Here is a 70,636-nt window from a genome sequence, read left to right on the forward strand (position 1 = left end):
AGTGAGCCAAGTCTTCCTAATCTTGTGCCCAAAGAAGGAGAACGCGGAATGGGAGCAGCCTCGAGTTTGTGCTGGTCATCTGGCTTGTCAAGTACCGGTCTGGGATTACATTCTGTGGTTGGCCGATACATTTGTGCGGGAATGTGACTTTCCAAAACGAAGAGATGCCCGATGATAAATCGCCAGCATGAGTGCGTTCCACGCCCACTGGCGTTGGAGACCGCAGTGCCATTGGAGACCGCAGTGCCATTGGAGACCGCAATGCCATTGGAGATCACAGTGCCATTGGAGACCGCAGTGCCACTGGAGACCGCAGTGCCATTGGAGACCGCAGTGCCATTAGAGACCGCAGTGCCAATGGAGACCGCAGTGCCATTGGAGACCGCAGTCCCATTGGGGACCGCAGTGCCATTGCAGACCGCAGTTCCATTGGAGACCGCAGTGCCATTAGCGACCCAGTGCCAATGGAGACCGCAGTGCCATTGGAGACCGCAGTCCATTGGGGAGCGCAGTGCCATTGGAGACCGCAGTGCCAATGGAGACCACAGTGCCATTGAGGAACGATGGCATTTACGGGTCGTGCGCCGAGAATGAATGATTCCTGATGGCGGCGCGCCCCGCTGGCGTTGACTCAGCCGTGACGGCGGCCGTGTCGCAAACGGCGGCGGGTGGCACGTGCGGCCACAGGCATGTCGCGTGGCGTGACGCCGCCAGAGGGCCCGGCAGACAGCCAGGTCAGCGGGCCGTGCCAGCGCGCCGCTGACGACATCAGCCGACAGACGAGTGAAGGCACACGCCAGAATAGCAGAGAATGACGAATGCACGCAGTGCCGGCAGAGAGGGGAAGGTTTTGCACGCTAAAACGCTCTGAGATGGTCTCACATGCGCTCAAATAAAAATGTTGCGATACAGTCTCGTACGCGCTGTTTCGATTATAGCGGTGGTTGATAAGCGTAGCACCTGTGTCGTGCTGTTGGCGTATATTGTTGTTAAACCGAGACCGCTCATCGATTCAAACTGAACTAAAACATGTTTTGACACAAAGATTCTCAGTGATGCCCACATTCACAGTATCCGCGTCTGGTACACGGGGCTGGTATGACACCGTGTGACTTATGTCCGGCGGCAGGTACCGCAGCGACGTGCAGAGGGCCGGCCGGTACTGCGACTCGTGCACTGACGACTACTGCAGCGACCGCGGCACCTGCCAGATCTACGACGGGGAGAAGACCTGCCTGTGAGTGACGCCAAGTCCAGTCTCGCCGCGCTGTGTCGCGCTGTGTTGTGCTGTGTTGTGTCACGGCTTTGGAGCCCCGTTGGCTGCCCATCGGCTGCTATGTTGAAGCGCAGAGGCTGGCGCGGGTGTACAGGGCAGTTGGGCTAGCTTAGTCGCGTGCTATCTGCCCCCCTCCCTCCCCCACTTTACGACATCAGTAGTGATGTAGTCGGAAGAACATATGCTGCTGTTGATGAGCTGCCACTTCAGCGTATGATTTTGGCCGTGCAATCCTTGCACTCTCTTTCCCTGCCGAGGGCAAAAACAGAGGGGCGTAGTTGCCCGAAGCTCAGTTACCAGTGAACCAAGCGTGTTGAATTGGGGGCACACGTCCGACTGACTGCGGCGGCCGCTCGTCGATTTTCCCATTCATCCATCGGCCGCACCATTCATCCTTCGGGTGCACCATTCACCCATCGGCTGCACCATTTCCGGTTTTCAAGAAATCCTGCACGTCGGAGCGTCCACCGAAACGTGCTGGCGGACAGCCTTGGCGGCCGTAGTAGTTACCATTTTCCTCGACAGATGTCGCGGCTCGTACTACGGCGCGCGTTGTGACGTGGACGGCGAGGTGCTGGGCGCGGCGCTGGGCGCCACAGCCGCAGCCGCCCTCGTTATCGTGGCCACCTTCATCTGCCTCTGCAAATGGAGGTAACCGTCCGGCGGCCGGCGGAGTCCAGGCTCTGGCGCCGGCCACGGGGAGGCCCCGTCACCGCCGGGTCGGTTCGAACTAACCCCGCGATCGGGACAAATGGCGACAAGTCACTTCCCTGAACGTCGTGGGATGAGAACTTACGTCATCATCGTATAGAAAGAACCCAGACGGTCTGTTTGCATGGTCAGGCTGGTCTCATGGCGATACGGTCCGTGCTGTAGTGCCATGGAGACCGTTATAGTCTGCACTTGCCATCTAGTCATTCATTGAGACACAGCTAGCTCACATGGACCAAACTCCACTAGTACATCTCAACGACACCCTGCTGACCTGTCTCGTCTCCGGCAGCAAACGCTGGCACCGCGGCCAGGGCCACAACAAGGTCGAGATGGGCACGCTGGGCGCCGCCAGCGGCTACTCCTTCATGAAGCCGTCGGCGGCGGCCGCGGCGCACGCCAACTTTGCCCTCTCGATGGAGGAGCGCATGCGCTGGGCGCAGATGGCTGAGGCGATGGGCCACCAGAATCTGTACGCGGTGAGTAGCGCCGTCAAGTGCGGCCTCCGATGGCCGTTATTGGCAGGCGGCACCGCCGACGGTCCGTTGTTGGCAGCTGCTCCGCAGAGGTGACAGAGGCAGGCGAGACGCGGCGGGGCAGCGTGGCGGGAGCTGTAGACACGACTGGACTGCACTAGACTAGACTGGACTGACCACAGATTCACGACTCACTTCTGCACCTGACCACCATGTGTAGCTTGAGTTTGTGGCGGCCGCGCCGTCTTGTGCTTTACCGCAGTCGTTTTCACGCCACAGCTCCTCAAACCAGGCAGAAACAATGGCCAAGATGTCTTACAAAAGGACTGAGGCTTATGGTTTTCCGTACCTCATACTCTTTTCGGTGGAACCAAGACAAATGCATTCTAGTTTGCTTTTGCTGTGGACTGCGAAATTGCTTTGCCATGGCTTTCGCAACTCATCTAATACTGAGAGGAGAGCACAACAAATAAAAGTCCTCTTCCCGACCAACAACTAGCAAACTACGTGGCCCAGCAAGTTTTTCAAAATATTGCTTGAAGGTTGCGCGCATTGGGATCTTTTGCCTGCACCTTTATGACTTTGACTGCCATCCGACCACAGGGTTCATCAAACACCAGATCGCCAAGTCCAATTGACTTTACTCTCGGTGTGAAAACGGCTGCTATGTGTTGTAGCTCGTGTCGCTCTAACACCTGGACTGCTCTTCTGTGTGTATCGCTTCTTTCTGACGCCTATTAACACTTCGTAGACCTTCAGTACCTATCTCACCGCTGTCTATAGCCACTCACCAGCTTACCTCACCGCTTCAGCGGCGCCTGTGGACGCGACCGACGGACACTGCCTAACGACGGACCTCTGACGTTCGCAGGTCCCCATGTACGCCTCCCACCCAGCGCTGAACCGCTCCGGCACCGTGCACTCCTCTATGCCACGCCACCCGCCCGGGGCCGTGCACCTCTCGCTGGCGCGCAGCCGCGCGGGTGCCGTTCACTCCTCCCTAGACTACATCCTGACCCCAGTGGTGGCGGCGCCGCGCTCTCGACACGGATCGGGCGGCGGCGCCTTCTCCCGCACCCTCTCCCTGCCTCCCCAGCAGCGGGTGGCCTCGCCCAAGGCCGGCCCCTGGTGGCTGCCCGCCCGCCTCCGGGCCAGCAAGAAGACGCTGTCCAGGAGCGGCGAAAAAGTTAGTAGCCGGCGCGACCCGGGCGGCTGGTTCCCCTCCGCTAACACTAGACCTAGAAGCGCGGCGGGCGCCGCGTGTCGCCAGCCGCTCTCGCTCGACAGCGGAGTGAATGCGGCGCTATGGAGCGGAGCGATGACCGTTCGGCCTCGCTCGCGCCCCGGCCGCGGCGCGCCCCGGCCGCGGACGCGGCACCGCCGGCCGCCGCGCGACCGAGAACCGAACATCCGCGGACAAGTTAGTACTGCATGTACGGCCCGCTGTGAGCACCACCGCACGCACGGGCACACACCGGGGCTGACGGCCGGTCGAGGCCGCGGGACGTTGCCGAGCTGGAACTGCGGAGCGCTCACAGGAGCGGCATGGACGGCCTGCTGCCACCAGGAGAGCTTGCAGCTTCCACCAGGAGAGCTTGCAGCTTCCACCAGGAGAGCTTGCGGCTTCCACCGGAGAGCGTGCGGCTGTCAGCAGGAGCCCGAGGCGTCGCGGCTGGCGCGACTGGTTTGCGTCGGCGTGCGCGTTAATTCGAACAATTTAAGTGCACGCAATGGGTCAAAGAGTTTATCAGGCAAACCACATTGTTTGAGATACGGACCCCAGCATAATCAACTTCAAAATATGACTAACTGCATCATGGCTATTCACAACACTGAAGAGGCGATGAATGGCATGCCAATATGACGGTAATGTGGCGGCGTCTGCATATCACTCGCCATCTACATGGTGGACAAACGTGTGCAGATTTGCTGAAGTGGTTATGTGGCCTTCATGACGTTTTTCCACTACACTTTACCTGCACACTGGTCATTGTGCATCACGCGTATATCGTAATTGTGTTTATTGCTGGCAATATGCTCTATGGTTTTTGTTGTACAGTTGCACGGCATCACGGAAAGAAATCACCGGCTTTGCAAATGTCTGTTGTTAAGGCGCATTCATTTGAGTAATATTAACAACACGTCTTGAATGGATGGTGGCCAGCAAAAAGTTGTTCAGTGTGAACGGGCACCCACTCAGTGATAAACGGACGAATATCTAACCACACCTAATCTATTCCCTACCCGCTACGGCTGTCGTAGCCACGTGTCGGTGCGTGGCGCTGCCAGCCGCGGCCCGGGTCCCAGCCGGCCGTCACACCCGCCTCCCGCTGTCGGCTGACGTTCCGCCTGCCCCGCAGCCGGAGCCGCTTGTACGGGGCCGGAGGGGTGCCGCTATACGCCTCGCAGCCCAACCTACAGGGCACCATGGCGGACGGGCCGGCCAGCCTCAACCTCACGAGGAACGGTGGGTGACGCGTCGGGCAGTGACGGCCTGCCAGCCTCAACCTCACGAGGAACGGTGGGTGACGCGTCAGGCGGTGACGGCCGGCCAGCCTCAACCTCACGAGGAACGGTGGGTGACGCGTCGGGCAAGTGACGGCCGGCCAGCCTCAACCTCACGAGGAACGGGGGTGACGCGTCGGGCAGTGGCGGCCGGCCAGCCTCAACCTCACGAGGAACGGTGGGTGACGCGTCGGGCAGTGGACGGATCGCGGCCGGATGTCTGTCCCGCAACTAGTCGTTGGCGCGTCTCCCTTCACTCGTCCACGGGACCTGAGGCACGGGAGAACTGGGAGGCCCACTCGTTAGTCATCAGGAATGGGATATGACGTAGATGGGACGATGGGATGTGACGTCGACGGGACGATGGGATGTGACGTCTCTGCATCGCCGTCTCAACTCATGGCGCCGCGGTTCGTATCGGTCACGCATCGGTCCTGCAGTACTCGGCTGACAATGCCTATGGTATCGTCGACCCTTCATGATTGCGTTGCATGCAGGCTGTGAAAGGCTCGGACGCAGCATTCATCAGCCGGTGTGAAGCGTCCTGAATGAGCCGGTCTGGCCTAGACGCTTTACCCGTGCGACGGTTATGAAGCCATCTGTGGGTGGAAATGGTCGTTTGTGGAGTACTCTCACCCTAAACGCTCCATCGGGGCGGGTCTCGGACCAATTTGCAATGCATGAGGCCGAGCGCTTAGATAGACGACTCGCCCTTATCTGGGCGATGGGCTTCCTGATGGTCTTTCGGGTCAGAACATGCCCCCGCTGTCTCGGTATGTTGACCATTGGCCGCGGCTTGATTAGCATCCGATGACCTGTCTCAGGTACATGTGCTCTGTAGTGGAAAATGCACGCAATCTGTACTGCAGCATTTTAGGTTTTCGTTCCTAAAAATTAAAAGTGTAGGTACCAGCTGTTACTTATATCTGCCACATGACGATGATAACGTCGGCGTCCGTGTCGGCCGCCACATGTGAATACTAGTCGCCCTGCTCAGCCGTCGGTGCGACCCGGCCCTGACCGGCAGCGCCGTCTGCCTCAGGTCGGCCGGCGTTCGCGGCGCAGGCCATGCGCTGCATGACGCCGGTGTACGGCGGCGGGGAGCGGCTGGCGCCGGGCCGGGCCGGCCGCACGCCGGCGCCGCCGCCCGGCGACGACGAGGAGGCGCGAACGGGCCACGGACTGCCGCGGCCCCCGGTCCCGCGGCTCGTTGGCGGTGAGTGGCGGGTCACCGGGCGGCCGGGCCAGGTCACCGGTCACCGGGCGGCCGGGCAGGTCACCGGTCACCGCGGCTTGGGGGACGGCTGGTGTATACTCAGCCAAGGCTGGGAGCGGTAGGTAGGGTGCATGGAGATGGTGTTTGGGGCCGACGGGTGGTTCGAGGGTGCCTGGGGACGTAGTTAGATAGCTGGAGGAATCGGGTGCTGCCGGGTCTAGCTTTCCTGTCGACCTCGGCTCCGTAATACAACAAATGAGGTTTCCCTGTGACATGGTTACAGTAAATGGTATAAGCACGCACACTCCACTAGAAAAAAATTTATCTCAATCGGTTCAATGAAGCCTCCTGACACTTCCCTGGCTACTCTCAAACAGAACTACTTACAGTGCAAAGCTACTAAGGTACAAAGGTATTTACCATGCAAAGCTACTAAGCTACTAAGCTAATTTATCGGCTGTGAATTGCCCATTTTCCCAAAACAAACCGAGTCAGAGTCGCGAGTTCATATTTATAACAACAAATCCATCAATCAAAATACAATGTGACACCAAAACTAGAAGGCAGGCCCTTCAAACAATAGTAGAAACCTCATGCTGTTCACAGGCCTCAATGTATGTACATATATACCCTATCACAGAGCGCGGTGCAGGGTCACACCCAAGCATCCCCCAGCGGGCACCGGTCAGCAGACGCCAACGACGGACTGACACCCCCGGTGGAAGCGCCGCCCCGCCCCTCCCCGACGGCGCGGCAGGCAGCTCCCCCTGACGGACGTCTGACGCTTGCAGTACGACTTCCCGACACTGTCGGCGCACGACTTCCCACTGCACCCCGCCAGCGCCAGCTCCACGCATCAGCTGGTGTACGAGCCGGGCCGGGCGGGCCGCGCCGGCTCGCGGGACAGCCTGTACGAGACGCTGACACCGCACGGCAGCGGCGGTGGTGGCGGCGGTGGCGGCGGCGCGGCCCGCCGCCACGCCTTCGAGCGCAGCCGCGACGAGCTGCTCTTTGAGAAGAGCAACAGCTGGCGAATGGCGTTCTGAGGCGCGCGCCACGCAGGTACGACCTCCGGACGGCAGGCGCCGGCAGCGCTCGGCCCGACCCACCCGACCGCGCCTACAGCCTTTCAGGGGTACCTGGCTTAACACAAAGGAAATGGTGTGAAAAGGCCGTTTTGAGGCAAAAAAAATCTACCAAGAGATGGCAAATCCTCCTGGAAATGAAAAAATGGAAATTGGAAATTGGAACTATTTATGGCGAAATGTGACTAAATAGTTGAGGATTGACGAACGGATTCATGATCCCTGCGGAAAGTGAGTACTCTGTGCGACTCTCTGACATAGCGAATCGATGTAACATCATCACCATCAGCAACATCATCCATGAGCCAGCGAACAGAGTGTTATGTGCACAACAATTTTCAATCAGAACGACAATGCTGTCACTGCAGCAGCCGTCAGCCAGGCCCTTTGTTTCACAAATGACCTCATCTGTATGCCGCCTAACGTTCCTATATCACCAAGCTGGGGGCTTCGGTCTCGGTATTTGCGTAGTTTAAAATTCCATCGGGGCATCTGGTCCGTATTTCTCACAGCACCGCCATATTTGCGGACAAAATGCGACCGACGTGGGTTTGCGGCTCGGGCGGTCCGGCTGTCGCAAGCTCAGCTCAACTGAGACAGGGCGCGCTGTTGTGCGCCGGTTAGACTGCAGAATGGCGTGCTGTTGTCCATTGGCTAGAAACAGCACAGCAAGCCGCCATCCACCGGCTGAGGCCAGAGTCGGAGGCACGTGACTGCGCAGAGTCCGAGTTGATCAGGGAGTCACTGAATTTTGGAGTTAATGTGGAATTGATTTCTTTCGAGAATAGGTAAGTCGAAGCTGGAGGTTAATCACACGTATTGGAAGACGTGGTCGATGAGTAGGCTCAAAAAGGCATGTAAAAAACCTTCTTCCGCTCGATGCAAGCTGGCATTCGTACGGGATGATTTACTAAGGTATGATGGCAGAATGTCCACTCCAGGCTGCTTGCAAACCACAGACGTGCTTCCGTTCAGGACCACCGTCACTGCAATCGGCTTTATTGGAGTCGGTTGTGGAAACCGGAATGTATCCAAGTCTCTATGAGTGGGGATCCGAATGTATTCAATATTGAGTTCTGCTACTCTGGAGAAGGGATCGAGACAGTCTCCTTGCGCTTTAAACCCGCGGTCGGAATCTGGAACTGAAACCGAAAATGGGAATCCCTAGTCGAGAATCGATTCCTTCGTAGCGGAATCAAGCGTAAGTCGGGTGCGGCATACGATATACCCCAGTATGCCCCACGGGGGATACCGTTGTATCCCCCGTGGGGTAAAGAAGGTCCTCGCTTTCACGGCGGGTGCCGTGTTTCCCTCGACGCCCCCTGACGACGGTCACCAGAGGCCAAGTCTGCCTGTGAGGCTGCCCATCGGTGACCACTAAGATGGCGTGAACAGAGAACACGACCCGTACTGAAGCTGACGCTCTGGCGTCAGCCGAGACCTTCTCGGGCTGGCCAGACCACAGACGCCGCGCCGACGCTGACTCTGACCGACGAGACAAGCTCACCGGGCTCGCGATTACGCTTCGGAGGATATATGGACCCCGGTTGTGATGCAACCGTGGGCAGGAACATACATAGAAGCTTGGTTCAGCTGTCGTGAAATGATGTTTTGGATTGGAAAAGACGTTGGCTTTAGAAGAGCTAATGGATAATCATGTATCGTCTTGCACCAGTTTGTTCTCACCATGTCTGTCTTCATTGCCGACAGGGACTTCAGTTCTTCGAAATGCCCTCTCATTATCTGTATCCAGTGCTTGTGTATGCATAGTAGATAAGTTGTAGTTGTAGTAGATAATATAAGTTGTAGCAGATAAGTTGTGACGAACTGGTCTCGTCGCGACTGTTTCCGCTTTGAATACTGCATATTTGGTTCTCTTAATACTGCATATTCGGTATTTGATACTCTTCCGCTGCATGAGGTGCCCACCACGCACACCATGACACGCTCCTTCGCTGTGCCTCGAGCTGCGTCACCAGCTGCCACGTCGGCGTCTGACGCTAAGACCAGCCTGCTTCGGTTGTTCCGCAGGACCAAAGTCTAGTGTACTACGACATTCCACGACTTCGATCAAGAGGAGCCGGTGCGGAGCCGCGGGCCGCCCTCGCTGGCGCTCACCGCCTACAGCGGCCGCTCCGCCAATCACGCGCTCCGGCAGGGGCGGCACGGCCCCACGTGATCAGCGCCTGCTGCGGGTGCGGCAGGTCACGCGTGGTCACGTGACACGCTTGCGCTCGGGCGTCGTCTTGCCTCGCCTCGACTGGTGGTAGACTCGAGTCCGCAGCCTCCGGAAAGAGAGGTGCCAATCAAATGAGGTGTGCGCGCCGGGCGAGATGGAGGTCGCGCCTGCCGGCGCCGCACGGCTTGACCAAGAGCGACCTGAGGCCGTGGAAGGCGCTTTTTGACCAGGTATTGCGCCTGTCTGTGAAACCTAATCTGCGGTGCGTTATTGTGTTACTGTGTTACTGGCGAACTCTTGGGAGTGTCAGCTGGTGCGTGTTTCAGATCATGTCCTACTGTAATTGACAGCGATGTGCACCGATCGCGAGTGTGTCGTCATAACAGTCATGCGTCGCGCCGTGTCCGTGTTATGTGATTGTATTGTATAGCTGACCAGTGACCATGCATCTCAGATATCAATATACATGGCGAAGAGGCATGCTGGGCGCGGTGCGGAAGCTGCTCCGTCACACGGATCTCGTATGATCGATGCACGTCAACAGCCGACGCCGATCTGGACCGAGCCGAACGCGATAATCGGCGCGTCTTTCTTGTGCTGTGCCAGATCGGTGCTGAGATAATGCCTGCCAGCTGTCATTCCGGATAATGTGGGTGGTGTCCCGAACCTCGACCACAGCTACATCACGACCACCTGTGACAAACCCCACATTACGACCACCTGTGACAAGCCTCACATCACGACGACCTGTGACAAGCCTCACATCACGACCACCTGTGACAATCCTCACATCACGACCACCTGTGGCAAGCCTCACATCACGACCACCTGTGGCAAACCTCACATCACGACCACCTGTGGCAAACCTCACATCACGACCACCTGTGGCAAACCTCACATCACGACCACCTGTGGCAACCTCACATCACGACCACCTGCGACAAGCCTCACATCACGACCACCTGTGGCAAGCCTCACATCACCATCACCTGTGGCAAGCCTCACATCACGACGACCTGTGACAAGTCTCCAGAACGAAAACTATCCCAAGTGGTGTGAACAACAATATGGTTGGTCGATACAAACTTGCAACGAAAGCTCGAGCTGGTGTGCTACTTTATTTGCGCCATTAGACCTGGCCGCCCGTAGGATTTTCAGTTCGTGAGAGCGACGGGCCTCAATGCAGCTGACTCCCAACTGGGCGGCTGCTTTGGTCACGGATTCCCAGGGTTCGATGCGGGCGGTGGCGACGCGGCTGGTCCGCCAAACTAATTAACACGGCGGCCGTCCGCCAAGTCCACCTAAACTAATCAGCCGGAGTTTTCCCAGGGGTAATCAAAACGTGCCGCAGGGTTTCGTGACCGTTTTTCTGATGGAATGTTGCACACATCCCTTTCAGCGTGCCGTGAGCGCGGAGTCACCCAGGCGCCAGCTGACTTACGATGAAGCGGGGTTGTCGGTATGAAAGTGACAGAAACAGCCCACATATCCCACCAGAATCCGTCGAAATTGATGGAGGCTGGATTAACGAGTCGGTTTTGAAAGCCCCTCTCCGGATGTAGGCCACGACCGTCTGAAGGGCTTACGTGAATGCGAGTCCCGCTTTGCGAAGCCTCAGTAGCTTGCAAAGGCTTTCTTCGGATGTCTTAGTTCGAAGCGGACGCGCGTGCACCGGGCGAGCTTTGGAGAGACGCTCGTGCGCCACGCGGTGCGGTGCACACGCATGCGTCATGAACCTATATCTGCGCCACATGCGGCGGTGCTTTCCACAAAACAAGATTTGTACTATCCCGAATCTTTCAGCGCTGGTTTCTCAGGGAAGCTGTCGATTTCGCTGTGTTGCCGCTGTGTCGCAGCAGCAACAGAAAGTTGTGTGATCACTTAGCTCGATCAGTCAGACATTATCACGCCTGTAGATGGTTGGGTCAGTCTATACTCTACAGGTTTTGCGGTCCCAAAGGCAACGTGACTGTCCTTCGTGAAAAGGCTCTTAGCACTTATTAAAACTCTGAACGTGCACGTGCTGACGAGATGGTCTCGCCACCAGAACCCCGAAGCACTGTGCTCTGAAGATATCAAGTTTGTACCAAAATATGCCATCGACTTGCACAAAAAGGGAAGAAGTCGAGACAGTTTGGAAAGTAAGAATATCTGTGAGAAAAATATTACTTACGAAGAATGATGGAAAATATCTGGGAAGCCCTATATGGCTAAACCCTTTAACATCTGAAGAATTTCACGCATAAATGGTTGATGCACGACATACCTACTGATTTGCTGACCATGAAGATCAAGTAAAACTACAGCGTGACGGCCGCCCAGGTGACCAGCCCTCTCTGTGATCCCCGGCACAGCGTGACGGCTGCCAGGTGACCAGCCCTCTCTGTGATCCCCGGCACAGCGTGATGGCTGCCCAGGTGACCAGCCCTCTCTGTGATCCCCGGCACAGCGTGCGGCGCCCGGGTGACCAGCCCTCTCTGTGATCCCCGGCACAGCGTGACGGCTGCCCGGTGACCAGCCATCTCTGTGACCCCGGCACAGCGTGACGGCTGCCCAGGTGACCAGCCCTCTCTGTGATCCCCGGCACAGCGTGACGGCGCCCAGGTGACCAGCCCTCTCTGTGATCCCCGGCACAGCGTGACGGCTGCCCAGGTGACCAGCCCTCTCTGTGATCCCCGGCACAGCGTGACGGCTGCCCAGGTGACCAGCCATCTCTGTGATCCCCGGCACAGAGTGACGGCTGCCCAGGTAACCAGCCCTCTCTGTGACCCCGGCACAGCGTGACGGCTGCCCAGGTGACCAGCCATCTCTGCGATCCCCGGCACAGCGTGACGGCTGCCCAGGTAACCAGGCCCTCTCTGTGACCCCCGGCACAGCGTGACGGCTGCCCAGGTGACCAGCCATCTCTGCGATCCCCGGCACAGCGTGACGGCTGCCCAGGTGACCAGCCATCTCTGTGATCCTCGGCACAGCGCGGAGCTCCTCTGAAGCGCCGACGTCATCGGCCACACTCTGAAGTCCTGCCATCTGCCGGTCACACTCTGAAGTCCTGCCATCTAGCGGCCACACTCTGAAGTCCTGCCATCTGCCGGCGAGATTCGGTCGCGGATAGCTTCCGGACAGATTCATTGATTGCTGGCATACCTACCTATGGTTACTGGCGCCCGTCATTCATTGTTTCATAACATCCACCAGACCTATGTTGTTTCATCCCGCGCTCGTCGCTGTTTGGTGCCGCTTAGTGGCACAATTCGGGGCGTGTGCCTGACAGAGCATCGGTATTAATCGGGTTAATCTGTGGACATTTCGACCTCAGCTCACTTGAGTGTATATCTATGCATGCATATATATTTGCGAACGCCATCGATCTGAAACTTTGTAATGACATTTCCAACAACGATTTCGACTTCCATTATTGACATGGTCTGAATACCATTCAATATAAACACGCTTCAGAACTGCAGTCAAACCATCAAAGTGCATTGGTTTCACGCTTTAACACACGCAACTGAGATGCCTTCAAGTGCCAACTGAGTGAAGTGTGAAGTGAAGACTGGTGAAGTGTGAAGTGAAGACTGAGTGAAGTGAATTAAGATGCAAACTGAGATGCCTTACAGCCAAACCTCTAAAACTCACTGCTTTGAAGCTAGGCGCAAACTTTTTTGCATTGACAAATACGTTCTTTTTTGTGAACGGCGTACTTATCTGGTTAGTTGGACTGCAGATGTGTGGAAATTCCATTAACTGTAAAATGAGCGCCGTTGCACTGTCCGGATAAGATATTTTACAGGCTTACTTTTGCTCTCAGACATACGTAAAGCTGTTTCTACCCAGTGTGTTTTGGGGTGTGATGGATTCTGACAATATATATATATATATATATATATATATATATATATATCCGATGTTTGGCCGACACGTCACCGCTATATCCATTCGCAAGTGATCTATTAGACGTATTCTTGTCCCAGTGGATATCACACAAGCTGTGTGTGATCTTTATTCCGTTAAGCCAATGCAGCATCGTCACTGACAGTAAGAAAATACAAAAACACAAACCTTGGAATGCGTTTTCGGATGACATTCCATAGGCTGGGAGATAATTCATGAACGAGTAACACGTTTTCAGTCTATGTCGAGCATCGCATTCTCTGCGAATCGCACAGGTGAGACAGGCTTGGAGATAAGGTGTCGTAATATTGTAAAAGTCGAATTAATAGAACACGGAAAACAGAAGCCAGGCATCTTTGTGCCAAAGCCCTGACACGTGAGCCCAAGCTGCCCCAAAACACCCAACGGCATAGGTCGTCGAATGAAGGGGCTCCATGCAATCGGGGCGCCCCCAAACACATGAAGGCATGGCCGGTCGAATGAAGGGGCTCTGTGCAAGCGGAGCGCCCCCAAATAGATGCAATGACTTGTCTTAATTAGGCATGTGATCCCAGAAGTCGATCAGCCGTCACGGGAATGTTTCCAGCTGGTGTGGCCTAGTCCACCGTCACCGTGACCTGCTGGATCTGCTGCGACTTAAGAATGAGATCACTTCAACGGCGACATGGCTACCTCAAAATTTGCGATCCATACAAGTAGCCAATGTCCGCTGCATGCTTCGCCTATTCGGCGCCTGTTGAAATGTCCTTGCCTGGTGAATGTCACGGCTGAATGGTCGACTGCCGCCGCTGTGCTGTTGTGTCGGTGCCGTTGTGCCAGTGATGCCGTATCGGAGCTGCTATGTCGATGCCGCTGTGCCAGTGCTGCCGTGTCGGTGCCGCTTTGCCAGTGCTGACGTGTTGGTGCTGCTGTCGGTGCCACTGTGCCAGTGCTGCTGTGACTGTGGTGCTGTGTCGGTGCTGCTGTGTCGATGCTGCTGTGTTGATGCTGCTGTGTCGGTGCTGATGTACCTGTTCTGCTGTCTGGGTGCTGACGTATCAGTGTCGATGTGCTCTCCCAGATAAGTTCGTGCTTCAGTGCCCGTGCTGTCGACGTGGCTGTGTTGCTGTAACGATGACACCATGCTTAGTGCTGCTTTGACGGTGCTGCATGTGATGGGGGCAGTTGTCCCGGTGCTGCAGTGACTGGTGCAGTTGTCCCGGTGTTGCTGTGTCGGTACTCCGCCATGCCGGGACTGCTGTGTCGGTGCTGATGTAAACTGCGCTGCTGTTTGGGTGCTGACACATCAGCGCCGATGTTCTGGCCCTGATAAGCCCGCGATACCGTGCCGGTGCTGCCGACATGGCTGTGCTGCTGTGCTGGCGCTGCTGTGCTGGCTCTGCCGTACCCTTGCTACTGCCAGTTCTCCACGCCATTGCTGTAGCGTCGGCGCCGCTCGGTTGATACTTCGCTCCGCCTCGTTTGCAGTCCAGACGAACTGGTCCCGTCCATTCCATCGGAGGTCCGAGTCCCTAACCACCGGATATATGGGCAATTGGGTTGTGAAATGCGACGCCGTTCGCGCGGTTTTTGAAGAAACGCGCGCGAGGTGGGACGGTTGGTTTAGAAATGTCGTTGGTAATGACCCTATGTGGGGGCGGTAGTAGGAACCATCGTTTTGAGAGTCAAACACTGAGTTGGAGACAGTGAGCTTCAGTGTCATCCAAATGTTGACACTGCTCTACCCTTCTATCGACACCAACTCTGTGTGAATCATCGCGGCAAATCTTCAACAGGCTGAAATGCACAATGCCAGGATCCATGGGAACGCACATAACTGAAGCTATCGAACCCCATCCGTGTCCCATCTCTCACCTGATCCGGACTGCATCGGCAGGCGACTCCTTCAAGGGCTGGTCTGCGTCCCTGCACGCCCGGCGAGCCGATCAGTCTCGCGCGTGCCTCGCTCCGCCTGCCACACCCCCATTAGCCATTAGTCCTGGACTCGTGCCCCCGGGCACCTCCCCACGTCCAGGGAGGGAGGGAGGGGACCGCGCCGCCGCCCCGCCCCCCTCCGGCCGTCCCCACCGGCAACTTGTCGGACGCTAACGACCCTAGCGGACGGAGCGTCTGTGGTCAGTCATCATCGTTACGGCGATATTGAGCCCATCCATCGACGGCAGCGGTGGTGGTCCGACGCCTGGCGCTGATCTGTCCAGCTCAAGACGACCAGACCAGCACGGCACGCGCGCCCCTCGGCCGTGAGGAGCCGGCCTCGCCGCCGGACCCAATGCTGCGCCGTCGCCTGTGGCTGGAGACGGAAGACCCCAGCGTTTGCATGTGGCTGGAGACAAAAGTCACTACTGTTTGCATGTGGCTGGAGACGGAAGACCCCACTGTTTGCATGTGGCTGGAGACGGAATACCCTACGGTTCGCAGGAATTTTAAATGTTGAAACAGAGCAGCCGATGGTTTACTTTATAAGGTGGTGGATACACGCTTTGCTTGAGCTGTGATTACCGCACATGGTTTTAGGACTTCTGAAAATGAAACTGGTTTCTCCGTTGGGCGACGGCGCCGACCATTACGATTCTGCCGGCTGTTGTCCTTCACAGTGAGCGAAGAGAAGCAGGAAGCTGCCATAACCAGCAGCGCTGCTTCCAGTAGGACGGCTAAATGTCGGATTACCCAATATGCTAAAAAACTGGCGGCGCCCGAGGAATAAATTTTGGCTGGTGGTGGTGCGGAGCTGGGCGTCTAGGGGTCTGTCTCAGAAGTGGAGCGTCTTAGTGGTTCTATTCTCGTGCCCACGGCACTGCCACGGCACCGGCACTGTCAACGAGCCACGCCCCCCAAATGACAACCAATGGCTGCATGATAAGGCTATTCAACCCGTATTTCCTAGTATATTAATGGCTGAATATTTTCGACATAAGAACTCCAAACTAATCATCAAGAAGGCCAGGAGCTTGACGCCTTTCTCGCCTGTATCAAGCTTTTGTGTGGTGAAATTTGAGCGGCCGAGCTGGTAAAAAAAAAACTGGTATTTGGTGAAAAACCGGCAAATTGGTAATTGACAAGTTGGTACAAAAGGCATAAACTAACCATTATCGCATGAGACTGGGTGCTGAAAGACACCTGACTTTACGGGAACAAGTTTTCAACTACCAAACGTATGATCTATTTAAAAATTAATTGCTGAGATTTCGGCAAATGAACATATTCCGTGAAAATTTGGGTACTTGCCATCGGTAACAAGTAACGATATCTCCGCCGATGTCATGTCGGTCACGTTTTGTACTCAGGCGCCCGGCATCGGGAATTGTGAAATGTGTTCTAAAATTAACTCCCTGAATTTATTCATTCTATCTTGTCGTGGTTTAGAAAAAAAAACAGATACGGCATGCAAATTGTTTAATGTCACAATAACATTCAACAGATGATATTGCAAAACGACTCTTACGAAGTTTATTCAACAGACTTCCAAAGAACAAAAAAAAAAAACAAAGACAGCGTAAGTTCTCCCCAGCTTACATTTGAATTCAATCTTATCCTTGATAATGCTTGATTTATGAATGGCGTGTGCAATGATTTGTGTTTTGCATGTTTGTTTTTCTCTGTGTACTTGATTTGCGAATGGTGTATTTATGTGTGAGCAAATGCGGAAGAAAGCAGAGAGATGAGATCACTGTTTATCTGCCGTTGTTTCGAGAATATTTTATTGTATTGGCGCTAAATGCGTATTGGAGAAAGTGTGCTTAGATTGTTTTTGTCAGGTAGCTTGTCAGTAGTTTGGTCGATGGCATTTTCTTCAAATAGTTTCGTTATTTCTATCACATAATGCGGTCGCCACATTAAACAAATTCGCATATTGCACCTAGGTACTCTTATCTGAAACAGACCGTGTACTGTTTCCTCACTGGTCGTAATAATGCATTGACGCTGACAGAAAAAAAACGCACAACTGTTGACCGTCGTATGGTGTTGCTACTGGCCGTGATGCTGTACTGCCAGTAGCAGTGGTACTGTGCCGTTACCGGCAATGAGACGTTCCCTCCGTACTGGCCCGCCGCTGACTGTGGTACTGTCCCGCCGTTGGCAGTGTTTACCAACGCTGACAATGGTACTGCCCGCCGTGGCAGGTACTGTCCGCCGCTGACTGTGGTACTGCACCGTCGCTGGCAGTGGCGCCGTCTCGCCGGTGACAGCGGCGCTGCACCGTCAGCGCGGCCGTGATGCTGCACCGCTGGAGACCGCAGCACCGCACCGCCCCAGGCGTCTCCGGCTGGTCCGTCCGAGAGCGGCGACGGCCGGCGCCGCTGGCCGGGGGGCAGCGCGCGCGCGCGCCGAGCCCGATCGATGGCTGGAGGCCGGCCTGGCCCGGGCAGCGGCGCCCGGGCGGCCGCCGGCGCCGGCAGTCAGCGGGCCTGCCCCGAAGACAGCGGTGCCGGACGCAGCAGCGCCGCTCGGGCGGCGGGACCCGCAGCGGCCGGTGGAGGCTCGCAGGTGCGGCCGGCGTCGAGCCGCTACTGACGGGGCAGCTGCGCGTCAGACGGAGCCGAGGTGGGTGCACGAGATGCCCCGGGACGAGGCATTGCGAGGTGGTGTGCTACCTGGTGAGAACGGGAGTTGGAAGCAGTATGGACCTGCTTGCGCTGAGCTGCGTGCGTGTATTCTGGGTGGTGTGTGATATCCAGCTGTCGGTCAGACGAAATCAATGGTACGTTGCTCGTGGTTTGGTAATTGTTTTCAAAGGTTTATTTCATGTTGTCCTCCACGTGGTCCATATACTCTGTTTTGTCACACAACGAACCATGGCGTAGACAAATTGAAATAGATCACATTAGTGTTGTCGAAGCCTGTTACACATGATATATACGATACACCATGACATGTGGGGTAGTACTCCATCCCAAATGCAAAGACTAATGCTAATAGTCAGCTGTAAGACTTGGGACACATCTTTAACATTGGTTAGGCGTATTCGAAACTGCAAGGTGTCAAAGCCATACCACGCAGATGGCAGGTTAGGATATCACATACTTGGAAATGTCCCTGCACAGCCCTCATCGTCCCCAGCCATCTATCTGTCCAACCGAGCGCGAGTTTGAGGAACGCGTGCGCCTCTTCGTGGATAGTCATTAGCCTAACAGCGTGCCACAATGGACGGCCGCCTGTAAGCCGTTCATCGTCTCAAAGTAGCGATAAAGTAAGCGATATCCAAACCCCGGCGGCGTCGTTCATCTGGCGAGCCGTCGAGAGCCGGCCCACCGACGGCACGTCAGCCTTTCACTGCCGCCGACGGGCATCGATCGGACGCGGCCATGCAGTCACCAGCGTGTCCAATCCCGCTGTATGACGGCCGGTTGTCTGATCCCGCTGTATGACGGCCGGTTGTCCGATCCCGCTGTATGACGGCCGGTTGTCCGATCCCCCGCTGTCTTATGGCCGGCTGTAGGATCCCCACGGTGCGATCCCCCGCTGTCTAACGGATAGCTGCTTGATCCTCCACTGTCTGAGGGCAGGTTGTCTGATCCCCGCTGTCTTGCGGCCGGTTGTCTGATCCCCGCTGTCTGGCAGTCGACTGTCCGATCCCTGATGTCTGATGGCCGGCTGTGTGATCCCCGCTGTCCGATCCCCGCTGTCTGGTCCCCTGTCTGATCCCAGCTGTCTGACGGCCGACTGTCTGATCCCCCTGCCTGACGGCCGGCTGTCTGATCCTTTGCTGTCTGACGACCGGCTGCCTGATCCCCCGCCATCCTACGGTTGGCTGCCTGATCCCCGTTATCTGACGGCGGGCTGTCTGATCAGCGGGGTGTCTGATAGAGGCTCAGTGCTCTAGAGGCCCGCGGTGTCCGCGTGCAGCTTTATTTTTGGTTCAGACGTCCGATCCAAGGAGGCACGGGTCGCGCTGGCTCTGAGCAGCTCCCTGGTGAACGTCAGATCCTACTTGTCTGGATGTCAGGAGCAGTGAAGCGGCGGAAGATGATAAGTTTTCTTCAGCAGAGCTGGGGAGGGGGAGGGGGGGGGGGGGGCAATGGCACAGTGCCTGAAAGCAAAGCCAAGCATTCCCAAAGGATTTTCTCCCCCGCAATCCTCGCCTTCACCAGGACACTCGCCTTCACCAGGTGCCAATCCAGCCCCCGGTAGCAGTCACTTCCTGTCACCAATTCTCAAAAGTCAAATGACAGCCACCGGGACGACGGATGCTAAAGATCGCAGCAGGCCAAATGAAGTCGTAAATTGCCAGCCCCTACGACGTCACATTTGCGGCGCATGTTAGCGCGCTGGCCGCTAATGGTACTGCCGCCGAACACGCAGACTGCGGGCCGAGGCGGGCCTAGCACTGCCGCCGAACACGCAGACTACGGGCCGAGGCGGGTCCTAGCGTGACTTCTCGGTACGACGCCACACCAGCTAGCTATGGTCGGTTGGCAGGTCTTCATGTGGGGTGATTCCCACATGGTGCGTCTCCCTGCGAAGGATTATAGGAATGACAAACAGATGAAGTGCGACGTATTGTAATCTTGCCGGGGTTTGGACGTAATTTTGCTGGGATTTCGACACAATTTTGTCGGGGTTTGCTCCTCCGAGTCTACAACTTCGCCATGTGCCTTCGTAAATCATGCGTGAAGTTTGTTTCGCCGTAGAAGTGGATGTTGCGCTTCACGTGCGCAATGGACCAAATTTTGCAAAATGAGAAATAAAGAACGAAAACAATTTCTTTCAACGCTATAAAAGCTGCTGATGGGGGGAGCTAACCCACCTGCGTTCGCCAGAATTCTCAGTGAGTCATACAAATGATTCAGCAGATCATTATCACCCTTGCCCACCAGCCTGCAACAGGGGCGGTGCCCCATGGCACGGTACGTCGTCTTTGAGATGGGACTGCTTTATTGAAGTGGTGATCTGATGGTTTTTGAAACAAGTCGTGCTTAGTCCTGAGCCCGGTTCCCGAGCCACCTCACAACATTTCCGGCCAAATTGCGAATAAGCATATTTCTGACGAACTACATCAGCAGCCTGATGCTTCTTTGAAGCTCACTAAACTAATGTCTTCCTAGTAAAACGCGAGCATGAGCTGTCTGTTTACTTGTCCCGCAGACGGAGCCGTAATGCACGGGCACCGCGGGCGAAGTCGAAGTCGAAGTCTCTTGTACAGTTGAACTCCACCCGGTGTCAGTCATGAGTCACTAACTGTTCCGTGGGACGGCGCTTCCCCTTCATGGAGAAGCCCGGACCACGAGGCTTAGCTTCACCTGTAGCTGCCAGTACGGCAGACCAAGTACGGCTGCTCTCCGTCAGCGGCGCGCGCCAGAGCTCTACGGTCCATTAACATTCTGACCAGCAGCTGGGAGGGAAGGAGGGGGGAGGGGGGGACGGCTGCAGAAGTCATGTCAGAAATCGCCGGACCCGCGGCTCCAAAGCGAGACGTCACGTCGGCGATTCATCAATGGATTAGTCGCCTTGGACGTGGGAAACATTTGGACTTGGCTCAGACGCCGCCGTTCCAGCGAGGCCAATTGCGCTATGTTCGAGTTCCCGCGATTGGTTTTGGGCCTGCCCGTCATAGGATTATTTGGGCCTGCCCACCAGTAGGATTACTTCGACTCAGTTCTAGTCATGTATCATTGGGATGTGACATGCTGCCGTGTGCAAAATGTACCGCACCATTGGGATGTGGCCTACCGCCGTGGGCGGGACGTACCGCACCATTGGGATGTGGCCTACCGCCGTGGGCGGGGCGTAACCGCTCCATTGAGATGTGGCCTACTGCCGTGGGCAGGACGTAGCCGTGGACAGGACGTAACCGTCTCCATTGAGATGTGACCTACTGCCGTGGGCAGGATGTAGCCGATGGACAGGACGTACCGCTCCATTGAGATGTGGCCTACTGCCGTGGGCAGGACGTACCGTGGGAAGGACGTACCGTGGACAGGACGTGCGCTCCATTGAGATATGGCCTTCTGCCGTGGGCAGGATGTACCGCTCCATTAATCTCCGCCAGACATGTGAAGCGGCTTGGCCGCAGCCGCCGTGCCACGTTAAAGCTCCACGTTAGGAGCGTGGATTGATCGCCGACACATTGGTCATAGTCTGTCGTCGCACACATATAGTGATGGGCGCACACACAGTGCCATAGCAGTACTCTGTACCGGTAATCATGCATAGCAGTACTCATCGTGGCCCGTCCAGGCGGTGTGTGGCTGCTACCTGCCAACGTATTTCGGCACAGCGATAGCACCACTTCTATGCAGCAGAGTCCATGGCCGTCCGATCGCTTGTCTGGTGGACAGTGGCATCGATTACGGTCCATGTGTGACTAATACCAAGCTATATTGATTCCTTAACTAGCCGACGCCACGCGTTTTCTCGCTTCTTTGATATTTGGTTTCTGGGATCATCTCACCCAATCATGTGTTGGTTCCGTCGGCCAGTCGACTCCGTGATCAGTTGGTTGTGAGATTATTCTGTTCGTCGTGGCTGTGTCCGGACTCCGTGAGGATAGCAACCTGTGTCATGTTGAGCAGGGCTCAGTGAATTGCGCCGTCCCTGAATACTGCGCCCAGTGATAGCCCTGCTCCGCGATTACCTCACCATGTATCAGCTGGCTCTGGTCAGCCCGTCACGTGTCAGTCCCTGCCGTGATCGCCTGCTCGTGATCGCCTTGTTCGTGATCCACCCTGTCAATGAAGCACCCTGCCAGTGATCAGTCTGTGAGCGAATCATCCTGCCCAGTGATGACCCTGCCCGTGATCACGCTGCCAGTGATCATCCTGTCCGGATCACCCCTGCACGTGATCACCCTACCCGTGATCATTTGGTTCGTGATCATCTTCTGCCCGTGATCATCCTATCCTTGTTCGTGATCAATCTGCCCGTGATCACGCTGCCAGTGATCACCCTGCCCGTGATCACCCTGCCCGTGATCATCCTGTCCGTGATCGCCCCGCACGTGATCACCCTGCCCGTGATCATTTGGTTCGTGATCACCTGCCCGTGATAATTTGGTTTGTGGTCAACCTGCTCGTGATCATCCTTTCCCGTTCGTGATCACCCTGTCCGTGATCACCCTGCACGTGATCATCCTGTCCGTGATCAGCCTACCCGTGATCAGTCTGTCCGCATGATTAGCCTGTTCGTGACCAGTCCGCACATGCCCGGCCAGTAGACGTAACGCCGCTCGGCATCATTTGCCGTCACCTGCGGCGGCGGCCGCCACTGCTGATGTCCGGCGCTCGCGTCGTCACCGACGGCTCCTTCATTATGCATGACCGGTCGTGACGTCAGCGCCCCGCCGGGAGCGCCGACGCCGCTCTGTCGCCAACCAGAGCTGCTGGTGCGAGCTTCAGGAGCCCTCCACCCTCCCCGGACCTTTGCCCGGCCGCGCGAGGACGCTGGTGCGAGCTTGGGGGGGGGGGGGGCGTCAGCGCTCTACCCCCGTCGGACCGTGCCGCCGCCGTGAATCCTCTGGTTGCGAGATTTGTGTTCTGTGGTGCTGTCAGCCTCCACCCATCCTCGGACCGTGCCAACAAAGGCGATTGGAGGCGATGGTGCGAGCTTGGGGAGCCGTCATCCCTCCAGCGCGGCTCCTCGGACCCTGCCGCCGGCCGGATTCGCGCCGCTCGGCAGACTCTCCAGCCCGATGAAAACAGCCGGCGGGCCCGCCTGGGGGAAGCTGTGCTCGCAGGCTCGATGTCCTCGACGCAGGGAAATGCTCTTGTGATTGTTAAGAACTTCGGGGCGGCTGGCGGCCGTCGGAAACTGCTGGACTCTTAGAGCCAGGGGGGGGGTCTGCCTCTGGTGCGCGGGGGGCTGCGGGCTGTGCTAGAGATGAGCGGATTTCCTGTCTCGGCAGCCGGCGGCCCGGTTGGGCTAGCGTGTCCGCGTGCCGGCTAACTAAGCCCATTCTGGATCCGATCCGCTGTTCGCGTGAGGAGCCCCAGATGCAGGGAGAATATGCGGCCGACCAGCAACCACTCTCAGCTCGTGTCGGATATACGGTGTCTCCCAGCTCAGGCGGGCGGGATGCCGGAGGGCGGGATGCGTTCGAAAGAAGATGTATCACGTTCGGCATGAAATCTTTTGTCACACGGGGATATATACTGGCAACCGCAGTGGGCAGCGCTGCTGACGGCACTACTTGATTTCTTTTCACTTTAAAACTGCCCTTTTTTTTCCATCCTATAGCGCCGGAGCTAACAGCTTCAGCTTTAATCATATCTGTCTCGACATGTCTGTGCTTTGATTAAAAGTTTTTATAATATATCTATATATATATATATATATATATATATATATATATATAAAATGACAATATATTTATAGATAGTATGTATATACACATATACTAACGCCTGTTGTATAGATTCCGCAGTTTCATCAAAGACGCCAAGTTATGTGATATCCGTCTTTGTGTGTTATAACTCGCGTGCGCCCGGAAACATCCCTGTGAATGCTGCGAGATCCACGGTTTGCTTAGCTGCAAACATTTGCAGACCCAAGGACCATTTAGTTAAGCTATCGCACGGGCAGAATAACGCAACGAACTCATAAAAGACCAGGCCGTTTGTCCTCGCTGGACGCCACGGGGCGGGTTCTCCCCCTGCGTAAGATAATGGCGCCTACCACTGCGCCAACATTGTCGCGGTGCGTTTGTCGTGGCCAGTTACGACGCCGGTATCGATTGGTCGGCGACGCGGCCGGCGGTCGCGCTTGGCCGGGCTCCAGTAGCGGGCCGGGCCGAGACGGCGCCTGCGCATCTGCCCGAGCGCGCGCGAGCCGCCGCCGGCACCTCCGGCCCCGTCGGCGCCACTTCCCAGTATCATCCGGGGCATTAATTCTGGCTGGCGCCGCCGCCGACGCCGTCTCACCTCCACACGTGAGGGGTCGCCCGACGGAGCCGCCGGCGGGGCGTCGCCCCTCGCGGCTGCCCTCCGGCGTCGGATAAGGGTCTGGCACACGCGCCTCCGTTGTGCTAGCGCCGCCTCTCCTAATCAAAAAGCCCGGCGGCCCTGCGTCGTTAGGGCTGCCGGCGCAGGGGCGGGGAGCCGTGGGGTGGACCAGCCAAGCCCTAGTCGGCATCTCCCGCCGCGGCGCCACAAAGGCCTGAACCGCGGCTAATGGGGCGAAGCTGGCAGGAGTATGTGTAGAACGGCGTTTTCCATCCGCTGTTGGGCCAGTGCTGGCCCGTGGCGTGAGACAAAAGGAAGTTTGTTTGGCGTCAGCGTGTTAATTCCGCAAAAGGCGGCCTATGTGAATGGTCCTGCGCTTCGGCAGGGCACTGCGGTACGGAGGAACACGGGCTGCGAGTTCGAAAAAAACTGTCAGGACAATGCACTTAACCTCACTGTGCTTTGCCCCATGCTCCAAAACCTTACGATGAATAAGACATTTGAGAAGCCTCAGTCGCAAAAAAAAATCAGTTGAAATCAATATTTCCGCGGTTAATTTTAGCGGGTGTTGTCAGACGAATAATTGTAAGTATATTCTAGTAGTTACGATCGTTTTAAAAGTAAGAAGGTAACAGGACATGGAAGGAGAGAGGGAGATTGTGGAAGCAGAGAGGACAGACAAAGATCGGAAAAAGGTGACGGAAGATGCGAGGGAAAGGTGGATTATCTACAATACCCCTGTAATGTTCCCCAGGCCGTTCACTTTTCATCTCCCAATTTCCAGCCTCCTTCGATGTTGTTCTTTTCGCCTGACCACGTGCTGCTGTCCGATTGGTGCGCGTATCCGGATTGCAGATGATGACTTGGTGCTGTCGCCCCGGCGGTGAGCTGGTGAGGCCTCTGTCACGAGGTCACAAGGCCGCCAGGGCGCTTACGGACGCCGCCTCCTCCGACGCCTGCGCCACGGCCGGGGACTGCATGAGGACGGGCCGAGGACGGGCGGGAGGACGGCTGAGGACCTGCCGCCGTCGCTGGCCCGCCACGGCCGCTCCGACTTCAGGCTGCCCGCCTCAGACGGAGCCTCCGCGGCCGCCGCCGCCGGCCCGCCGGACCGCCCACAGGTACGGACTGCTCGGCGGACGCCCTCTGAAGGCTGGCTCTGGAGGGATTGGGTCCCTGCGGGCCGCCGCCGCCGGCCGCCGGACCGCCTCACAGGTACGGCAGGCTCGGCGGACGCCGCTGAAGGCTATCTCTGGAGGGGTTGGTTCCCTGCGGGCCGCCGCCGCTGACCGCCGGACCGTCACCGGACGCGGCTCTGGCGAGGCTCTTGCCCGGCACCGACAGCCGGCACCCGAGGCACGTGCGGCATGTGGTGAGCCCTGCTGGGCTGATGCTAGCCATGGCCGGTGGGGACGGAGCTGCTATTTAGTTTCCCAGTGGATTAATGTTTTGTATGAGATGTCAGTCTCTGTGGCAGCAGGTGCAGCCTTCTCGCTGGAAGGTAAGTTAGTTCTCAACCTTTCCCACGCTTTAAGTTAGCACCTAGTGTTTGCGAGAGTGCGAGATCTTAATTGCGGAAATCTAATTATGGTGCAAAATAAAGCGAGTGAGACCTCAACGAGTAAAGTACACAACTACCCTTGTGAAGAGTACGTTGACAGTGGTCTTGGCATTTTTTCTCTTGTCTGAAGGGTTGGATTGCATTTTTTATGATTTCGTTTAGAAAACAAAAGAACATGTCCCGCTACTTCACGAATGACAATGCCATTTTCACCAAGCGTTCGCCATTCGAGCAACCAACCACGTTCATCGTTTTAATGTTTGACTAATGGCAATGCGAACATAGCATGCCGCGTGCCCCATCCATCGGCTACAAACGTAACCTTTATATATGTATGACGCCACTGCCAATGCCATGCGTAAAGCAGTTTACGTGTACGCCAGGCACGAAAATAAACTGAAGACTAGCTGCAGTTAGATTCAGAAACAGGGTGTTTTAGACCTTGAAAATGCTACCATTGCGTAGGTTCCCTTTACATTAAAATCTGCATACCGCGGTTAAAAAATTCCTACAGGTGTGAGACATCTCTCTCCTTTTGGAAATGTATCTGAATGCATTACGGCTGACCAATCACAGCCCACGAACAATTGACATATTGACCAATCACAGTCGCGAAGACCACCGCAGCGTGCTGCGCATGAGACGCGAGCCTACACAGCCTGCCACGCAGCAGCCAGGCGGGCCGACTGGCGACTCACCGAGCCGCCGGTCGGTCTCTCTCTGCCCCGACCGGCGACTCGCCGAGTCGGGCTCTCTGCCTCGATTGGCGACTCTCCGAGTCGAGCTCTCTGCCCTGACCGGTGGCTCAGTCTGGCCAGAGAGCCCTTTAAAGCCTATTGAGCTGAAGCACAAACACCAGACGCCATTGCTACTCGCCCCGACGCGGCACGTGCAGGAGGGAAAGTGAGCGCCAGGCGGCCTCCTTCGCCCACGTGCCGCATGTTGCGCGCCAGGAGCCGGACGCCGGCATCAGTATGCAGGGGTCATGCCGACCGAGCCGAGCGCCGGCGGCGGGACAACGCGCACGGCCTGCCCCGAACCAGGGCTCGGCTCCTTTCCCCGGCTGATTAGGGCGCAGCACGCCAGGCTGCGCAACGCTCCACATCCTCCTGCCCCCCGGCCAGAGTCGTTAGTGGTCCCGCCGATGGACGATTGTGCAAAGCTTCAGCCGGCCATAACCGTAAATCTGGCCCGCGTGTACACGCGGTCGCCCTCGGGCAGCGCGCGCTCTTGGCCATGCTCTCTTGGTTATATATGACGCACACATACGTGGCCGCAGGTGGCCAGTGCAGGCGCTGTACACGGTGGCTGTGGCGCGCCGTGCGGGCAGGGGCATGTGCACTGGGCATCGCGTGAAGCACCCGTTCGTTCACGACGCCGTTTTCGTTCGTAAATCCATGAGTTGGGCACTAGACTGATGCAGCATGCGCTTTAGCGTGGACAAACAGACAAGCAGAAACGGCACAGTTTTTGCCTTTGTAAGGGGTGGGGGCATACCATCCTCGTAAAGGGTAGGGGCATGTCTTCCTTGGCCGTTTTGTTTTTTGTCGATACATTTGGTCGCAAGGCTCATTTGCTTGGTAGTGGCGCAGGGGCCAGTAAAGTAATCTAGCAGTTGACGCACCCAAAACCCTCCAACCGTCCTCCCGCTCAGGTGCCGTGAGGATCAAACTCAACGTAGAGCAGGTTTCGTGTATAGTTATCCTTTCCACTACCGTGGTTTAATTTGTGAGATAACTGCCCCAACTTGCGAGGCAGTGAATGCTAAGGAAATTGCGGTCGTGACATGCAATACACTGCCGTCCGCCTAAGGCAAAGTCTTCCATCTGAATTCCTTTCCCTTGCAAGTTGCGTTCCTTTGATGACAACGTTCGCAGAGACTCAAACTCGCGAACTACAATCATTCGCCATTACGCAAAATGCTATATTACACACACTCGTTGTCTTGCATTGGGGCCGCGTGCGTGACGTATGTACACGGGACGGACATGGATGAAGGCATTGGCGTCATTGCACCGGAAGCTATAGCGCCTCCATCAGCTCCCGCAACCTGATGCTGGCCAGCTTAGCCGAACCGCTGCCGGCCACTCTGCCTCTGCGGCAGCGTTATTAGGCTGTAGCTTTGACTCCCTGTACTGGCCGTCGGGTGCTGTTCCCCGCCGTGTCGAGGTCGATGTACTGGCCGTCGGGTGCTGCTCCCGCTGTGTCGAGGTCGACGCATCGACTCGAACGTTCGGAGTCACCCTCGCGCCGGTCGTGTTTACGCAGCGCCGGACCGACGGTCACCCTCGCGCCGGTCGTGTTTACGTTGCGCCGAACCGGCAGCGGCGCTTTGAGAAAGATTGGTCAGGGAACGACACCGCGGCGCATTAGCACCGCATCGACAAAGCGCCAGCACACAGGGGGCAAGAAGGGGACTCGACTTCCGGTGCTAGGCAGCACTGACGCTGGCAGCCGGAGAGAGAGAGAGAGAGAGAGAGAGAGAGAGAGAGAGGAGAGAGAGAGAGAGAGAGATAGAGAGAAGAGAGAGAGAGAGAAGAGAGAGAGAGAGAGAGAGATAGAGAGAGAGAGAGAGGAGAGAGAGAGAGAGAGAGAGAGAGAGAGAGAGAGAGAGAGAGAGAGAGAGAGAGAGAGAGAGAGAGAGAGAGAGAGAGAGAGAGAGAGAGAGAGAGAGAGAGAGAGAGAGAGAGAGAGAGAGAGAGAGAGAGAGAGAGAGAGAGAGAGAGAGAGAGAGAGAGAGAGAGAGAGATAGGAGAGAGAGAGAGAGAGAGAGAGAGAAGAGAGAGAAAGAGAGAGAGCGAGAGAGAGAGGAGAGAGAGAGAGAGAGAGGAGAGAGAGAGAGGAGAGAGAGAGAGAGAGAGAGAGAGAGAGAGAAGAGAGAGATAGAGAGAGAGGAGAAGAGAGAGAGAGAGAGAGAGAGAGAGAGAGAGGAGAAGAGAGAGAGATAAGAGAGAGAGAGAGAGGAGAGAGAGAGAGAGAGAGAGAGAGAGAGGGAGAGAGAGAGAGAGAGGAGAGAGAGAGAGAGAGAGAGAGAGAGAGAGAGAGAGAGAGAGAGAGATAGAGAGAAGAGAGATAGAAGAGAGAGAGAGAGGAGAGAGACGAGAGAGAGAGAGAGAGAGAGAGAGAGAAGAGAGAGAGAGAGAGAGAGAGAGAGAGAGAGAGAGGAGAGAGAGAGCATGGGGGGGGGGTGGCTCTGTCGCCACTAGACTTTAGCCACCTGTGGTAACAAGAAAGGATCAGGGACGCAGTCTTCTTGTCACTAATGGCGACAACCGGCCGCCGCCAACCAGGGGAACCTAAGCAAACACACATCTCTTCGGCGCAAGCTTCAGAAAGTCGCTCAGAGGCTGGCTGAATATTGAGAGTAAGGCCGCAGGCAGAGGATGTCTGAGAAAGAGCAAACAATTCTGAACTTTGCTGCGCGCCCCATTCGCTGCGCTCTCTGAAAGCAAATATCTTTGCAGCTGTTGATAGCGGTTTTATGACATGGTTGGTCACAATGGGCACCATTGGTTGTAGCTGCACAAAGTTTTCAGCTGCGAGATACAGCAGCTTTAAAACGTTTTCCGTACGAATGTATAAAAATGCGCATACCTTCTGATCAGGCACGATTTTCTGATAAAATTAGAATATGAGCATAGTTCACTACGTGAAACTTCACTGCGTGAAACCACGTTAGACTTCACCACGTGAAACGTGAAACTGCTAAATGTAAAACATTACAAATTGCGCTTCGATCTCGACATGGCGTCGCAGCGACACGAGACCAGCACTGTGCGACGGAGACGGCTAAAAATGGCATGAGTGCATTGATCAGTCCGCTGGGAAGCAGGCGTTTTTGATGACTTATGGAATATTTCGATTTCTAGAGCGGATGAAGATGTAACACAAACTGTGTGGTGTACATAAATGTATCGTCCATAATTGGCTACGCAATCTCAGCATTCTTTGCCAATCGGCACATCAGAAATTCAGCAGGAAGCTCCCAGTGTTATATTTGCTGAACACGGTTTGGAAAACAATGCGCTGCGACTTTAACAGAAACCGAGCCGTGAAGGCGTGCAAGCAGTGAACCGGTATGTAGGACAGTTATTCGTGACCAATGCCACACACGCTGAGAGCAATGATCGAACGGATGCATACGTTGTCGAAGAACTTTACTCTTGTTAACGACATACAAATCAATACAGATCCTTCGCCACTCTGGAGTAAAATTGTCATGTCACTGTCAGACGTAGGTATCCAGTTTCCAAGCAATGCGATTTGTGAATAAGCGGGCGAAAATTGCGCCACTGAACAGCTTAGCCTGCTTGAAGCTCGTGGAAGTTAGGGTTGCCAATGCATGAAATATGGATGATATCCACTTATGCGGGTTGCCAAAGTTATATGACCCTATTAGCTCTGGTTATCGTATAATTTACACATATGCAATTCATAACTGAAAACTTCATCCGTTATTACCTCGTTCCGCCCACGCTGCACGAGGCTTACGGATTCTACCAGGAAAAAGTTGGCTCGGGAAGAACTGATAACCTGGAATGCTTGTTATATGGCCCTCCTACGACCCTGGTGTACAGCAAATTCAAACTTAGAAGAATGTTTCGGCTGGAACATTGCTTGACTGGGGAAATACTTGACTGGAACAAATGCCTGACTAGAGAAAAGTCAACTCCTCATACAGAGGTGTCTCCTCTCTCCGAGAATAAAGTCAAGTGCTCATGTTGTGCGTGTTTCTTCGCAGATGTCTGGGAGGCTTTCAACGCTCCTCCAGGCAACACGAGTCAAATCATGACAGCGATACGAGAGGGCTGCGCTTAATCACGGACCCGTGCCCTGCCTTGCTGTTTAGTGCTCTGACGCTGTTCTACACGGTGCCATTTCACAGCGTGACGCATCGTTGACCGTGACCTGTCGGGCTCCAGTGACCTATCCCTAACCGTGCCTGGCGGGCCCCAGTGACCCACCGTTGACCGTGACCTGTCGCATCCCAGCGACCCACCGTTGAACGTGAATTGTCTGATCCAAGGGACCCACTCCTGACCGTGATCTGTCCGATCTAAGTGACCCATCCCTGACTGTGACCTGTCGGATCCAGGTGACCCACCTCTGATCGTGACCTGTTGGATCCAAGTGACCCACCTCTGACCGTGACCTGTCGGATCCAGATGACCCACCTCTGATTGTGACCTGTTGGATCCAGGCGACCCACCTCTGACCGTAACCTGTCGGCTCCAGGTGACCCTCCCTGACCGTGACCTGTCGGATCCAGGTGACTCACCCCTGACCGTGACCTGTTGGATCCAGGTGACTCACCCCTGACCGTGACCTGTCGGATCCGAGTGACCCACCCCTGACCGTGGCTTGTCGGATCCAGGTGACCCACCTCTGACCATGACCTGTCGGATCCAGGCGACCCACCCCTGACCGTGACCTGTCGGATTCAGGTGACCCACCCTGACCGTGACCTGCGTTCCCCAGCGGAGCGGCGCCCGTGGTGGCGGTCGGTGACGCGCAAGTACGTCATCCTGTGCTGGGTGTGCGGCGGTCTGGCCGTACTGCTCGGCCTGCTGTACGTGCTGGTATACTTCCTACTGCGCACACACACCAGCAGCCTCCATTACTTCGAGACCATTCCCACCTATGTGCCGGCCTGCGTGGTAAGTATGCCGCGGCCCCGCTGTGTTCGGCTGCCGGACCACCGGGTCTGTGATGAGTGTGTGCCTCCTCCGGGGTGAGCGTGCTGCGGGCCCCGCTGTGTAATGCGCGCCCTCAGGTGTTTGAGTCTCTCCGCCTGTCTCCACTCGCTCCGGAGCTGCTGCCTCTAATCAGACATCCGACTAATATTGCCGAGAACGGGAGGAAGGGAGCGATGCGAGTCGCGATCAAAGGCTGGATATGTTTGTCTCGCCTCGGTTAAGTGGACAACAACGCTCACCAGCGCTTGAACTGAATGGGATAGTTGATGGTGTTTGTGAGAAATGCTCTTCAGAAGATGAGCATGAAATGATGAACTTTTAGCCGCAGATACTCGATTACGCAGGTTTTTGTGTGTCCCACTCGGGTTCGTCAAGCCTCAAAAATTGCTTTCAGAGCCATTCTCACCCCAGGCCATTGGCAGCGTTGTGGTCAATAGCTCCCGGCAGCCCCGGTTTACAAGGCTATTGGGGGAAATTGCTAGGCAGGAAAGGACGTGAAATAAAAGATAAGAGATACAGGGGTAGCAATAGAGGGTGAGGGTAGGAGAGGAATGGGAGAAGAGGGAGACAAGACAACACCTAGTTGGCTATATCGTATTATATAGTCTGCTCCACTGTCCCCGCGATGGACTAGCGCTTTATCTATAAAATCATATACCAGCATGTGTCTGGCATCCATTGGAATATCTGCACTTTTGATAAGTTGGGTTCAAATGCATATATTAGTAGTTTTAATGCGTTACAGTTGTTAATAAGTCATACCAAAGTTATTGGGGAAGGATATGTGGTTTACCCCCAAAAGTCAGAAAGAGTTTTTTTACGGATATTTCTCATTGTTTCGGAATTACAATGTAACGATACTTATCTGCCACGTAAAACGCATGTACTGTACCTGTGAAAATCTGGACGCAGTCTGATATTTGGATTACACTTGTAACTTCTTGTCTGAACGAATGTAACTCACATGACTTGATTTGGTTGCTTAGAAAGAGATGGACTGCTTGGTGAAAGTGTGTTGTTAAGTAAGCCTTTTTCAACGACAGTTCGAAGTGTGACAAATGATTAAGGTAACAGGTTCTTGCGTATTGTGTTCGTGAATTCAAAGGCACGAATGCAGCTAACTTGTCAGTCTTAGGAGAGCCGTCGCTGCAACGGATATGCAACACCTGCAATTTTCCTGTAAATGGTAAAACGGTATAAAGCTTTCTCGAACCCGAGTTAAGATGATCTTATCAAACCTCGGACAATACAGATGTAATTTGCGATTGACATAGCTACGCCAAATGCATAAATAATGTGAGATCTCTGTACCCGTACCAAGATTACTATATGATGGGGCTTCTCTCCTCGAAGGATCACGAGCGTCTTGCGTGTTAGGAGCCCCATCACCAGCTCCTGATTGTTCACTAGATGGATCTGATATGTGTGTCAAGAACGGGCGGCGGCAATCACTTTTGGTGTGCACTAAAGATTAGAAAAAGGAACTCAGAAGAATATCTCATTGATTCTAATGTAAAAGCGTTCGAAGTACAGCAATACCGGGAACGCTCCTAAAAAACACTATAGTTTGTCAGTAATACAACTTATTCTTAGGTGGAATATCCTGAATTGGTGGTGAGGCAGGCTGCCACTTTTGTTAGACTTCGGGAAATGCTTGTTTCAGCAAACGCATCTGTTTTGCATGCCCGAAATTTTCAGCTATCATTGTTGCATTGTTACATCTATCTACTTTCGCAAGAAGGAACGAAATAGTCGTTACGGGGTAGATACCGATTTGCATGTATCCGTACCACCTTTGGCTTGATTGTCCCGTTCAGACCACAAGGCAAGCATTCTAGCAAATGCTGCCGTGAAATATTTGCCATCTTTACACTACATCTAGTTCACAACGCTATGTCATCTTTGCGCCACGCCGTTATGATGCAACATGCCTTTATAATAACTGGGCTTAACTTGGCAACATGTATCACCTCGTTATAACAGTCATATGCCAGGTAAATACATGCCTGCCATGCACGTCCAGTGGCCATGCTTACGATCCTATCTGCATTCCAGCTTATCGTGACTGGATTCCTCCTGCTCTGCTTTATCAAGCGCAGGAATCGCTTCTCCTACTTGGTAAGTACCTCTATAATCTCATGTTGCCCTATGATCTAAATCAAACGCCCTGTACAGTTACGCTGGTGTGGTCATCATTGGCGTGAGGCGAAACAGTCGTGCTATTTATCGCGCGGTTTACACCTGAGGTAACGAGCATTGAGACCTACCGTGGCAACTGATATGACGCAACCAGGGAGATATAACGCTGTCGGGGAATCGAACGCCGGGTCTTTCCCGTGGCAACTGACAGGACGCAACCAGGGAGATGTGACGCTGTCGGGGAATCGAACGCCGGGTCTTTCCCGTGGCAACTGACAGGACGCAACCAGGGAGATATGACGCTGTCGGGGAATCGAACGCCGGGTTTTTCCCGTGGCAACTGACAGAGCGCAACCAGGGAGATATGACGCTGTCGGAGAATCAAACACCGGGTCTTTCCCGTGGCCTGTATTTTTTTTACCAGGCTCCAATGGACCGGCGCAACGTGTGCTGCCAACTATAAGTTACTGGGCTTTTGCAGCTGTGCAACTTAAGAGGGTCTGTTTTTCACCGCGCGTTATGTCGGATCGTCTTTGCATTCAGTGTATACAACCTCAGGTTTGTGCAGTGCATGCAGCTGTACTTTACAGCACTTGTTCATTTCCTTTAGAGCCGATCACAAACAGGTCCTCGCCTTTTAAACCGTGCAAACATGACTAGTCACTCTTCACGGGACTGGTCGCAGCCTCGGGGCGCCTCTCTTCCGACCATCAGTAGCCATTCAGAGCAGGGCGGCGTCCATCCCTCCCGAGACATTTGCAGACTTCTGAGTGCTTTCGAGCGCGCTGGCGGGCGGCCAGGCGCAGAGTTTGACTGCAGGCCCGCTTTGTCCAGCGTCGGCGTGCCGATGTGCTGAGCCGGTCCGCCACTCAGCGGAGACGCTACGCCCTTTGAGAGGCGCCCGGCCGTCTGTCGCCAACTGCGCCGCCGGCTGCTGATGAAGCTCTGCCCCACATGGCTCTGGCACATGTCTGATGGCATACGAGCTCGCCGCGTCGGCGAAATGGACGCGGTTTCATAACACGGCGGAGCGTGAAGATGTGGCCAGAACTCGGGCTTGCCGGCGACAGGCAGTGAATAGCGTCGCCCGTTAACACATCGGCAGTTACCACACCGCGAGATCACTGCACACTTCTCTGCCGGAGCCCTGGTGGTGCCTCTGCTGAGCGCTGCTGGACCAGCAGGACCCCTGCTGGCTCCTCTGTCCGAGCCCCGCCCGCCCCTGCATTCACCGCCCTGCCTGCCCGGGCCCTCCTCTGTTCGGCCAGCACTGGCTCCCAGGCACTTCGGCACAGTCCAGCCCTGCTGGTATATTCTCGCTCTGTGCCGTATACGTTTCATTTTCACATGATGCTTTGCTTTTCAACATGTCAGGTACATATTCTTGATGCGCTGTTTCAGCTGTTGCCTGAGAACGCACGTTCTGAGAGGATCGGAGGACTTTGCGAATCTCAAGACAATGACTTTGAACAACTTACCAACACCCATAAACATCGGGTACTTAAAGGTGCCTATCTGCTTCGGCAGTTCGTTTTACTGACTAGAAAAGTTTTATATTTAACTCGAACTATAACAATAAATCAACAGGTTACACACTGTTGCTCTAAGCTTGGCGGCGGTCACATCCTATGCTGCCGGTCACTGGGACGGCGTCCGGTCACATCCTGCGCTGCTGGTCACTGGGACGGCGTCCAGTCACATCCTGTGCTGCCGGTGACTGGGACGGCGTCCGGTCACATCCTGCGCTGCTGGTCACTGGGACGGCGTCCAGTCACATCCTGCGCTGCTGGTCACTGGGACGGCGTCCGGTCACATCCTGTGCTGCTGGCCACTGGGACGGCGTCCGGTCACATCCTGTGCTGCTGGTCACTGGGACGGCGTCCGGTCACATCCTGTGCTGCTGGTCACTGGGACGGCGTCCGGTCACATCCTGTGCTGCTGGTCACTGGGACGGCGTCCGGTCACATCCTGTGCTGCTGGTCACTGGGACGGCGTCCGGTCACATCCTGTGCTGCTGGTCACTGGGACGGCGTCCGGTCACATCCTGTACTGCCGGTCACTGGGACGGCGTCCGCTAGGCTGACACGCTCCATTCGTTTCGGTGCCGTATCGATCGACCTCATTAGCTCCGAACACGTCAAGGGAAGCCCGCAAACAACAGATGAATGGTAGCCATGGCCCCGGGCGCACCGAACCTGCACTGAAGACAAATGGGCACCTGTTTGGTGCGGGCCTGCCAAGCCTGCAAGTGGCAACAGATGGTGCTTAGAGTTGTAAAGAAGTGATGTTTGCTGACAAGGAACTTTGATACACTTTGTGTTTACCTACCCAGCATTGCTTACATTACATCCCAACATTACCCAACTACCCAACTTTGTCATTTCCAAACAGCACGACATACGATGCAACGTCACGACATAAAAATACAACGTCACGACATAAAGATACAACGTCACGACATAGAGATACAACGTCACGACCTAAAGATACAGCGTCACGACATAACGATACAACGTCACGACATAAAGATGCAACATCACGACATAAAGATAAAACGTTACGACATAAGGATGCAACGTCTTGACATAAACATATCACGTCACGACATAAAGATACAACGTCACGCTAATGGCATTCAGAGCTTTAATGAGCAATATATTACGGCCATGCATCATCACCGCATAGTGGTCAGAAACGATTCGTGTCCACCGGCCCCTGATGCCAGGGCAATGCCTTCGCATCTCACCATGCTCATACCAAGTGTTCCCTCGGTCTCTGCCATGCGCCTTACCGCACCAGCAGCTCCCCACACGGCACCGGCCGCTGTCGCCGTCCACTGCAGCGCCCGTGTCTGCTCCGTCTCTGTCATTGCGCCTCACCACGCCAGGCAGCTCTCCACACGGCATCGGCCGCTGTCGCCGTTCCGCGCAGCGCCCGTGTCTGCTCCGTCTCTGCCTACCACGCCCTTCACCCGCCACCAGCAGCTCTCCGCACGGCCACCGGCCGCGCTGTCGCCGTCCGCCGCAGCGCCCCGTGTCTGCTCCGTCTCTGCCACACGCATCACAGCAACAGCAGCTCCCCACACGGCACCAGCCGCTTGTCGCCGTCCGCTGCAAGCGCCGTGTCTGCTCCGGTTCCTGACCACACGCCTCGCCGCAACAGCAGCTCCCCACACGGCCACCAGCCGCTTGTCGGCCGTCCGCCTGCAGCGCCCGTGTCTGCTCCGTCTCTGCCACACGCCTCACCGTACCAGCAGCTCCCCACACGGCAACGCCGCTGTCGCCGTCCGCTGCAGCGCCCGTGTCTGCTCCGTCTCTGCCACACGCCTCACCGCAACAGCAGCTCCCCACACGGCACCAGCCGCTGTCGCCGTCCGCCGCAGCGCCCGTGTCTGCTCCGTCTCTGCCACACGCCTCACAGCAACAGCAGCTCCCCACACGGCACCAGCCGCTGTCGCCGTCCGCTGCAGCGCCCGTGTCCGCTCCGTCTCTGCCACACGCCTCACCGCAGCAGCTCCCCACACGGCACCAGCCGCTGTCGCCGTCCGCTGCAGCGCCCGTGCCTGCTCCGTCTCTGCCACAGCCTCACCGCACCAGCAGCTCCCCACACGGCACGGCCCTGTCGACGCCCCCTGACGGCGCCCGTGTCTGATTCGCAGATCAAGCTGTCGGGCGGCTGCTGCCTGCTGTCGGCCGTGCTCTGTGTGGTGATAACGGTCACCACGGCCGTGGTGCACATCAACCGTCTCCAGACGCTCACCGAGTGCGTGTTCGCCAAGTCACTGCGCACCTGCACCTGCTTCGCCGGCAGGCTGCAGGCGCATCTCGACGCAGACGAAGGTGAGGCCAGCGGCCGCTGGGTAACAGATATTAGCGTCGCTGATCCGCGCCAAAGCTGGTGTAGCAAACTCTAATTACGCAGAAATTGCTTTGGAATGTATTTTCGTCCCGACAAAGTGCTTCGCAGTTGGCGTACTGACATGGCTCACTTCTTGCGGTGAGATTTCCTGTAGATAAAGTAAAATGCTAGCGCCAGCTTGATACCTTTTCAGGCATCTATTGTCTTAATTTGCTACGTGAGATTTTACAGTATACCTATGTTCAATGTAAGGTTATGTGTTACAGCAGGACTCAATGGCAAATGAATATCAATCAAGGAGTTCAAAACTCCCCCAACAATGTACCATTTGCTGCTGTCCTCCACCAGCCTGCCTCCGTTGGCCCGCGGCTCACACGAAGGGCATGCACCAATTGGATGTGGTGCCGCGTCTGTGTCACCGCCTGCTGTGTTCCAGTGAGTTACGTGTTCGGCGCTGTGCCGAACTGTGAGGTCATCCACGGAGCGCTCTTCTCCTGCCTGCGAGCCCTGTTCGGCCTCTCAGTGATCGGCGCCCTCGTCTGCATCTTCTCCTGCATGCTCGTCTACCAGCTGCTGAGGTGAGCGGATGCAGTAAGGGTTTGCTGACTGGACTCCAGAGCTACGAATCTTGGCCTGCATGATGGGTGACAATAAGATGATCAGCTGACGCCGGGCTCTGGATCACTAGACCAGAATTGTTGTCACGTATCTCTGAGAAGAACTGAATCTGTTCATGGCAGCTTGCAGTTGCCCTCATCGACCTCATCAGCTGACTGCGGCCGTTGTGTTTCCCAAAGCGGCCTTCCTATAGAGCGAATAACCTTTGAAGAGACCAAGAGGCTAAACCCGATCAGACCGGGTCGGAACAGCGAACCAGACCAAACCAGGCGGAAACAGACCAGATCAGATTAACCCAGATCAGCTCAGAACCACGAACCAGGCCAGATTAAACCAGAGTATACCAGACCAGACCAGACCGGAGCAGCCTGTGAAGCTGTGACCACTGTACTACCTCTGCAGCCACGAGCGGAAGAAGATGTATTGGGAGCAGCTGGAGATGCGTCAGCGCTGCTTCTTCCAGGCCCATCCGCCGTTCCCGCCATCGTTCTGCGCCAGCGAGCCCTGGCAGCAGTGGGACTTCGTCGATGACCTAGCGTACGTTCTGATATGCCCTGTAAAAGCTTGAACGCCTTCAGTTGTTCGTTGAGCCGCACGTGTGAGGAGGTACCTCGTTAGCATGCTATTACATGAACTGATCTCACAATGCTGGGTTGTATTGAATCGTCCCGGCGTCTGAAATATGAAAATGACTTTTCCTTTTATGATTAAGGGCAGTGACCGCTTCCCATTGAAAGATGGCATGCAGTTGTATTTGTATTTGCGTGTATTTGTATTGGTATTTGTGTGTGCATTCACACCATCTGCGAATAGCACAGGCCCGTCATCTCCATCATCTCTGGGCCACTGCAGGTACTGGCCCCAGCGGACATTGGACCAGTACACGCCTAGTCCGGAGGAGTCCACCACGAGTCGCTCGGCCCTCATAGGGGGCAGCACCGCACCGGCTCACCAGTCTCACTGGCGCTGGCTACCGTGGCGGCAGCAGAACCGGTGAGTTGACTACGTTCCAGGCACCAGTAACCCACGTCGGGGCAGGCATGTAATCGGTGGCAGCCTTAGGACGTGGGCTGGTGCTGTGGAGCGGACTATGTGCTTCAGGCAATGCTGGATAAACCAGAAGGTATTTTTTAGGTCGGATATTATATCGCGGTCAGATTCATCCACGACGCATTGCTTATAAGTAATGATTTTCTCTGCAGATCGCTTGCATTCTCCAAAAACGCATTCATAGTAACGCAGTTATTGCTGAGCCGTTGTGTTCAGTCACCAGCCGCCGGCGCCTGCCCGCTGTGTTCCATCACCAGACGGTACCTGCCCGCGTGTTCCATCACCAGGCGTTTCCTGTCCGTTGTGTTCCGTCACCAGCCGGCACCTGCCCGCTGTGTTCCGTCACCAGTTGGCACCTGCCCGCTGTGTTCCATCACCAGACGGTTCCTGTCCGCCGTGTTCGGTCACCAGCCGGCACCTGCCCGCTATGTCCCGCCACCAGCCGGTACCTGCCTGCTCCTCGCAACAGCAGTGCCCTGGACCTGCGCGACCTTTGATCTGATGGCACTGTCGCTGCAGGAGCAGCCGGCGGTCGGACGCGGCGCCCCCGCGCAGTGCCACCACACCGCCTGGGTCTGAGCAGCGGGCAGGGCCGGCCGGCACCCTACGGCACGCGGGTTCGCTCCAACGACGGGCGTGTTCCACCACCTGACGGCGCAGCGGTACAGCAGCCCGCCGGCGCTGGCCGAGTTCGTCTGGAGCCACTGGGGCCCCCCCCGCCGCCCTACTCGCAGCCGCCCAGCCTGCACAACATCACACAGGAGTCAGGTCCGTCGACGCCCGCCTCGCTGGGCCGCGCCGCCGCCCGGCACACTCCTGCAGCGCCGCGCAGGCGGCCCGACGGCGACGGCGACAGTCTCAGCTTCACGTCGGAGGCCCTAGATGCCGCTGGCAAGTCGCCGTCTCTTGGCGGCCGTCAGTCGGCGCACCGGCCGCAGCGGATGACCGGCAGCCTGCCGACGCGGCAGGGCCGGCGGGCGCCGAGCGGGTCGTTCGCTGGAGGATATTCTGCATGACAAGACACCTCATGAAGAGGGCCTGGCCAGGTCAGCGGCGCCGGCGGAGGGCTCGGCGCTGTCCCTGTACGGACGCTTCAAGAGGCCCCTGCTGACTGGCCTCAGCGAGGACAGGGCGCGCCAGAGCTCGGACCGGCTCCGCGACGGTGAAGACAGCTCAGGGATCTACTACATCCCTAATGTGTCCGACATCATGTCGCACGGGAAGGCGGCAGCGCGTGGTCCGCCGCCCCGCGCAGAAGCAAACGCCTGTTCTCGTGCGGGCTAGAGGCCAAGCAGCCAGCCACACCCGTCAGCTGTGACGTCACCCGACCTCTGCCGCCTAGCCCGGTTTACGCGGCCAACCACGTGCTGCCGGCGGCGGTGCGGCCCGGCCCGGACGGTGGCGTGTCGTGCCTGCCGGCGCTGCTGTTCGGCTCGCCGGGGCGGCGGGGCGGCCTGAGCCGGCGCTCCAGCTCGACGGCCAGCCCGCGCAGCGAGACCTCCTCCAGCTTAAGCCAGCCGAGCCTCGACTGCAGCCCACCGGGCCGGCCGGCGCCGCCCGGTTCGGCGCACAGCAGCCCGCTGTACAGCCGCATGCGGCGTGTCTCCGCCTGCGCCTCCTCGCCCTGCACGCCACTGCATGCGCGCACGCCCGCCGCCGGCAGCAGCGAGGGGCGAACAGGATGAGCTGAACGGGAACAGGACAGCGCCGGGTCGCGCCGGGCGACGCCGACCGCCGGCGCGCTGCGCCATCGATGCGAACGGCAACCGCTCATTACGTCCGAGGCCGGGGCCGGGGCCGGGGACGGGGGCAGGGGTCGGGGTCGGGGTCGGGGTCGACAGGCGGGCGACGGCGGCGCGGTCGGCCGGGCCCGCTCGGCCTCCTCCGGCCGATGCCGACCCGCCCTGTCCAGCGAGCGCGAGCGGGTACGGCCAGCAGCGCACCCGCAGCGAGCATCTCTGGCCGGCCAGCGGGCAGCAGACGCCCGAGGCGAACGGGTCGCCGCTGGAGGAGGCGTGTCTCGCACGGCTCGGCACCGGCTCGCCGCTGCTCTCCGGGACGAGTGTGGCGCGGATCCGACGCATAAGCAGGAGCGGCGCGCCCGCCAGGATCGCTAGTGTCGACGAGAACATCAGTATGCGCATCAAGAGGGCGCTGGTCAGCACGCTGTCCCGGTCCGAGCCCAACACACCTCTTCGCAGTCATCGGGTCAAGATAGTCTAGCTGGTGCGCCGGTACTAAGGTTTTCGTCACTATTGTAGCCGTGGTTTTCAAGGTATTGCGAGATCGGACTCACTCGAGTCCGTAGGTAGCCGCGGGTTTCGCTCCGCGGTGAGGTCACTGTCATCCATGTGCAATATCAGGGCAATTCCATACAACGTTTTAGCAGTATTCAGTGAACTGTACACGGATGATAGATATGAGCGCGTTGAGTTTATTACTGTCAACAGTACGCTTTTTTTAGTCATGACGCAATCTGGTTTTGTGTAATGAGTCGCATGCCATTGTTGAGGCAACAAAGGCTCACTCTTTGTTAGGAAAATAAAAGAGGCTGGTTGTACATCATGTTCACCGGGAGAGAGCAGGAATTGTATGGCAGATGTTTCGTTGCGTCCCATGACACTGCAGAAACATACAAATGGTTTGTGTTGCGTCTCGCTCAATACGTTTCGTGTCAGCCTCGGGGTTGAAGAATGTGGTGACTTTCGAAACTTGCGTGACTGGTGGAGCAGACACCAGTTCTTTAACTTCTTCCTGCGAAAAACTATAACTTTCCCTCAGCTCTACCACATCCAGCCCATTTCGCAACAAATAACGTCGAACAGCATGAACGTAACCGCGCCTTAAACGCTACTGGGGTCAATTTCTGTTTTGATGTCGCTTCATGGGGAAAAAAACATACAAAAAGTCCGTTGACCTCAAAAGCTACAGGGGTCTGAGCCCCACCGAACTCATTGGTGTTGATGCCCATGACGAACACAAACGCAATATCCCGAATGGCCTTTCGAGCACTCAGATCCCCAAACTAGCTCGTACCCGGGGCTCGCCGCAAAGCCGTCGTTCCTCTTGGTTCTTACTTCTGCGTAAAGGTGGCGCCACCGCGGCCGGCTCCGGTCCCGCACGCTCGGCTCCCTGGCCCACTAATGACGTCACGCCCGCTCTAAAGACGGTGACGACGACGACTGTAAGGTGTACAAGCCAAGTAGGCAACGGCCTGTGCGACGCAGGCAGTCGGTTGGTCTCTCGTGACGATTTGATTGACGATGTAATCGATGATATTTCCTTGCTGATTAGGCCGCTACAGCATGGACGCAAAGACTAGCCACAACTCCGGCATCACAATAGTTGTCTCGCATCCATCTTATCTGACACCGCCCATGTCCACTGCTAAACATGACTTTCACAGTTTCACAGTGATGATGAAAATGCTGACAACGGCTGGAAAGAGCAAACCGTTATTATATTGTACCTCCATGTAGGTAGAAAAATGTCTGCTGTCGCTTCCCGCTATATATGACTGTCAATTACCGAATGTAGTCCGATTCATGGATAATTCTGCAATATGTGATGTATATGATGTACCATATTATGTGGTATATGATGTACCAATGCATGAAGTACTCTTGCACAGCGAGTCAAAGTCAATTAGTTTCCACTTTTCTGTCTGCCCTTTACAGCCGGTTTGGGTAGGGCATATGATGTGACGTCAGTGTTGCTATATTTTCACTTGGTAGGACCACGACTGAGCACACCTCCCTGTAGTAAGCTCGCCACAGAGAAGCTCCACCACGAGTAACTGAGTGGAGCCAGCGCCCTCGGCGGCCCGTTAGCCCGCTCCGAGCAGCTGGGAGGGCCGTGTCGGCGGCACGTCACGCCGCTCGTCACTCGTGCAGCGGCTCCACAGACCTCCAGCGCGTCCTCAATTCTCCGGCGGGAGCTGGACCATGGCATGGAGGACGCGACAGACGCCCCGGCCACGAACGCAACTCAGCAACTCCATCAGGGGAGGGATGGCTTCAGAAAGGTTTCTCTGTGCGGTGGAGCGCACCAAGTGATATATATATATATATATATATATATATATATATATATATATATCTAATATATATGTAGTATAGTAGTGTAGTATTGTGTGTTGTGTGTGTGTGTGTGTGTGTGTGTGTGCATGCGTAGATTTCACCACTGTTTGATTTACCGATCATTACTCAAAGCGGATGAGAGGATGCAGCACGACTGTTAGCTAACACTTCAGTGGACGCTGTGTCATCGATTGAGAAAAGGTAAAATTAACAGCGTATACTGCACTGTATGATCACATCACCCAAACCACATACCTAGCTAAATTCGGAATAACGAATGACCTTCCTAACGGTCATGTCGGACCGAACTTCATCCACTCCAGGACGGTTACGGGCTGGACTGTTGTCGAACGATGTCTACCGTCAAGTTTCCTCCCTCCTGATTAGTACTGTTCATGCCTGAGCGTCGCAGGCCCTGAAATAGCAGACCGTGGGAATGCAACTGTTCCCTCTCAGGCAACGCGATGTGGGTCTTTTTTTTAATTTGCATTTCCCATCATTGCCATCGCTGAGCATCAGCTGTAGTGCAGTGTCCTGGGTCACCGGCCGGCGCATGACATGCAAGCGGAACTGTCGCAGGATGTTTTAGAGTGATCGGGTCCGAAAAGGTCTCTTATACAGAACGTTCGGGATGTGTAGCCTGCGTCGGTGGCAGTGAAAGTTCGCCAAACCAAACCGAGCCCGAATGAAGAAACGTATTGCAGTGCTGCCCATGGGCGACACGGTAATGCTTCGCTGTGCAACCACCTCTGCAATCATTTAAGCCATGCTAAACCGTTCTGGCTGGTAGATATATGCAATGGTTGGCTATGCCATTTTGGGTGCTCCAGGCGCACCAGCAACGACCGTGTAAGAGACATTTCAGCATCAGCCGGAATGGCATTACCTCGGATTCAGTCAAACGCCTCCCCACATTTCCGCGTAATGACCGCCGTGATGATGACGGCCCAAATGCTCGTGTTACAGTACGTAACTTCAGTGGGTAACAGGACGAGTCGGAAACATTGTGACAAAAGTATGGGTACGAGCAGGGGTAGTTATGGGTAACACGTTCACGAAATGTCTAATGCATGCTTCAAGAAATACTTAACAATGTTTCTGCTTCGTTTTCCAGTCATGCTTATCCCCATTCATGCTGCTGTTGCAATAACCCCGCAAAAGAGGATGTGAGTTTTCCTAACATTTACCCATCTTTCAGAACTAGAATGCTGGAAAAATGCAAAGAGTAGGTAACGGATGGCTCTAACTGGTAACAAGCCGATAGCCGGTGGGTTCAGGCCACCATGGGTACGCGTGCATTATTTATAGGAAATCTTGCCCACGCAGGTCTCTAATGTAACTGGTAATCCGCTCCCAGAAGCAGACCCAAAATTGCAGAGGTGAAATATGCACTCCAGAATACTATAAGCCCGCACTTATTGACTTGACAGGACATTTGGGGCATGATTCCCCGACACACGGCTGCCCTAGCTCGCCCACCTTCCGTTGCCTGGTGTTGGCAGTGGCGCCGACAGTACGCCGCCAATGGAAACGGCAACGCCAGGCGTCGCTGTGTTCGCGTCTGAAACACCGCTTACAACATCCGACTAACAACGGTTTCCGAGGGGCGGCTTCACGTGCCAGCTAGAACCAAGCTCTCATGTCCTGGGCTGTTCCAATCCAGCCTTTCGCTCAAAGATACGGTCCAACTTGATTTTTTTCTGCGTTTTTTTTTTGGGGGGGGGGGGGTAGCAACACGCACGAGTTACGAGTAAATACGTTTTTAAATATCTCGTTGTTTGATTGCGTCATCGCATCTTGCATAACATTTTTGGGTGGCCTTGAAATAGTCTGCGCGAAACAGTCTGCAAATCTCCGCAGGCGTGCTGCGGTTAAGGTGCTAAGAAGGGCAACGCCATGGACTGCACCGAATGATCTTTAAGCTGGCTATCTCGGTTAAAACCCCATACAAATGTGGAACACTACACTTCAATCCTGATGAGGCTAGCTGAGTTCCTTGTCAGTGCGCCGGGCTCCGAAGTCCATAGCTGTTGCATGGGCCCCGGCAGGTCAACATACAGGACTGCCCAGCAGCTGCGCACACGCTTTAAAAGCAAATGGAAAAGATTTATGGAGCGCCGCTGAGTGACCGTGAGTGCCCAGCAAGTCAACATATGCGTCCCCAGTCAACAGCGGATGGGCTCCTGGCCAGCGTGCTGACCTCTCAAACTTTTCCAAGCACGACCCCTCCAATCAGCCAACAGTGGCTGGCTCTTGTGCCGAGAGCAGCAGCCATTCCTGCGCTGGATGACCTGCACTAACACGTGCACGCGTGACTGCCATGCAGCGACTACTGCACGCTCTGCGTGACAGAAGCGCCAGCTTCGGTCGACTGCATCGGACCAGCAGCTGGAACTACCTCACGAAGCACCACTCGAGCTGTCGAGCGGACACGCACCAGCGAGCCGGCGGCAGGCTCGTCGACCACAGAATCACCACTCAGCCGAACCTCGCCAGCGATCCACGCGTTATCTCCAGTGACGTTATCTGGCCACCGTGAGTGCGGCGGTTGAGCGCGCGTCGCCGGCCGCTGGTTGTTTAGGCTGTTTAAGATTAGGTTGTTTGGATTATAGGTCTTTCGGCCCGTCATGATCATGTCAGGGCTATTGGATGAAGGAGAATATATAACGGTGAGACATAGCTACACGCACATGGAGGCCCATTCGCCAAGAATAAGCCATACAAGGGCCACATTCGGCCTTATGGGCTGAATGCCCACGCTCCCAATCAAATTTGTACATACCAAGGACAAGAAATGCTCTCATTACGGGCTCACCGGCGACGCATCGCTTGCACCACCTGGTCTTTGCAAGGGGGCGTCGAAGGCATTATCAGTATGTGGATGGCTGCAAATAAGATGGTGATTAATACTGAGAAGTGTCAGCCTGACACTGTCAGGCAATGCACGTTTTTACTGCTAAGAAACCCCTGATACTCCCGGACGTCGCAATAAATGGGATCAGCTTACCAATTGTTAGCAGTACCAAGCCTGCAGCAGTAACACTGTCCAGCGATGTGAGTTGGTAGGCACATGTTGATGAAATTGTTGAGAGCGGTTCGAAGGCTTTATATATGCTTCGCTTGATGAAGAAATTCCGTTCACCACAGGATCAAATGGTAAAAATTTACATCACATATGTTCGACCACTGCTTGAATGCTCCGCGACTGTTTTTCATCCCGGGCTCACCGGCCACCAAGCCCAATAAACTGAGCAAGTACAGAAGCGGGCTCTCAAAATCATTGGCGGGTATAACAAGAGCTACTACAGATTCTGAAATGGAAACACTTGTAGACAGGAAGGAGTCGCTGTGCTTACGGTTTGGGCAGCAAATCCTGAGATATCCAGGGCATAGAGACATGCTCCCAATAACAAGAGAGGCAATCTCGGGAAGGAACACCCGCTATGATGACACGCTGCAGATATTTTGCTGCGGCACAAGGCTGCGAAAATCAAACGAACCATATATCGCAACTCTCATAAACATGAATATCATTGCATCTACGTGGGGGGTAAGCCCTCCACCACATTCACCGCTGCATCCGTAAAGACGTTCAATGAATGTTAAAAGGTTACCAGGGGTGGTAAAAGTGATGACGCCGGCCAAATTTTTGGAGGAAAAATTGTCGCCAGTAGCGCAAAGCGATACCCTATGACAGAATGGTCATTCAGTACATGTCCTGCAGCGTCATCAGTAATCAGCCCATCACCGAAAATCTCTTTCATCACTGCAATTTTCAACATCATGCACATAACTGAGACGTTCAGTCATACACTGCCCTTGAACGAATGTCAGGATAACTGCTGGTGTTAAGAAAGCAGGTGCACCTGCTCTAAGCTAATGAGGTAGCCCAATCGCGGCAGAGATTTTCTTCCACCCTCGAGACTTGCCGGGGCCTCACGTTTAAACTCGATCTTTGGCAGGATTTACTTTCGACCGCAAAAAAACAGTGAAGGACCTAGATAGCCAGGACAGCAGAATGCATGGCAGATTTTAAACCAGTAGCGAGCGGCAATGGGAATGGCGTCAATTATGCGGGCCGCCACGAGGCCATGTCCCATACGAAAATCACGTGCGTGCTTTGAGCCCCATCTCAGCCGTCATTAAACTATCCACCGTACCTTAAGCGTGTTCCAAGCCTGGCGCGGCATGTTTTGACTGGTGGGGAGCCTTTGGCCGTATCCCAACTAAATTGTATCGAAATTTTTCATTAACTTCACATCAGGCAGATAGCTCTTTCCGAACAAGTCACTCACCATGACGGGAGGGGGAGGGTAGGTGATGCGACCCCCCCCCCCACCCCCCTACGGTTTTCTGAGGATACCAATGCGGCATACTGTGCAGTCCTGCTTAAATCTTTGGTAGCCTCTGTGGTATCCATTGTGCGCGTGTTGACACCAAAACAGCACCCCAATCAATTCTGATTTCAGAGAAGTTATGTCTTTTTACGACCACTGCAAGACGATTCAAGGCCGGCGGGTGCGGTGGGTGGCAAGCGACGATCCTGCGGACCGCGCGCGGAGGGTTGGCAATGTCACATGAACAAAACTCTTCGTTATAAATATAGGCTCCAAACAGATAAAACTAGATGCTATTGTGCTCATAATCAAAACAGGGACACACCTCTTTATGGTCTATATCACTGTACTGCATGGTTTATTTTCTGTGAACATGCAAAGCTGATGTTTGGTTTTCAAGAACATTTGACTTACAACTTGGTCTAGTGGGGGTCAGTCAACAACATGAGACTTCTTACCAATCACGGAATCTCGCTTAAGACAGTTTGCTGCTTGATTGTTTTGTTTTCGAGGCTTTACCTTCCTTAGTTTGCAAACGTCAGGAAATCCTCCCCCCGCCCTTCACAAGTTCGTGTCACAAAAAGCGGCGAATCAGGGTACGGGTTAAAATTGTTGGCAGCCATCCTCTTTTATTTATGTCATATATGCTGGTGTAAAAATCTGCATTTCTGATCATGAAAACATCAACTTCTACAGCAGAATGACACATTCTATCGCCAAAATATAAACATTGGTAGAAATTCAACCAGCAAGCCAAAATTGCCCTATGCATGCGAGTAGGATGGAAATGAAAGGTTATTTTGAGACTGACAGATGTCTTCCTTTCCAACAGTTTGACCATCGAGCGCAACGACAGTTAATGCTTTCGCGACCGGGCCTCTCCGGCAGTTGAAGGTTGGATTTATTCGTCGTCATCCTTAGATAGGGAGGCAGCTCTGTGCGCGCATCTTGACCTGCCATCCTGCAGACTGGTTGACAATCCAGCAGCTCTTGTTCACTGAAATATTCACTCAACGCTGCGATGCAACTCCACTTAATTCACGGCAGTACAGAAAATTGTGCTGGTTGGGTAGTCTCAGCCGCAACACCGCTTAGCCACGCACACGCAATGATGATGCCAGCTATCTTCCTACCAGAACGTCTCAAAACTTTTAAGAAAGAGTTGGTGATTTATCTGACGCAAACGTGACAAAAACAGCCCCTATATCCTGGCTGCGTCCCCGTTGATAAGCATGCATTGCTAACAGAGGGCTTGCTTGCCTGTATATAGTCATCGTTGGACAATTATTGCATTAAATGGTCATCAAAGCCCACCTTTCTCCACACGACACCGGTGCAAACAATAATTCTGACCCCCTCAGCCGATCCACGTCGAGGCTCCACCGATCCATGGCCTGGTATTATTCCAGAAGCTAGATGAAATGAGGGCATCGGACACATTTCTATAAGCATGAAGACACATTTCTATAAACGGGTTTGTGTATTATTACAAAGTTTTCCTTAGTTTGATAAGCGTGTTTTGCTTAGTAAATGCCAGTGGGATTGTGTGCCATTGCAAACAGTCGCTTCCTTATCAACGGTATGGCATGTTCTAAAGCCTCTTAAGAAAACAGTTCAAAAGCGTTTTCAAAACTTTAGACCAAGAAAGCTCTATGATGTCGCTTAACCAGTACCTCCTCATATAAGGGAGGTCGATGACTTGGCATAAGACCTTTGCACTTAGTCAGTTACAGACTTCCAGCGCCTTGATGTCGTCACACCTCAGCGAGAATGGCAGGGACTGGCTTACACTACATTTGTCTCATGTTATTCATGCCTCACAAGCAGATCTATGCGGTGCATCGCTGCCATTTCCACACGTTAAAAGGAAACGCGGCGTTGTTTTCGACTGTGCTTGGCTCACGTGCTTAACACACGTGATGCTATCCGTCTGACATGTGATTACGGCGGCCCACAAGGAGAACCAATGTACAGCCTATTCCTGAAACTTAAGTCACATTTAGCTTAAGCTTAAATGGCCCTCCACTTGTATATAATGAAGCACTGTGAAAAGCTGCGAATATGACTGGCATACTTCACGGCATGGGCAAGCTCACTCCAATTCGTAACGTCAAGAAATGCTTGCGACCAGTTCAAGAGCTCTGGCTGTTCACTCAGCTTTGTGATACCAAGCACGTGTTCGTTGCCAATTAACCCAGAAATCGCAAGGGCAGCAAAGTATCAAAACTGAGACACCGGACTCTCATCCCTGTCAGTTAAAATGTCACGATCTCCACTCAGGTTCTGGCCGCAGGCCAAGCCTCCGTCGTGCGTCACTCGGCCGCAGAAAACACAATTCGCCCATATCGAACACCCGCAGCCAAGCGGCTAGTCGTTGCGCATGCGGCCGAACAGGTAGGAGCGGAGCTCCTCGCCGTCGATGGTCGAGGCACGGTTCTCGTCGGGGATCTGCGAGAGCCACGGGTAGGAGAAGAGCCGTAGCAGCCCCATTGGCAGCCGGTGCCAGTAGGAGAAGGGCGGCCCCCAGCTGAAGCAGCTGCTGCGCGCCAGTGGCGTGCCCTCCGTCCAGTACATCATGTAGAAGTTGCACATCTCGTCTCGCGCCGTCGCCCTGCGGCACGTGGCGGAGTGTGAGCTGTGCGAGCAGTGTGAGCCGTGTGAGTCGTGAGAGTGTGAGCCGTGTGAGTGTGAGCCGTGTACGTGTGAGCCGTGTGAGCCGTGTGAGCCGTAGTGAGCGTGAGCCGTGGTGAGTGTTGAGCCCACGTGCGCCATGTTGAGTGGTGAGCCCCGCGTGAGTGGGAGCACGTGTGAGCCGTATGAGTGTGAGCCGTGTGAGTGTGAACCGTGTGAGCCGTTTGAGTGTGAGCCGTGTGAGCCGTGTGAGTGTGAGCCGCCTGAGTGTGAGCCGCCTGAGTGTGAGCCATGTGAGCCGTTTGAGTGCAAGCCGCGTGAGGTGTGAGCCGTATGAACCGTGTGGAGTGTGGCAGTGCCGGGCGGGCGGAGGTGACGTGACGCCGGCCACCGATGAGGGCGGCCCGAATGCCGGTCCAGCCTGATCGGATGCCGGTCCAGCCTGATCGGATGCCGGTACAGCCCGGTCGTAGGTGTGATCAACGCCATGGCTACGCTCGACGCACGCCTGTTGCAGAATCTTACAAAACTATTTTTAGTGGCTTTCCAATCCCCGCACCAGCTCAGCTCACTCCTCGCATCACGGGTTTTGGGTCCAGATGTGTACCCCGTCTAGCAGATCTTACGCAGTATTTTTGCTGGACGATATGCTGTTCATCTCAAACCGCCTCGCCGGAAGACATTCAACATTTGCAGGCTAGGCTACATGCGGCTTTTGGACGGACTCACCCGACTTTGGTGACGCGGGCGCGGTGGCTGCTCATGGTACACCTGGCGGCCTGAAAATGTGAAATCACGGAGATCAGTGAACGTAACATCTCGCTGAGATGGCGAACTCACGGAGCTGCCTACCGCGCCACACACCACGGCTGGCGTACGACAAGCGACAGGTCGGCCCGTAGACAGGTCACTTGTGGGGCGGGTGCACGACGGGTCGGCCGGTAGACAGGGCGCCTGTGAGGGCGAGTGCACGACGGGTCGGCCGGTAGACAGGCCACTTGTGGGGCGGGGCGCTCGCAGCCGTTACGTTCCCTTTACATGTGCTATGATTTTCGCAACACACTGCTTGCTGAGCCACACTCATTGGCGCAGAAGCTATTCGTAGAACAGGGAGCCCAAGCTATACCCAAAATAAAATCACTCCAAACATTTAAGCCCCCCACTTAAAGATCTTAACAAGGTTTACGAACCAGCTGTTTTACACTTCAACTTGCATATTACTGTAATGATAAAGGGCCAGACAGACGTGATTGGTAGGAGCAATAAAGACCTCAGGGGCCATCCACAAATCACGTTACTTGTGGGGGTTGAGGCCTGTTTAAATGGAGCGTAACTGAAACGCAGCTTTGGATGCAGACATTTTGTTTATCGCAACGTCACGCTCAGTTGTGACTGTAAGTCATGCAAAATCTCTAAAGATACCGAAAGGCTTCCTTTCATGGCACGCCACATCACCGCTATTGTTTCGTATTCTAGCTCGCTTAAAGGCAAAACAAACGTTATTGCTACGCAACGTCACCGCGGAGCGGACGTTACCCCGCTCCCTCGCTCTCCTTGCTCTTCCAAGCCTCTCTCCCCGCCGCCGTGGGCAGACGTGCCACGTTACCCCTCCCTCGCTCTCCCTACATGTCCAAGCCTCTCTCCCCGCCGCCGTGGGCAGACGTACCACGTTCCCCCTCCCTCGCTCTCCCTGCATTTCCAAGCCTCTCTCCCCGCCGCCGTGGGCACACGTACCACGACATCACCGCGGCTCAGCGTGACGTTGTCCAGCACCGGGTAGAACATCTGCGGTAGCTGCGGGTTCATCTTGCCAATCAACGTCCACTGGTACTGGCCGCCGGCGTAGCGGACACGCCAGCCGGACACCACCTCGCCTGCCGACAGCGGCCCGTCCCCACGTCACGGTCCAGCTACGGCCTGAGAGAGTTAGGAGCGCGCGGTGTTGACGGCGGGCACGAGGCACACGTGGCGGCTGGTGTGATGCGCCGACCACCCTTCCAGCTGCTCGGAGCGCTAACGGGCCGCGCTGGTGCGCCGATTCCGCTCAGGCGCTCGCAAACAAAGCTGCCCTGGCGCGAGCTGACTGGAGAGCAGTGTGCTCAGTCCTGGCCGGGCCGCCGGGAGTGATAGCTAACAGGATAGCAGTGTTCTCAGTCCTGACCGGCCGCCGGGAGTGATAGCTGACTGGAGAGCAGTGCACTCAGTCCTGACCGGCCGCCGGGAGTGATAGCTGACTGGAGAGCAGTGTGCTCAGTCCTGGCCGGCCGCCGGGAGTGATAGCTGACAGATAGCAGTGTACTCAGTCCTGGCCGGCCGCCGGGAGTGATAGCTGACTGGAGAGCAGTGTACTCAGTCCTGGCCGGCCCCGGGAGTGATAGCTGACTGGAGAGCAGTGTGCTCAGTCCTGGCCGGCCGCCGGGAGTGATAGCTGACAGGATAGCAGTGTGCTCAGTCCTGGCCGGCCGCCGGGGGTGATAGCTGACTGGAGAGCAGTGTCTCAGTCCTGGCCGGCCGCCGGAGTGATAGCTGACTGGAGAGAGTGTGCTCAGTCCTGGCCGGCCGCCGGGTGATAGCTGACAGGATAGCAGTGTGCTCAGTCCTGGCCGGCCGCCGGGGTGATAGCTGACTGGATAGCAGTGTACCAGTCCTGGCCGGCCGCCGGGAGTGATAGCTGACTGGAGAGCAGTGTGCTCAGTCCTGGCCGGCCGCCGGGAGTGGTAGCTGACAGGATAGCAGTGTACTCAGTCCTGGCCGGCCGCCGGGTGATAGCTGACTGGAGAGCATGTACTCAGTCCTGGCCGGCCGCCGGGAGTGATAGCTGACTGGAGAGCAGTGTATTCAGTCCTGGCGGCCGCCGGGAGTGATAGCAAGAACGTCACATAGTATGTTCCCGAGCAAACCATACTATAGAAAAAGAGGGAAACCAAAACCAAGTTACGCATGATTCTGTGTGCACGCACAGTTTAACGCATTGCTCCATCCGGCTGGACAGGTGCATACAAGCGTGTTCTCGTCAAGCCCTCGAGCAGGGAGCACGTGGTCCGTCACCAGCAGCCGGACGGCCAGCGGCGCGGCTCGCACGTACCTAGCGCGTGCGTGTGCGTGCGGAAGGCGAATGGGTGGATGAGCTTGTCCTCGGCGATGTCGCAGGCGGTCTCCATGTGCGCCTGCGAGTACGGGAAGATGTAGCCGCCAGTGCCCATCAGAAGGACGCCTGCCGACTTGGGCTGCCTGTGGGAGCGATGCTTGAGAACAGGCGGATGGCCAGCTGGCAAAGCAGAACGCTTCACTGGACTTCAGCTGCGGCTTGGAAGAAGTAATTAGGCTACGGGCAGCGGCAAGCACGTTGCGGTTGTGGTCGAGGCCAACGAACTATGTGCTTGTATTGCTCAGTCATTTCCGGTGCCTTTGCCTTTGGGAACCCATGCGCAAAAGTCATCTCCGAGGCACCCTAAGGGTGAGCTGAAGCATACGTGCGAATGAATGATATCTTCAGAAGTTGATTGTTTCTTGCGATACGTACGGAGTTTCGGTGTATGTGAGGAACACGCCAGAGTCGTCTTTTGTTTTTCCATCTGCAAATCAAAGAAAAGGCTAGATAGAAAAGGCTGATACAAAATAGAGGCTTATTTCAGTACCGTGCCTGACCATTGCCAACAGCTCATGTTATGAAGTTTGTGCACGACCATAGACGGATTTCGTATGGAGAATAGGAATTGCTTGTTGCACGACACTTGCCTTTGAATAATGACACGTCCGCGTAATGAACTTGCAAGGTGAGATATTTCACATCTGTATTCTTCCCAAGGTGGAATGCAACACCTTTCGGCAGCACGAGCTTGGGTGCGTTCTTCGCCCACGCGTAGATCACCTGTGACAACAGTAAACCGATGCGAGCGAAACCATGCGCGCAACACATCGGTCGCACAGCGCCAACTCGAAGACAATGAAAGCAGCTATATGCCATTTTACGCTGTGACCTTTCAGTGGGAGCAGCCAGTTCAAATCGGGAAAAGAGACTGAAGTCCAATCCAAATGCGTGCAAAGAATGGTTATCAACTGCATTTGTGATGGTTGGGCGGGCCCCCCAATCGCGATCGAGAGTGAAGTGCAGTGTGCTGTGGCCGTGGGACCGTCTGTCCGCGGTTCGGTTCAGCGACAAGTGGCGGAGGAGCCTTTGCTTCCTTTTGCATTTACGACGACGATGTATAGAAAGAACTTACATATTCTACGTTCGATTCCATTCTCATTCACTTCCACCACTGTGCACAATTTATCAAGTCAGTTTACTTGAGCGGCCCTGCTGATACGAAGACAAGAATTAGCTTGGCATTGGTCTGAATTCCCACAGAAAAATGTAAATGTCCCGCAACTGGACCTTATCCCCATTAGATTACCGGTCTGTACAGATCATCTTAATCTGCATAGCGCATTAATCAACGGACGAAAGTGCGCGGCACTGCTGAGGACGGGAAAGTGATGGGTCAGATGTGTTTCCACCTGAAGGAATTCCCACACCACAAAGACCGTAGAAATAAGGTCACGAATTCGGAAGATTCAGCAACAATGCATTACGCTGTCGTGGAATATACTTGCTGCCAAAAGACCTAAATCGCACCGACAGCCCTGTACTTTAGGACGATAGATGAGTAATAGGCTGCATTAACCAGTCAACCATGGTTTGGCAGCTGGTATGCAAACATCGTTTTGCAGCTACAGCGAGTATCAAGTGGAGCACAAGGCATGTCTGTCCACAAAGGTGATAATGACTTGTGAAATACGCCCATATGAGGAATCACGTCCTTGTCAAACGTAATCTTACAATAATTTCAAGGTTCTAAAACCAAGGTGAAGAAACAAGGGCCGACAGATGTTCAAAGACTCAGTTTTCAGACAGACAGCCAGATGACCATCTGCGGACATTCGTGATCATTCCGGTGCACCTGTCCATGATCCCTGGGATTTTGGCGACTTGCGCGTCCGAGCAGCACAGAACGGCCTACATCACGCTACGTGTCAGCTTGGGTAGAGCGCGGCTGGGACGGTGATACAGCGTGGTGACGCTGGTGTGGTCAGGCCGGTCAGCCGTAGAGGCGCTGCGGCGCCGTGTATTGTGGCCGGCACCCAAAACCTTAGTTTCTACCTTGATGTGATGCCACCTCAATTATAGGGACACTTGTGCTTTCAGTCATAGTTCCGACGCGTCCAATTTGGTCGGTGATATCAGTTTTCTCGAAATCCTCCAGAATGACCAATAATTTTGATTTGGTGTAGCCGGCACTATGACCTGTCTTGCCTGGCACCCATGTGTCAGAGCACCCGTGACTTGTCTCGCCTAGCACACACGTGCCGGAACACCTGTGACCTGTCCAGTCTGGTGCACATGTGTCGGAACACCATGACCTGCCCCGCCTGGTACATATTTGTCAATATGTCAGATCACCCGTCACCTGCTCTGCCTGGCGCATGCGTGTCAGAGCACCCGTGACCTGTCCTGCCTGGCGTATACGTGTAGGAGCACCTGTGACCTGTCCTGACTGCATACACGTGCCAGAGCACCCATAACCTATCCTGCCCGGTGTGCACATGCCGGACAACCCATCGATAAGCATCGGTCGTCGTGTAAGCCGTGCGAGGTCGCTTATTTGGGGATTAGTGCCGCGTCGGCGACCTCCGGTATAAAGTCTGCCGAGAACTGGCACCGTTAGCTCAGCAGCGTGAGGCGCGCTATGGTCTATGAGCGCGGTTCGTGCTAATTCCGGTGCTCTGTGACCTGTGACGAATCTAATCAACGGTTGGAGGTCCCATATTCGTCTGTGATTTACAAGTTGTGATTTGTGAGTTATGGCTGATGTCAACAGCGGGTGATTTTGCGATGAAATGTCACTCTTAGTATGTTGTTTTAATTCGTGCGAAGGCTCTGGACGATTCGTGTGAGGGCTCTGTGATCCGAGACTGTCCTGTGGCCTGTGACTCGAGACTGACCTGTAACCTGTGATCCGAGACTGTCCTGTGACCTGTGACTCGAGACTGACCTGTGACCTGTGACCCGAGACTGATCTGTGATCTGTGACCCGAGACTGATCTGTGACCTGTGCCCCCAGCCTGACTCGTGCCCTGTGACGTGAGACTGACCTGTGATCGGCCGCGGCAGACAGGGCCGGTCCTCTTGGCAGGGTCACGGTTGGCCATGTCCCCGCAGTTCCAGACGGCCTCCGTCAGGCCGGGCAGCTCGCAGCCGTACAACAGCATGTGGTGAGCCGTCTCCATTGTCGCGTTTGGCTCGAAGCTCACTGCCGAGACGAGGTGCTGGTTACTACTGCTCTGTCGAGACGAGGTGATGGTCACTACCTCTCTGTCGAGACGAGGTGATGACGACTGACCTGACCTCAATGCCGAGACGAGGTGCTGGTCACTGCCGCTCCGTCGAGACGAGGTGCTGGTCACTACCTCTCTGTCGAGATTAGGTGAGGGTGACTGACCTGACCTCAATGCCGAGACGAGATGCTGGTCACTGGCCTGACCTTACTGCCGAGACGAGGTGCTCGTCGCTCACCTGACCCCACTACCGAGACGAGGTGTTGGTCACTGACCTGACCTCACTACCGAGACGAGGCGTTGGTCACTGACCTGACCCCACTTTCGGGACGAGATGTTGGTCACTGACCTGACACACAGTTCACGGGAGCGACACACTCGCGTCAGGTGACCCACTTGCACTGTTGATGAGACGTGCAAGGCTGTGACGAGTTATAACGAGGAGTGATGGTGCGTTACGTTCTGAAAAGCCGCAAGAAAACACCGCGCACAAACAGCTGCAGATCTGGCGCCAAGTGATGGAATCATGCGAAACTGCGCCTCCGGTCTAGTTTGCTGTGGTCAGACTGAGACTCTGTAGGCCATCGCGGACTGCTGCGGGTCTACGGAACCGAGGAGAGACTGGTGGCACTACGGCCATGCGGGGTCGCCTCTGACGCAGAATCTTCCCCGCAACGGGAACCTGATCCAGCACTGTGAGAGTGCTCGGGGAGTGTGTGTGTGTGTGGGGGGGGGGGGGGGGGGCTAGTCCGGCATTGAGGGCGAGTCATGACTAATGCTTGCAGCATGTCCCCGGTGAAACGAAATGGTGCAGGGATGCAGCATGATGTATGTCCTGGTATGCGGGTGGATGTGCCGCTAGTCTGAATTGCCTGATTTGAATGTGTCAAGGTAGCAGGGACCCGAAGAGTGTCAGGATAGCTAGTGTGGGCCCGAATGCACCATCCTGCCCCTCCACTGAGACCGAGGAATGAAAGTAGACATGCGAAAACAGAGGGAGAAGTCTTGTCGCGTTGCAGCGTAAACAAGATTACCGCTGCAATAATTCCAAAGCAGTCACTGTCTGGAACCGGAGATCAGATGCTGCTGCAGCTTAGGTGAGAGCCAAGCCAGAATGAATAATAATAAATAGATACGCGGGATCAAGGACCCACATTTGCCTCTCCTTCGGTGGCGGCAGCAAACATGGTGCGTAACATTCGCTTTTAGAACAATTGTTACGGTGCATGACCTGCACTCAAATGAGCTGCAAAACTAAATCTACCACTAGGTTTTTCCTCCTATGATATTTTTATTCCAATCCAAGCATTGCCATCCTGAATTCGTGACCCACTTCCACTAGGGAGTCCTCAGTGTTATTATGGCCCCGCCGGCTCCAGTCGGCGGTCTCTTCTGCACGCCTCCGGTTGTGGCCGGTGCCGTTCTCTTCTGCACGCCTTTGACCCACGTTCGCCGGCCGTGTTTCGCCACTCTCCGCGCCGTGCGGTGCCGCTGAGGCGGGACCACGAGTCGCCGGCGCGCATCGGAGCGGCGCGGATCGCGACCCGGCGGCGGCTCCGGCCGGTGCCGCGGCGCCGCCTGCGTGCGCCATGACTGGCAGGGTGGCGGCCGGCTAACGGTGGCGGCGGGCGTCGTCCGCCCGTGACGGGGCTGCCGTGCCGCGCCGGCCTCCCCAGCCGGTCACCGACCGCAGGACGGACTGTGTGACCGCGTCACCCTCCCGCTCCTCCGATGGAGGTCTCGGGGCCGTGCCGCGCCGGCCTCCCCAGCCGGTCACCGACCGCAGGACGGACTGTGTGCCCGCGTCACCCTCCCGCTCCTCCGATGGAGGTCTCGGGGCCGTGCCGCGCCGGCCTCCCCAGCCGGTCACCGACCGCAGCACGGACTGTGTGACCGCGTCACCCTCTCGCTCCTCCGGTGGAGGTCTCGGGGCCGCGCCAGAGACCCCGCCGACCTCCGTCGGTCACCGACCGCAGGACTGACTGTGTGCCCGCGTCACTCTCCCGCACCTCCGATGGAGGTCTCGGGGCCGCGCCAGAGACCCCGCCGACCTCCGTCGGTCACCGACCGCAGGACGGACTGTGTGCCCGCGTCACTCTCCCGCATCTCCGATGGAGGTCTCGGGGCCGCGCCAGAGACCCCGCCGACCTCTGTCGGTCACCGACCGCAGGACGGACTGTGTCTCCGCGTCACTCTCTCGCACCTCCGATGGAGGTCTCGGGGCCGCGCCAGTGATCCCGCCGACCTCTGTCGGTCAACGACCTCAGGACTGACTGTGCTCCCCTCTCGCGTCCCGAGCTCAGGAACACACTAGCAGATGAGGAACGGAATGACGCTGGGCGTATTCAGTGTCAAACGCGACGAATAACTGGACAGCGCAAAGGAGACAACGCCATCCCACCGCACAGCTAATGTTACAATCACATGCTGTTCCACATTCGCGCGATCCTAACCCATACCGATTCTTATCATCAGCACTATCCTCCTCATCGGTGGCCTAAAGTGAAAAGGATCCAGACATGCGGGTCTCCAGGGTAACACATCCATTGTAACACGTGACTAGCAATTAGACAGCGCTAGGGAGATCACGACGCGCTATCGCACCAATATTTTACCGTCATCGACCGTCCCATGCATACACCGCCCTTACCAACATACAGATCCTTATCCTCCTCCAGCTTCAGCGAGGTGCAGAAGTACGTCTCCGGCTGTAAACAACGGGTGGGGGCGTAAGCGTCGCGTGGCGGAGCGGGCTTCGGCTCATGCTCCGCTTCCTGATCGTCACGTCACGCTGTCACGCTGTCACGCATCGAGCACGCCAACACCGGGCTTGAATCGGCTCAGCTGGATGCGGCAAGGGTTGATCCAACGGACCACGAGGATCCGGCCCGGACCGGTGGCACGGGATCCGTTCTCGGACAGTATCCGGCACTCGGCAGTCCGGTGCGGATAGGGCGGACGGTGTTCGATATACTTCCACGCATAGGTACCGCAGGACCGGTCCACGGTCAGAGGACAGGAGCCCTGGGACTGTTCCACAGAATCAGGTGTCAGAGGGCAGGAAACCTGTGACGACTTGTCCACAGAATCCGGTGTCAGGGGACAGGAGTCCTGTGACTTGTACACAGAATCAGGTGTCAGGGAGCAGAGGCCCCGAGACCAGTCCGCCGAGTTAGGTGCCACAGGGCAGAGACCCAGAGGCCAGTCCGCCGAGTTAGGTGCCCAGAGGCCAGTCCGCCGAGTTAGGTGCCACAGGGCAGAGACCCAGAGGCCAGTCCGCCGAGTTAGGTGTCAGAGGGCAAAGACCCCGGGACCAGTCCACCGAATCAGCCGGAAGTTTTCTCCTGTGTTTGAGCCCGCCGTTGCAGGGCGGTCCGCACCTAAGGAAACTGTAGACAGGTTGAGACCACGACAACCGTAGCGCAGCAAGAGGTTCCATAGCAACGGGTCGATGGTTACGGGTAACGAGATACGGTTCTTATGCTGAAAATAACCTACCTACAGGTATGCCAGAAGATAATGGTTAAAATCATCATCAAACGATCGTTGGTATATATATATATATATATATATATATATATATATATATATATATATATATATATATATATATATATATGTTATTGGTATATATATGTACATATATATCACGCGAAAAATTTGCGGTGTAGGTAATTGGCCACAGATGAACAAGGCTCTTGGGCTGCACTATGTGATGGTTGGTTAGTAACTATTCTAGTGTGAGACGCAGATTAGAGCCGACGCCCTATATCCAACAACATCAAAATCCGCGATCGACACTTCCTAAGTTGCTGCAGACCGACTGTTTCTACAGCCTCCCTGACATGGTATTTCTTTCGCACCATAGTCGGTGAGAATTCACCGCAAACCGATAGCGCGCAATGATATAGCACATTTTCAAGTTCCTGTCTCGAAACCCCTGTTGTATCGTTGGTGTGGTGGTAAGCATGTGCAACAAATTTTGTTTCGCTGAAGATGTCTCACGCCACTGTGTTGTACTGTTTTCCAGTACTCGTGGAGTTTCCAGGAATTCATGTTCCCAATGAATTAAAATTTGCCATGTTATGCGACCCTTTGGATATTTCCAGGGATTTTTAAACTTTTAAGAACAGAATTTCAAAGTTAAAAAAGTTAAAAAAAGTTAAAAAATTTTCAAAGTTAAAAAATTAGCAAAACAAGGGCGACTAATTTTCGACCTAATCGTACATGGACTAAGAAAAATTAGTTGGTCGGGATAACGGTGCCAGCTGCTATCATTTCGAATTATAAATAACATCTTTAGAAACCAAGATGGTTGAGAACAATAGTGCACAATGATTGGGATAACGCAGTGAAGAGTAAGGACAATTTAATTTACATTTAAAGAGCAAAGGCTAACAACTGTTTTCGTTGTAATGTCGCTTCTACACGCTCGCAGGACACGATCAATGCGTCTGTCAAGCCACATCACTGCTAGTAATATTGTGGCAGTTGAAATGATGTATGGCTGTTGGACGTTTTGAGCCGTTTATATTTTTCTACTTGTCTTTTGTCGTAGCTGGAAGCTTACCAATCCACGGAAAGGTATGTTCGTTGTATAGAGCAGTGCACTCACCAGGGTCAGACCATCCCACCGATCCTAACAACCGTCTTTATTCGCATAGCCAGCTAAAAATCATGCCACTGGACGGGACGATCGAGGCAAAAGTCTTCCCGACGCTTTGGGCCATAATTTACGTAAACTGCCGTGCATGGTGAGCAGGAGGTCCGAATGCCGTGCACGGTGAGCACCAGGTCCGAATGCCGTGCATGGTGAGCAGGAGGCCCGAATGCCGTGCACGGTGAGCAGGAGGCCCGAATGCCGTGCATGGTGAGCACCAGGTCCGAGTGCCGTGCATGGTGAGCAGGATGTCCGAATACCGTGTATGGTGAGCAGGAGGCTTGAATGCCGTACATGGGGAGCACCAGGTCCGAATGCCGTGCATGGTGAGCAGGAGGCCCGAATGTCGTGCATGGTGAGCAGGAGGTCTGAATGCCGTGCACGGTAAGCTGGAGGTCCGAATTACATTTCTCCTGTCGGAGCGGCTACATCAATTCGAAATTCTTGGTCATTCTAAAGGATTTCGAGAAAACTGGTATCACCAACCAAATTGGACGCGTCGGATTTATGACTGAAAGCTCAAGTGCCCCTTTCATTGAGGTGTCACACCAAGGTAGAAACTGAACTCTGTCAGAGATGACAACAATTTTAGCAAGCAAGAGTTCAGAGCGAACGTGGGCAAAGAACAAGTGGAGGCTAGCGAGTCATGACCGCCGCTTTTTCGTGTAAGTTTAGCATTAACCCTCGACGGCGTTATGTGCGTAACACACACATAACTGCATCGGGCTGATATTGCTCGCACTGAACGTCATTGCAATGGACTTTCGACCTCTTGCATCGGGCTAATATTGCTCGCACTGAGCGTCATTGCAATGGACTTTCGACCTCTTGCATCGGGCTAATATTGCTCGCACTGAACGTCGTTGCAATGGACATTTGACCAGTCAAACCAGCAGGGGAGGCGGTGTTGAATAAGCCGTGCCGCGCTGTCAAACGCCACAAGTAGCCCGCCGGCGTCCGCGGCTTATGACAAGTCAAATTAGGTCATACGGCTCGAACATTCCGTGCATAAACCCCAGTCCAGTGTCAAGGAACAAAGCCGGTACAGAAACGAAACAAATGACGTTGGATAGTTTTCGTTACCATACACCAGATATCAAGTTTTGACGCGATCCAAGATATGGCAAACCAGATAATGCAATGTCAAATATTATTCCCGTGAAGCTTTGCCCTGCCCTGCCCTGCCCTGCCCTGCCCTGAATTCTTCCTTTGCACGTGCGGCCTCGCTTGATATTATATGCCTTGGAAAAATAGAATGTTATCGTCCTAGCTGTGTTCCTAGATGTGGTCCTAGCTGCGGCATAAAGGGGCAGAGCAAATGGCACATGTCGAAACAACATAGTTTATCGAGCAATTGAACGTAAGGCTACCCAGACAACCTCGACAAAAAAGGTTTATTACCCGAGGGCTGTGATAAACAAGATCTTCGAGTTTGCGAAGGTCGTTTACAAATTGCAGAAACCTATGTGCTGAACTTTTTAGAACAAAGCGTTTGGTGAAGCTAGTGATTCACACAAAAATATCGGAACAAATATTTCTGAGATCACGCCATCGCGGGAGCATTAACGCCACACCGGTGCACGAAAAAAAGTCGAGCACGGAGTGCCTTGCCTCCACTTTCCATGACAGTCTTGTGCACATACCCCTGAGAGCCCTAATCTCTTACTTGGGGCGGTACAACGCGTGGCATCAGCAGGCCGACCCTGTGGGTGGAGGGGTCTGCCCGCAGCGGCGCCACCCAGGCCAGCAGCAGAAACAGCAGCATCGTCACCTGCCCACACAGCGTCATGGCAAGCGCAGTCTGCTGCCGCTCGAGGTGTTCTCGCACGACTGTGGACCTCGCACTCACCGGCGCCCTCGGCTCCAGGGCGGCGTGACGTCAGCAGTGAGGCAGGTCATGGAGTCTGCGCGACCGGAGCCGGCTGCAGTGGCGCCACCTTTACGGGGTGATGAGAACTAGGAGGAAGGCCGGCTTTGTGCGGCAAGCGGCCTGTGCACTCGAGTGGTGATCTGGGTGCTTCGATTGCCTTTTTGAGATGCCACACTCATGCACGTTTATCATGCACCGCGAAAGGGGCCGGCAAATGGTTAATGTAACGGCGAGCTGCATACGTTTTCACGGGATAAGTCGGCAGCTGGATGCTCGTGCCCCTCAATGGCCATCCCACAATTTACGAAGGTTGCCATCATCAATAGGAAGGTGGCGGATATACGTGCCCTTTTAGCATTTTACAGCAATTAATGCGCACAAGCATAAACGCAGACAAAAACGGGGCACACAGGTAAAAGTAAATAAATCAAAAATATGCAAGCTTGTGGTAAGCCATTCAGAAGACATTGCGTACATGGGGCGCAGTAAATGAGTTTTCAGTTGCAAATCACTATAGTCGTGTAACCCTCTCTCCTCCCCGCTATTGCAAGCTCCTACCTTCGTCTCCTGGTCGCAACATTATCCGAGCTGAAGTTGATGAAATTCGCAACGCACCAAAATTTCATCGACAAAAATACGCATTACAGTTAGTATAAAATAGAACAGAAAACACTTCAACGCACTTTTGAAGAAAATTATCCTCAGCCGCACCTCAAATATGCTAGCAGGATGGCTCATCCTATTGGGGATGCTTTGTCGCCTCTTATTTCACTGAACAAGCATTGCGAGCGTGCGGCAGCTCCGGAGACGCTGCTCCGAACTGTTGCGTCTCCGGACGAGCAGCGGCCCTGCAGGCTTTAGTTCGTGCAGCAAGTGAAGCACCCCTCATGTCAATGTCGTGTCCAGCGCATGTTAACTGTAAGAGTGTTGCTAGTAGAGCTGACTTTTTAGTGGCCATGTAATCACACTTATGTACGCATGCTCGATACTGTTAGCCTACCCGCGCCCAGCCAGCCCAGCTGCCCCAAGACAGTGTTGACAATGATCGCACTATTAGTGGTTTGTTATCACTGTAGGACGAAAAATTCGTTCAAACACAGCACCCGTGCAGCGCCCGATTCACTTACAACAGTGCAGCAGTATACATTTGACAGCAATAGCGATTACATTGTCTGACACATGCGGTGCCTTGGCATCAGGTGAAGATGATGCACTATTACTGCTGGAATCCCTGAACGTTTCTGTACAGTCCCCTAACAGATAAAACGCATATTATTGCAGCTCATACACTGCGGTTATGAGTCGATCCTGAGAACAGTCTTGCTTGGGCGACTTCTGATGATAGCTGGAGTTGGTTTGAACATTTCTAACGTGGTTGGATCTAACACTTGGCCCGACGAGAAATATTGCTCACTTGCATAGTATCACCACGGCAGCAAAACTGCAGCTGATGATGTGCAATAACGCTGGAATAAGATCTGATAGGAAGACGTTGTCAACATGGAGCAGCATGCCATCACGGCAGCAAGCGCGGATGCTGTCCGCCGATGACACGTGCGCCCGCATTGACACGCGCTTTCACCAGTGTAACCAGCTGTTATTTGCAGAATATAAGTATGCTTGTTTCGTTTCACTGAGACTATCCGCAACTATCAAAAAAGCTCGCTGTTACCTCCAGCTGACCATTTTTGTTAATTAGCAAATTATGCGTCTTCCATGTTAAACCAATGGTGCACATTTGCACTTGCCATGTGTAACACGTCAGGGTGACTAACGTCACATTTTACCAAAATGCGTTGTGCCACCAGACCTAAGAGGTCATCAACGTCTCAAAACCGCAAAAAACGTAACCCTTCACCATAAAAGAAAAAAGTCATTTTTACAAACGGGCATGCCTGCACCCGCTCCTTTGTCTCAACCGCATTGCTTTAGTTTCATGTAGTCCTAGCCTGCCCAATGTACTTTCATGCATATGGGCATTGTCGGTACGGATATGCAATATACGACACGATATTTCGGAAAATTGCTTCGACAAAACATCACGCTCGACAGCGCGTGGCCAGATGTCCTGGTAGCACTCACGGCTGTGCTCTGCATTGAAGTACAAATGGTAGCGCGGCTGCTTCACGTAGGGCATCAAATTATTGGCTTCCCGCATGGCAGGCGGTGTTATGAAGTTGGTTTTGAATGGCCTGAGCTATTTGTCCTTAACATCATGCAATACGATTAGGCAGGGAGGGAAAGCAAATAATCAGCACCAACTAAAATTAAAAATGCAAGGACAAACATTCGAAGCGTGGAGTCTTTGGTAACATTAAACTCTATCAGCGACTCATTGAGCCGTGTATGATGGATGAGACATTATCCGTTCAGATGCATTGTCATTAGGTACTTATCATTTGTGGCCGGGCCACGGGTCAACCTAAACGTGTTCCGGGCGAAGCTACGCATGACTAGAAAGGAGCGATGAATATTAAGCAGTTAATCAAGTTCTGTCGCTCAAGCTGCTTTAGCTGTCGACATACCGCACCAAACTAATAAGGATTTTGTCTGCGCGTGTGCATCTCGACTCTGAACCTGCCCAACCGAAAACAATGTACTAAAGGAGCAAAACTATCCACCGCTTGAGTGAAATCCATTGCAGGACGCAATCCATCAATGGCTATGGGAAGTGCACAATTTGTTCGACACTGGCATTACTGGAAAATGCCTCATCGGTGCGTGCAGTGCGAGCGGGTCAGCACACTGCTCAAGGTAAAACCCCCCTCCCCCCCCCCCCCATACCAGTCACGCAGCTGGCCGACACTTCTGAGACGTCAGAAACATTGCCGAGACGCTGCCCGAGGACGAGCAATATCTCGTGTGAAAAACTTGCCGACAAATCTTGCACTTGACGCACACAGGCATCAATCTGCCAAATCGTTCAGTGTTCACGGTGAAGACTACCCGACTGACGGCCTACAAACGTCCAACTTCTAGCATGAAAACTCAACGCGTTGCCCACATGGAGATTTCCAGTCTTCAGCCCGTTGGCGACGACTTAGCCCACGCAGGTTAACATGCTCCCGCCGTATGAGCCTCAGGTGCACATTTCCTACACACCCACCTCCGGCAGAGTACTTGCCAAGCACCACATACCATGGTCAGTTTCACAGCCTGTGGGACGCTGTGGGTCGTAACGGCGCTCGCGGTATGGGGTTTGCTGACGACGGTTGGGCCGCTTGGGCGAGGTGCATCCGACGCTTGTGCGTGCAGGCAGACTCGGCCACCCGGACCTGCCCTGCGCAATAGATGAGTACATGCCACCAAGCACGTGCCTTTGAGATCCACAAGATGTTTTCGCAAGTTTCCGGCGCTGTTGACGCTTTTCGCGGCTTGATGGATGACTGGTGGTCGCGGGCAGAACTAACCTTTTATGGGGAGCGTATGTAGCGAACAAAATCAAGATTCCAGGAGGGCGCGTCAGCAGCCAGACGGTGAGGCATCAGGATGATAATGATATCAGGATGAACCGAACTGTTGGAAAGCGTACACGCTCCAATCATGTCCTGTACAAAACATTGACGAAAAGTGAAGATGTTCAAGGAAAGTGATGCTTTGAATTTTCAAATCTAACGCGCCTTCGAAGCCTTCGGAATGTCTAGTAAAAAGCCCCAGCTGCCGTCCGTGCTGGCTGAGATGTCGTCGTGGCTAGAATGCGCGGCGGCGGCCAGACAAAATGAATGTCCAGGCGTGCACAACGTAAACAACGCATCCATTGAAGAGCATTGGGGCGATAGCCAGCTCCATGGCTGATATTGGGGGGGGGGGGGGGGTCTACCTTGAGCAGTGTGTGCTGACCCACTCGCACTGCACGTACCAATGAGGCGTTCCAATTTGGCTCGGTATGTCGAGCGCTAAAGCCGCTTGAGTGACAGAACGTGATTAACTGCTTAATGTTTATCGCTGTTTCTAGCCATGCGTAGCTTCGCCCGGGACAGGTATCGGGAGGCGAGGGCGCAGAAGCGTCAGAGGCGATGCATCCGTGCTGAACGGGGCGCTGCCCAAGGCGCTGGCGCGGCAGCGGAAAGCTGCGAGCGTTGGACGTGGCTGAACGGTGGTGGGCCACTCACCGTGGCCGAGCGTGGGGAGCGTCGTCCGAACATGGAGCCGTTACCCTGAAGGTCAGGCGGGGAACGGGTCGTCAGCCAGCTTCCCACACCTGATGTCAGCCCAGCAGCTGCATCGGTGCCGAGCTGTTAAATTCACGTGATATGCTTTAGACAGGACTTAAACGTGGCTCTATTGGAGGCTTAAAATGTGATAAGTAGATTTAATTTAGCCTAACGATGACTAGCGGAGACGAGCCAATTATGATATCAGGGCGCTGGATGAAGGGGGCGGGCCTGTATGAGGTGGGAATGCGTGGGGTGACGAGGGCGCCAGTGGATATGCCTGCTCGGAGTGGGTGTGGTGGAGCGCTGAATGCATGAAGCCTACGTGGATTAATTTAGGCTGAGGAAGGGGGGACAGGATTGTTATCCAGCGGGGCCTCGCCAATGTAATTCGCTAGTTGCGTGGGATCCCTGCCAATTGAACACATCAACGATGCATCCGGCGCCGTTTTTGCCCCGTTTTAATATCATCATCAGCTAAAAGCGTGGAGGTAGGTACCGTGGTTAAGGTGTAATGCCATGCACGGGAGACGACCGTTCATGGCGCCTAACCGGACCTACCATCCCGCCAATGCCGCGGTCACCCACTTCAGCCGAGCTCTGCGGCGCACACGAGCATGTGTTGATGTCGAGCGTACCGGAGTCACAACGTGCCGAGTCGTGCACTAACATCATCTGGCTAGCATGATGACCAATGGGCTCCCCAGTATAAATTCGCTGCGTGGCAGCAGCAGCCGGCAGCGCACAAACATTCAGCGGCGACTCGGCAGTGGCGCAACGCACGCATCCCACCGCAGAACCCCCCCCCCCCCCCCCCACACACAACAGCGAAAGATGCTAAATGCGTGATCCAAATGCACTTCTCATGTGTCCTAGAGCGCGCGCGCCATTTGTCCATCCTTTGTTTGCCGTGACGGAAGTGCACATATGGCTCTGCAAATGACTCTCACCCTCTGCTTAACACGGTATTTTTGTAAGCATATCATTATTACGTTCATTTCTGAGCATCTGTTTCAAGTTTTTAGCTGTCGATCAACATTTCGTGACGTTCATATGAATACATGCCACAAATTTGGCTAGCGAGGGGCGAGGTATGCGTTGTCCCCGGGGTCAATATGTGCGTACCCCCTGCTTGGAACCGCTGGAGTATATTCTTTGCAGCATCATTGAGAGAGAAGAAAATGAGGATCGTTTTCCGTTCAACCAGGCAGAACGGATGAACAAATGAATGTCATTCATTTGTTACCTCGTTTGCAGCTCCCGACCTCTTTCTGGGGACTGCCAAAATAGCTTGGCATAAATACGACAGGCCCCCAGATCTTGGCCGAGAAAATTAACTTGAGCCAGAAGTGATTTGAAATATCAGAACTTACATAGGAAATTTTTTAAAAGGCACTAAATTCCATTAATTTCGAAAGCAACATAAAACTTGGGCAATAAATGGAGCAAAAAGGGAATTTAACTTAATACGCTTATTTTCATCACTAAATATATTGATATTTCCAGCTAACACCTCTATTATTTCGATGTATCCTCAACTGTCATTGGCTGATTCGAAAGCTGCCCTACAAGATCAGCTGTAATCATTGGTCATTCGTTAGATGCTGCACTTCAATTCAGACCGCATTTCTGGCGCGGCATTGCCACGGGTTGGGTTACGCTGCACCGGAATTGTTTTTTTATATTGACATACGTCCGGTAAGTTCATTCTGTTTGGTGAATTTAAGGTGATGCGTAGGATTATTAGTTCATTTGTGATTTGGATTCCTCGGCTATTGTTAGTTCGTGGGGGTAACAAAGGATTTTAGGCAAACGTGGCGCTGCACGTGACACTGAAAGGCCCACCAAAATCACGAACATCCGATGATATGCGAGATTATTTCAGTGCTGCAAGGTTACCACGTGCGCAAAAGTGTCAAAGTTTTGCATTTATTTTGCTGCATATGATGGTATGTGGTGAAAATGCGGGATAGTGGACTGTTAGAGAGATGCCTGTGTGAAGAATGCCCAGTGCCTGGTCCAAAAATTAATTACCCACCTGGATGTTTGTGTGACATGTGTGCTTGACCCTGCGCTCACGCCTGCATATCTTGAGAGTCTGAAACATGCTGGGCTTTTTGGTAATCTGCATGAAAAATGTTTTCAGAGTACATTTTGTCTGGGAATGCCTCTGGAACATTATTCCTTAAAGCTTTGTACAGAGTGAAAAAGGTAGTAACCATGCACCAATTACCAAGTATTTCGGCTTACTGAGTGGTGTAGGTTTACATTGGTACCTAATGTTTAAAAAGAGCATTGTTCATCAGATCTTTTAATGGAGAACATGTGAATAATCAGAACAGGTACATTATGCTCTCACCTGTGTGGGTATACATTGCTACCTAATGTTAAAAAAGAGCATTGTGCATCATTTGTTGTGTTTAAGTTGGGACATGTAAATAATTATGCAGCTCAATTCATGCTCCTTCCTTCAAAATTTAATAATTGCATAAGTAAGCTCCCGACTGCCACATGTTCCACCGCCTTGATACCCCAGTGCAGTTGCTGTGTTATCATTGTGTGGGCACAATATTACTGATAATCAAGGACACCATAAAAAGTGTGTGGGGCCTAGGTAACAATAATAAGGCAATGCAATATGTTTCTTAGTGTGTGTAGGTATGTTTATGAAACAGACTGGTCGGGATAGTCCAGAGCATAGCCTAAACTAGCCTAACCTAGCCCAACCTGACCTTACCTGACCTGACCCCACCCTATCCCCTTCAGCCCAGTGTCTCATCGGCATCCATGTTCCATGCATATATATATGTACCACATTAAGAAGTGTTGTTTGGCCATCATGTTCTCATTTTGCTTTTCATTCCCTACCCAAAGACATCACATTTGTCCCCCCCCCCCCAAATGTCAACCAATGTACAAACAGTACAGAAGACTGCTGGGATACACAAGAAACATACTTTGTTGGATTATTGTGACCTCGGCCCCATACATTTGCATGGCTCTTGATGCAAAGTAATGGGATCACACATAGCAATGGTGCCAGGGTTGCGGTTGCTGCGTGTTTGCAGTGCTGGGATGCTTGTTTTTGCAGTTATTTAAGTTCCAAGGTAAGAACTTAGATGCCCTGTTTTACAATTATTCACTAGATGCTCTGCCTTGAAAACAACAATTGAGGTACAGTGCTCTTCTTTAACATTAGGTGGCAATGTATACCATGACCCCCTCACCTTCAAACTTAATTAAACAATTATGATAGCAAACATCCAAGTGCTGTAACCACACAGTAACCACAACCTTGATGCCATTGCTATGCCATTGGTGTGTGGCCACAACATCATTGTTCATCAAAGACTGCAAAAATGCATGTGGCCAAGGTAACAAGAATGCAATGAAATGTGTCTTACATATTGGAGCAGTCAAGTGATATCCATCGTCAGAGTTGCATGAAGTGG

At 54.4% G+C, this 70,636-nt stretch overlaps 4 protein-coding genes and 1 long non-coding RNA gene across 6 annotated transcripts in view; 4 read left to right on the plus strand and 1 right to left on the minus strand.

The window, feature by feature from the left end:
- Positions 1 to 4,396, plus strand: part of LOC119102795 (uncharacterized) — a 4,940-nt gene extending 544 nt beyond the window's left edge. The window contains exons 3-7 of the mRNA XM_037226248.1: positions 1,130 to 1,237; positions 1,802 to 1,927; positions 2,280 to 2,466; positions 3,335 to 3,787; positions 4,388 to 4,396. Of these exons, the coding sequence (XP_037082143.1) occupies positions 1,130 to 1,237; positions 1,802 to 1,927; positions 2,280 to 2,466; positions 3,335 to 3,787; positions 4,388 to 4,396 (883 nt within the window). The remainder of the gene's footprint in view (positions 1 to 1,129; positions 1,238 to 1,801; positions 1,928 to 2,279; positions 2,467 to 3,334; positions 3,788 to 4,387) is intronic.
- A 26,862-nt stretch (positions 4,397 to 31,258) lies between these two features.
- Positions 31,259 to 37,306, plus strand: LOC119103904 (uncharacterized). Its single transcript, XR_005094837.1, has 3 exons — positions 31,259 to 31,431; positions 33,526 to 33,588; positions 37,268 to 37,306. It is a non-coding gene; the product is annotated as an uncharacterized LOC119103904 (long non-coding RNA).
- Positions 37,307 to 37,332: 26 nt separating this feature from the next.
- Positions 37,333 to 39,787, plus strand: LOC119102797 (uncharacterized). Its single transcript, XM_037226249.1, has 5 exons — positions 37,333 to 37,448; positions 37,904 to 38,045; positions 38,488 to 38,622; positions 38,938 to 39,078; positions 39,655 to 39,787. The coding sequence occupies exons 2-5, from the start codon at positions 38,023 to 38,025 to the stop codon at positions 39,785 to 39,787; spliced, it is 432 nt and encodes a 143-aa protein (XP_037082144.1). The 5' UTR covers positions 37,333 to 37,448; positions 37,904 to 38,022.
- Positions 39,788 to 49,918: 10,131 nt separating this feature from the next.
- On the minus strand, positions 49,919 to 62,850 carry LOC119102798 (peptidylglycine alpha-hydroxylating monooxygenase-like). The gene is made up of 9 exons (XM_037226250.1): positions 62,827 to 62,850; positions 59,151 to 59,208; positions 56,318 to 56,475; positions 53,921 to 54,053; positions 53,706 to 53,757; positions 53,268 to 53,413; positions 51,917 to 52,056; positions 50,912 to 50,961; positions 49,919 to 50,162 (listed from the first exon to the last, which is right to left on the minus strand). The coding sequence occupies exons 1-9, from the start codon at positions 62,848 to 62,850 to the stop codon at positions 49,919 to 49,921; spliced, it is 1,005 nt and encodes a 334-aa protein (XP_037082145.1).
- A 5,951-nt stretch (positions 62,851 to 68,801) lies between these two features.
- LOC119103756 (importin subunit alpha-5) overlaps positions 68,802 to 70,636 on the plus strand; it is a 9,627-nt gene continuing 7,792 nt past the window's right edge. The window contains exon 1 of one of the 2 annotated variants that reach the window (XM_037227396.1): positions 68,802 to 68,882. The gene's annotated coding sequence lies outside the window, so the exon portion shown is untranslated. The remainder of the gene's footprint in view (positions 68,883 to 70,636) is intronic. The other variant, XM_037227397.1, reaches the window with a different exon arrangement.

Source organism: Pollicipes pollicipes, unplaced genomic scaffold (genome assembly GCF_011947565.3).
Source record: "Pollicipes pollicipes isolate AB1234 unplaced genomic scaffold, Ppol_2.1 Scaffold_5724;HRSCAF=6776_pilon_pilon_pilon, whole genome shotgun sequence".
NCBI classification, from domain to species: domain Eukaryota; kingdom Metazoa; phylum Arthropoda; class Thecostraca; order Pollicipedomorpha; family Pollicipedidae; genus Pollicipes; species Pollicipes pollicipes.

Bases quoted from the DNA above. Each gene is read 5' to 3' on its own strand.
- LOC119102797 (XM_037226249.1), top strand. From the start codon at position 38,023: ATGCTCGTCTACCAGCTGCTGAG. The intron at 38,046-38,487 runs GTGAGCGGATGC...CTACCTCTGCAG, and splicing joins CTCGTCTACCAGCTGCTGAG to CCACGAGCGGAAGAAGATGT. The intron at 38,623-38,937 runs GTACGTTCTGAT...GGGCCACTGCAG, and splicing joins GACTTCGTCGATGACCTAGC to GTACTGGCCCCAGCGGACAT.
- LOC119102798 (XM_037226250.1), bottom strand. From the start codon at position 62,850: ATGCCACGCGTTGTACCGCCCCAA. The intron at 53,414-53,705 runs GTACGTATCGCA...TCGCTCCCACAG, and splicing joins CTCACATACACCGAAACTCC to GCAGCCCAAGTCGGCAGGCG. The intron at 50,962-51,916 runs GTACGTGTGCCC...TCACATTTTCAG, and splicing joins TGAGCCGCGGTGATGTCGTG to GCCGCCAGGTGTACCATGAG.